We start from the raw sequence: 72,089 nt of genomic DNA on the forward strand, positions 1-72,089 counted from the left end.
CATATGCGACAATAAATAATGTAAGTTAACACAAATATTATCATATATAAACAAGTTATTAATAGTAGACGTTTAACTTTGTTTGAGTTTTTATATTTTTAGGAGGCCAACACTCCATTACAGAGACTGACACCCACGGAGGCTGAGCTTGCCACTGATTGGTGGCAAGCTAGTCAGCGTTTTTTTGATGGCACGAATGATGAGCAGCTTCCACTTCCTCCACTTCGAGAGCCATCACCTGATCGACCCGACTATACACCTCTACAACGAGAGCCATAACCTTCCCGTCACATCATCGAGCCTTTTCTCCACTATCACCTCATGATAGGCGACCGGAAAAGATGCCACGACTTCTATCTCCCTGTTCTCCACTTCCACCTCCACGGGATGAGTCAAGAGAGTTACGTGATGAGGTCAATGCCTTACGTGAGGAGATCGGTACTCTAAGCGATAACGATAGTGCATGGCGTGTGGAGGTGTCTACTTTACGTGGTAAGGTTGCCACTCTACGTGAGATGGTAGTATCGTTGCAGAATGAGGTTCATACTCTACGCAATGAGGTAAGTTTAAGATTTTCCATATTTAACTTGATGATAAATTTACTCGTAATTTGACTTAGATTAACCATTTCACTTAGATTGCTTAGTAAATTTATTCGGTTGCTGCCAATACTGCTAAACTGTTTATTCTTTAACACTGTGAAGTTAGTATTTGTCTTTTGTTTTTTCTTTTGGTTGAAGTAAATTTATTCGGTTGCTGCCAATTCTGCTAAAATGTGTATTCTTTAACACTGTGAAATTAGTATTTGTCTTTGTTTTGTCTTTTGGTTGAAAGTAAATTTGTTCGGTTGCTGCCAATTCTGTTAAACTGTGTATTCTTTAACACTGTGAAGTTAGTATTTGTCTTTGTTTTGTCTTTTGGTTGAAAATAAATTTGTTCGGTTGCTGCCAATTCTGCTAAACTGTGTATTCTTTAATACTCTGAAGTTAGTATTTGTCTTTGTTTTATCTTTTGGTTGAAGTAATGCAATCCATTCAAGTTTCAATTTTCAGAAGAAGAAATAGTTTACTTTCGCAACACGAAACTTAAAATCGCATTTTGTGAACTATGATAGAATAATGACTTGGGTGAATACAATGCAAGTTTGAAACATATTTGTCTTTGTTTTCACTGTTTAAATATCATGTCTGTTTATTTACTGATTTTTGTATTAAATTATTTAGCGGCCCGATAAGGTGGATGCTTTACGTCGGGTTTTTCTTGCACGATGGAGTTCACACATCAGACAGTGTGCACGTGCTATTAAGTCTCCGTACACCCCAATAGTGCGAAGACACCGCAAGAAGAAGCCCGACTCGCCTATCATCCCTCAAGAGTCCACTCCTATCGTTGAAGAGGCCCCTATCATTCCTCGAGAGTCCCCTCCCATCGTTCAAGAGGCCACTGTCATCGTTGAAGAGGTCCCTCCCACCATTCAAGAGCCCGATTCACATGACGTCATATGTAAGATTCTTGAGAAACCCTTTGACGTACCGGACATGATGGATGAGATTTGGCTCTCGTATGAGTTACCGGCCAGTACCATTCCGGTATCTGAAGTGGAGAGGAGACAACTACCGAACACAATTCTGGATAACACCCTTTGGGCTAAGACCGCAGTTGATTTTTTATCTACATGAGCGGAGCCAGGGGTGTTTCACTGACATATGCAAGCTCAACGATGATATCTATTTGTTGCTTGATCGGTCTTGGTGGGGCGTATTATTAGGGGTCGAAGACAATGGCTATTTCGATGGAGGGGTAAGTCTTATATTTTTCTTATATTTCAATTTGATTATTTTTTTTTAAATTTATGTAAGTCACTAATATATGTCTTTTTTTGTAAAACAGCATATCGATGTGTGGGTGTCACGTCTTCTAATAATTAGGAAACTTAAGAAAAATAAAAGAAATACACGATATACAATTATGCCGACGTCTTTTAACGCCATTCACTTGAAGAATCAACGAGATGAATCATTTGCATTGGGCAATGGACAAGCTAAACTTTATCCTGCATGGTGGGAGGTCGATAAGGTTAGTATTTATTTTAGATTGAGTTTAAAGGTATTCATAAATAAATGCGCAAATGAATGAATTATTACTTATGATTGCAGGTGTTTTTTCCCTGTTTTGGAACGTAAACATTGGCTTCTCGTCGAGCTTCAGCTCCCATCCCTTAAGGCAATAGTATATGACAGCATGATAAATTACATATCATTGGCTGATTTAAGAGATATTATTAAGGGATGGAGCTCTCATTTGGCTAAATTATTGGATGCGATAAATTATTGGACTCGTTCTGGAAACAAGAAGCCAAAGAAGCTAAATATTACAGTTAGCAGAGACGAGACCGCACCACAACAAATGGAAGGAGCCAGAGGGGATTGTGGTCCTCTCGTATGCTTGGCGTTGGAGCGTTTGATCACAGGAAGTATAAAGTATCTACCTCCCACCGATAGAGATAGAGCTGCAGTAGGCTTGTGGTTTCGGCATTATATGGCTAGATCGATATATACGAGACGCTGCCTACCTGCATCCGCGTTATAAAAATGTCCATAAACAATTGGTAAGTTTATAGGCTTTTGGTTTGAAAATGTTTGGTTAAGTACCTAGAATTCAATAATTTGTTGTTTGTAGGTTTTTGATGTGTAGAAAGTGTTGTTTGAGCAAATGTTTGGTTTCTGCAGGTTAATCTCAGAAGTGAGCTGCGTGAAAATGATGTATGGCTGCAAAAGTTGATTCAATAGTAGATGAGGAAATAAGAATTATTGTTTATTTTTTGATTGTTTAATTGATTTGTAAAAGATGATTTGTAAAAGTTGATTTGTTTAATTGAAGTGAACATAATTCTTAGTTGTGCTTGTTTAATTGATTAAAATGTAATGGTTGATTTTGTTGATTTCAATCTGCATTATGTTGAAGGCAAAAATGACTATCGCAATGCGAAATGAAAATCGCAACGAGAGAATCGCAATGCGAAATGAAAATCGCAACGACAAAATCGCAACGCGAAACTAAATCGCGTTGCGATTTTCATTTCGCATTGCGATTCTCTCGTTGCGATTTTCATTTCGCATTGTCGTTGCGATTTACGGATACACATTGCGATTTACGTATTCTCGTTGCGATTTACAGATACGCGTTGCGATTTACGTAATCGCATTGCGAATTAGGAAAATTGCAACGTGAATTTGGGAAATCGCAATACGATAGTCAGAATCGCGTTGCGAATCTGGAAACTGATTTGCGATACCGGAGATCGCGTTGCGAATTATCGATCGTATTGCGATTTAGTTGGTCATTTTGGCAAATCCAAAAAAAGTTGGTTAAAATCGTATATTATAAGGCATTTTTGGTCACTGAGGTTATTTTCTCAACTTTTTAAACCAACTCAAACATAAATTACATTATAAAAACTCTTATATATATCCAGAACAGTTGGATGACTGAAAAACTTTTTAGTTTTATATGGATTTAAGACCGTTGGATGAGTGAAAATAAACCTCTTAAATTAAGTACACAAAATAAGAAGATATTCATTAAAAAAATAATTCTAACCTTCTATTTCTACTCATTCAATGAATTATTACTCACTTTACTACCAATGACAATTTTTTATAGGCAAAACACATGTATAAAAGATGATAACTGATACAAGATTTCTTTAAAATAATATTTTATAAAAAAATAGAAAAATTATCTCTTAAAACAAAATTAGAATCAATTTGTCCTTTTTGAGAAATCAAATTAATTTTAAATTTAAGGGTAAAGTACACAAATGGTCCCCGACTATAGGGCACTACTTTATCAAGTCTATCGACTATTAAAATTATAAAATGGTCCTCAAACTATAGAGTATTGTTTTGTTGAGTTCCTCGACTATTAAAAGTTACAAAATTGTCACTCGAATATTCATTATGCTTCAAACTTGTCCTTTTCTATTAAAAAATGGACAATACTCTGAGTCGAACGCTAACATATTGATTGTGATATGATAAAATCTGATATCAGAATTTCAAACAACTATCATATCACAATCATAATGTTAACATCCAGTTTAAACAACTGCTAATTTTTAATAAAAAAAAGGACGAGTTTGGAACATAATGAATAGTCGACTGACTAGTTCGTAACTTTTAATAGTCAAGGGACTAAACAAAGCAACATTCTATAGTCGGAGAATCATTTTGTAACTTTTAATAGTCAAGAAACTTAATAAAGTATTACTATGTAGTCAAGGGACCAGTTGTGAACTTTACCCTTAATTTACTAGGAATTATTGTTGTTGTACCTTTTCTGGAACTTTTCATAAAGCTTCTCGGTAAGACGTCTCCTCTTTTTTCATAAGAACAGATGACTTAAATATCAGTCATTCACCGTCCAACTCCAATCCTTGACTACAACAAAACAATCGATCCAAATTAGAAAAATGAACCATCTATAACCGCATTCACCTAAATATTATCAACAACAATTATCATTGTAGACCCTAAAACTAAAATACTAGACAGTTGATTCAACAGTTATTAAAAAAACTTTTTTCTCCGGCATGTTCATGGAAGCATGGTAAGTGGAAAGGCTGATCAAAAGCCTTCCATTTTGTGTTTCGTCACGCATTTGCTAACGCACAGCAACAACAGTGATTCCCTTGATTAATTTTCTCTCTTGCCTGCCTTGTTGATTTTCGTTTCTTTCACGGCATTGCAATGAGGGGTTGCCTTTTGTTTTTAACTTGATTGATGTGTCATTTATGCTATTCCCTTAATGTCTTTGTTGTTTTCCAGGTTGAAGTTTCCTTGAGAAATAAATCCTCCATCATAAAGAAAATATATTGTTTTCTACATGATCGGAATTCAAATAATTTTATCTACAAATTTAGCATCCAATACAAATACTATTTTATATATATTGAAAAAAGTACTTCAGCCATACCTAATAATCCAGTACGCATGTACCCACAATTATAGATTTTAATCCAATAAGATATATATCAAGGCAATGATCATTGTCAGATGTAATATAATTATGGGTTTAAGCAGCTGTTTTTAGGTTGTCTATATTTAAATTTTTTTTAAATAAATACTATTTTCAAACTACTTAAAAGGAAACCTTAAAACACGGTTAAGACAAATGCTACAACAGTCGAAAAAGTTCTCACCAGCAACCAGCATGATCATTGAAGCATGGTGAGACTTAACTTTTTTTTGTGTTGTTCTGTCGCGCATTTGCTAACTCACAGTTACTTTATTTGCTCAGCTGGCATCAAAGCCAAAGTACATATTTTACTTTTTATGTTTTTTTAACTTCGATTCATGTTATTCCCATAATCTCATTGGCTGTTTCGTTTTACATTTATTAGTTTACAGGTTATAATATTAAATAATCATTTACTACTTTAACGGTAAATTTTTATTAACGGCATAATTTATCAGTTCTGCACTTATAAATTGCTCCTTCCCATAAACTTAGTTTCCACACAAACCTCGAGCAGCAACATCAACACATTGCTGCTTACGTGAAACCTCGAGGCCATGGGAGAAACAATGGAGCTCACTTTCCCTGTTGTCGATTTATCCAAAATCGACGGTGATGAGAGAGGAGCCACCATGGACGTGATCAAAGATGCTTGTGAGAATTGGGGTTTCTTTGAGGTACAAAACAAGCTATAACATGTGTGTTTTAGACATGTAATTTGTAATAATTCTTCTACTTTCTCTTTGAAAAAGCTGATGAACCATGGAATATCCCATGAGCTGATGGACACGGTGGAGAAGCACACAAAGGAGCACTACAAAAAGTGCATGGAGCAAAGGTTCAAAGAAATGGTGGCAAGCAAGGGTCTTGATCAAGTAGCTCAAACGGAGATCAATGACATGGACTGGGAAAGCACTTTCTTCTTGCGCCACTTGCCGAAAACGAACGTTAACGAAATCTCCGATCTCGAAGATGATTATAGGTTAAAGTTTTAAGTTTTTCAGGTTTTTCTCATGTTATTTTTAATAGTATACTATGATTATATGATAGTTAAGTTGCACGACAACTTAAGGTTAATTTACAACGGATTTTAACCTAAAAAGTTCACAATTGATAATAATTTCGATTACAACTGAAAATATTAAATTGTTGCAGGTTTTAATATAAAATACTACTTGTCTTCTCTAAACAGTTACATAATTAATCGATAATAATTTCAGTTACAATATGTAATATTTTGATGATAACTTTTTAGGTTGAATCATGAATAATTATGCAATTTACATAATTTGCTATGGAGAACGTAATATTTTCAGTTTCAACTTAAAATGTTACACAATTTACTCTTGGTAAGTTTTTCGATTACAACCGATTCTTGACCTTCTTTAGCCTAACATAATATATATATTTAGAATTTTTTCTTAATCTATTTGCCAGGTTGTCTTTTTCATGTTGCTTCAATTATAAATAAATGGATGTTGTTGCACAACAGGGTAGTGATGAAACAATTTGCAGTGGAATTGGAGAAGCTGGCTGAAAAGCTTCTAGACTTATTATGTGAGAATCTTGGATTGGAGCAAGGGTACTTGAAGAAAGTCTTCTATGGGTCCAAAGGACCAAACTTCGGTACCAAAGTTAGCAACTACCCTCCATGCCCTAAACCAGACCTGATCAAGGGACTAAGGGCACACACCGATGCCGGCGGAATCATATTACTCTTCCAAGATGACAAAGTCAGCGGCCTGCAGCTCCTCAAGGACGGTAACTGGGTCGACGTTCCCCCGATGAAACACTCCATCGTCGTCAACCTCGGGGACCAACTCGAGGTGATCACCAATGGGAAGTACAAAAGCGTGATGCACCGTGTGATTGCTCAAACGGATGGGACCCGAATGTCCATTGCTTCGTTTTACAACCCTGGAAACGATGCCGTTATACATCCGGCACCGGCTTTGGTGGACGAAGGAGCCGAGAAATCTGATGTATACCCGAAATTCGTGTTTGAGGACTACATGAAGCTCTACGCCGGCATGAAGTTCCAAGCCAAGGAGCCGAGGTTCGAGGCCATGAAGGCGAATGCTGCAACTATTTGAGTCCTTAAAAGACTAAAGAGAAATGGGTTTAACAAGTTATACAGATCATTATGTATGACTAAGCTACTGAGAGTTCAATTATAATGTATGACTCCTTGTGTTTAATACTCCCATATGAAACTAATAAAATAAACATGTCAGCGTTATGGAAACTCAACGTAGCGTAAACAAACTACTGCAGTTCTCTACGTAATTATAATGCTAGGTGTCAAAAATCCTTGAACTATAATTTGAAAGACAAAAAAGCAATAAAGTCTTGTAAAAATACTTTAAAATCCCATCAATTCATTCATTAAATCACAGTCTTTTTTGGATTGATACCACATGCCACATCATGATTGTTGTTAGATGATATTTCTATAAATTTATTAACATTTAAATATTTTTTTTGAATTTTTTTAATTTATTTTAGAATTTTCAGATTTTATTTTATTTCTTTAAAATATTTATAGTGTGTCATACGATAGTAATATTTCCAAAAAAAAATGTTAAATCTTAACAAACAAAATTGATGAAACGGTTTGATTGATTTAATTTCTTGGTTAAATGACTTAATTGATTTAGTTTATTGGTAAAAAATCTACATCCATAATTACTCTATGCAAACTTTTAGCTCAAACGAATTTCAAATACTACTTGAATTGTAAATACTCTAATTAGTTTTAGTAATTCTTTGTAAATATTAAATTTCCAATTATAAAATTAAGATTAACAGAAGAGTGCATGTGAAATTCCAAGCTCAATCGAGTTAAAATTAATATTTAATTGTATTTTTAAAATTTGGGACTAAATTGTAAAACAACTCTTAGTACCCAAAGGCTGATAACCAAGTTTGAAGATTTAAAAGCAATTTCAAGCATTTTTTTTTCATGTTTTCAAATATGAGGGATTAATCACCTAAGGGATCGATCTTTATTATTCAATAAGCTTCTAAAATTTTGTTCTCATACAATAAGTCATAAGAGACCGATTATTTTTTAAAAGAGATCGATTATTTGTCCAAAAAGATCAATCTTTTTTTTGTGTGGAAAATTGTAAAAAATAATTTGCGCATGCAATTTTGAGTTTGCAATCTTATACCTACTCAAACCTACTATCATCATCAAATTCATGTTAATTTTTTTACTTTTGACTCGTCGTTATTTAAAATTTATTATCAATATATAACAATATAAAAATATATATTTTAAAAACTTTTAATCAAGTTGTTTTTGAATATATATATTTTTATTAAATTTTTAATTGTTTAAAATATTTAAAATAATCATGATTAAAATTTAAAGTTTTTTAATTTTTTGAAAATTAATAATAGACGATAGACACATTTAATGATACGGAGGAAGTAATAATCTTGAAATGATATTGGTAGGGATGTCCATTGTTATTTTTTAGTTGTGTTATACTTATTGTAATTATAGATGTAACAAATCTTATTATAAAAATTATTAATATTGTGATCATACAATAACAATCACAGATAGTATTGATATAATTATATAATGGGTGCTATTATGATTAAGGACCCTATATAAATCGTTGGATATTTGTTCTTTTGATTTCTTTTGAAATATATTCTGACCGCTCGACAGAGTTCCTCCTCTGGATACCTTGTGAACCACCCTCAACTGCCATGGCGTGTTTGAGGAAAAGGTCTCCATCAACGAAATGTTAAGGTTTCGGATAGGTAATAATTAAGTAGTCTTTGTGATAAAAAAAATTGTTAGTATTCATTAAAAATTTAAATTCGAGCATCATTAATATTTCATACTTACTCTAAACTAATCAAAAAAATCTGAATAAGAAGTTTTTAAAAATTAATTAATGGTATTCTGAATAATTAATTCAGACGAGTTTCATAAAAATATATTATAGAGATAATTTTTCAATGTTAAAGAGATATAGTTAATTACATAAAAAATCATATTGATAATTGATTGATTACTAAATTATTCAAACGGTTTCACGAATTAAACAATTTTTAGTAAAAAAGTTATTGTTATTTTTTGAAACCTAGATTTGAGCATTATTATAAATGTTAAAGGTATGAGAAATTAGTACCAAAATATTATAGAGTTATTTTAAAATAAATAGTAATTGTATTTACTTTAGATTAATAAATACAATTATTAAAATGATTTAATACTAATAAATGTAAATAAATTTTAATTAAGCTTTTAAATTTTATTTTTATAATCTTTCACCGACAAATTACAATGATTCACTCTTAATATTATTAGTCGAAAGATTGAATTTGTTCTATTACAATCATCATAATTCCAGTTAAAAATTTAATTTTGAATGACCAAACAACCAAAATATTGATTTCCATGAATAAAACTATCCATGTAGGTCGGCCCCGACGTTATTTGTTAAGTTCATCTATCTTCTCACTTTGATGGAACTTAGATGAAAATAGGCAAAATTGCTCATGTAGGGAAGGGGGGAAAATTATTGGCTTGCATAAATTTTGGTCGAATTTATTTCATGATTTAGTGTGAATGTTATAGTATTGTCAAAATGTTAAAAAATGTGTCGTTGGAAATATGCAGTGATCACAGTGTACCTTTTACTTTGTTCCTATAATAATCTTGGCATTTTAGCTGTGTGAAAAATGGGGAAGACATGTTATGTTCTCGGTGTCTTCCATAACGCTATAACGATCACATCATCTTAAAAAATAATTCTGACGAGACTCTTTGCAAACTAATTATTTTTTACAACACCCCATGCAAGCAATTTTACCACCACGTTAGTCCTTGACAATGTCAATAAAGTTTTGGGGGAAATTACTCGTATGGAGAGTTGGAAAAAATATATTTGGGGTAAAATGATGTATGTTTTATTCTTATTTTAAATTATATTACTAGTTAATCATCATCATTTGTAATAGTTTAAGGTTCAATATTACCTATGTAGTAAAGGAATTGTTGTTGTTTTTAGAGGTCACATGTTCGAGCACTAACGACTGTAGTAGGTGATTGATTGTATATTATCAAATAGTCTAAAATATTTAAAACATATATTACTTTGTAATCAACTTAGCTTAACATAAAACAGTTCAATGTCACATTTCCTCCTTTAAAAATTTGTCTTTATATTTGGTTTGATAATTTTTATTTTTTTAATAAAAGCAGCTAGTATTATTAAAAAAGTGAAAATATTCAAAATTACAATAAGAGTTTACAACTATCATCGTAAACTAAATACATAATTTGGACTTTTCCTATAGCATTGAAACTAGCCACTTTAGATCATATAAAAACCATACATGGAAATGGTTAAAAACCAAACCAAGAGACTTGAACAAAAACATATACGAATAAATCGATTGCATAAGCAAACGAACTACAAAAATGAATTAAGTCATTGAAAGACCACCGAGAACTGCAGATTAGAGTCCAGCGTCATGAGAAACTATCTACAAACGCAAAATCACACATCTAAATTTAATTCAAAGGTTTATAGCAGGGAAGATCAACAAGATTTCAAATAAACGCCATCTTGATCAGTCTTGGCGTCGTCAAATCCAACCCTTAGAAAACATAAATAAAAGAACGAAAAAACGACCGAGAAAAAAATTGAAAAGCGTGTCACAAAGACGGAGATAAATATGCCACAAAGACAAAGATAAACGTGCAACACATACAAAATTTTCTTATTAAAAAAAAAAAGAAAAAAAAAAGAAAAGAGAACTGGCGAGAGGCAACCAGCATCAAAGCCGGTGCCACCGCCGACTAAAGAAAATCAAAGAAAAAAAAAGTTGATCTAATCTATAAAAAGCGATATAAACTCAAAGAAAAAAAAAGGAAAAATGGAAGACAAAAGAGAGAGTTGTAAAGAAAAGGGTGAGTGACTAAGGTTTAAAGATATTATAAGTTTTAATTTTTTTTTTCTGAAAAAATGTTTAATATGAATGATTATAAAGTAATGTTATTCTACATAAGAGACAACAAATAAAATTATAAATTGATTTATCTGATATTGACTTGATTCAAAAATCAATCGATTCAATATTGATTCAATCCAATATCCGACTCGACTTAACTTAACATAGATTTGGCCTAAGTTTGAGTTAGATTTAGTTTGACTTGAATTGAATTTAAACTAAATATAATCAAGGTCAAAAATAACGTTTAAAACCATCTTGATATAGCATTAACCACGTGACTTTGATGATTAAGAAATTTGTTGTTATTTCTTGAGATTTTAAGTTTGAACGCCGTATATGTAGAGGTATAAACGTTTTTGTCAAAAAAAAAATTTAATCTATATTACATTTTATTCCTCCAAACTTATATAAAAAATTATTTAAAAAGCATATATAAAAAACATATTTATATAATTTAAAACTTTAGTTACTATTTTGTCATTCTCATGAATAGGTCTGAAATACATTGAAAGCATGAATGTTTTTTGCTATAAAAATAAGGTCGAAGAACATGCCAAGGACGCAAGCCACTAGTGTGGATACGAACGTAAAAGCGCGTGGCCCTGTCCATCCAAAAGGAAAGTCCACGTAGACTGTACCAAAAGCAAAATTAATTATGTTGCCCCCACACAGCGTGTCTCCGTATGCTCCACGTGTATATCCTCCGCCCAAACCCAAAGTTTAGTTAATATTTTATTTAAAAAAAATTGTTGTGGATTAAAAAAATACACAGGTATTATACTTCAAATTATTAGAGAAAAATAGAAGGTTAATATGTTTTCATCCTTATCTACCGCTGTTTTCGTAAATGCACACCAGAAACAACCAACTCTTTCAATATCCACTAAAGCAGAGGCCCTTCTAGGTGGTGTGTCATATAGGGTTAACTCCATCAAATGTCCCAAACTATTACTCAAATTCTACATCAGTCCTTAAAATTCAAGATATTTTTAAAGTATCGATATTGCATCAATCAATTATTTTAATACGGTGTTTTAAATACGTTAATTATCATATTTAATCTGGCATTGTACACCTGAGCTAGTGGCTAGTGTAACTGAAGGACCTTTTTTTTTTTAAATTTAGGGACTGACGTGCAATTCGGGTAATATTTGGGACATTTTGTAGAATTAACCCTGCACTTTACAAGATACAATCTTTAGCTTGTACAATTTATTGGAGAGCCAGTGAGCTAAACCCTAAATTAGATTGTTATTATGATCAACTGATATCATATTTAATATTTATCCCTCAAAAAGGGGGGAAATAACACTACTGAGGCAAAGACATGTCCTTCCGAAAGGAACAAGAAGACATATCTGAAGCAAAGCTGGTGAGTTCATATGAAGATCATGGTCTGAAAATTGGCTTAATTTATCAATGCAAAAACATTTTTTTCTGGTTTCTCATTGTTGAACACTTGATCTTATGCTTGTTACAGCGTTCGCACGTTCCGAACGATGATCTACCGGATACGGCATACTTGGAAAATGCTGGAAAAGAGAAAGCTGGTAAAATGATGAACCCTAATGACTCCGAGGGCAATCCAGAGGCGTTCATGTACATGAGGGGAGGCCAGGAAGGTAACAATGATTGTCGGCGCGATCACGTTCCGTTCGCTGCCGGTTCGAGTAAGTCCGAATCGGCATACAAACACCGTCCGAGTAGTTCCAACAGGAATGATTCTATCGGCCATCAAAGAAGTGCAAGAAGGCAAAGGAACACAAGACTAGAATCCGGAAGCGAAATCAGAACCGGATCGGATCATACGGTTACGCATTTGAATCATCATCGACGTACAAGCTCGTGTCCAAAGAACGGTCGGTACGGCGGAGGTAGCTTCTCCGGATCTATCTCAGGACAATCACAATTAGATGGGAATTATGAATACAAAGTAAGTATTCTAACATATAATCGGTACCCTAAAATTTTATGTATTTGACCTTTAATATAAAATTATGTGTTTGTACGTAATAAATAGCATCAAAGAACAACATCGGTACCGCAATTCGGGGAATGGGACGAAACAGATCCCACATCGGGTGAAGGGTTTACTGTGATATTCAACAAAGTGAAAGAGGAGAAGCTTGCACCCCCGGCTTCCAATTTTTCAACCGTGGCTCCGGAAGTAAAAACCATGAACTACTCCGATCGTCATCGCAGTAAATGTCCAACTCTTTCGTGCGGATCAAAGTCTAAGGTAATTTAATCCATGGATAAAGTAGTTTTCCTCAATAAATTTTATTAATTTCTTTAAACCCTTTTGTTTAATTTACTTTTTTTTTGGTTGGGATCATCGCAGATATGTTGCTGTATCTGCTGTTTATTTTGATACACGTGAGATGTGAATATTCCACGTGCATCATATTTTCATTTCTCAAGTGAAAGTGAGTAATACCTTTGGGATTTGGATTGTTTTTGTTTTTATAGTGGATGTGGTTTTCCTCTACAGTTATCATTATAATAAGAACTCGCCATGAGTTACAATAACGAATTTAAAAATATTTTTAAAATTGAAGTTAATATATGTATACTAACAATATAAATTTTTTACATGTAAAAAATATAAATAAAATTTTAAGATAAATACAATCAATAATAGAATAAAAAAGCTAAATAAAAAAAAAGTTTAAATTCTAAAATAAACACGCATTTACCATGAATAAAGCATACATCTACCACTGATTTTAGATTGAGGTAGATCAATTAAATTCAAAAAAAACTTCAGGCAAGACGTGCAACCTTCAAATTTTAAATGTATTTCAGGTTTAAATGGATACTTTTTTAAATTGGAGTAATTAGACTTAACAAATACTTTTTCAAACATAAAAACGATGCATTCCTATCAAAATCATCTGCTAAAACATTGATTATAGCTCAAAAAAATACTTTTGGCCTCAAAATGTACTTTTGAAAAACAGTAAGAAACAAAACAAAAACATTATGGCATGACTTAACGTTTAAAGGGAGGGAAAAAAACAGTTTATATCACGATATGTCTAAACCATGGGAAGAAGAGCATCCAATGCACAATACAAAGGCACAACTTTACACTATTTCTACCATAATTATTAGCCCATCTACTTTATTAACATTACATTTCATAACATAAACCAGCACCAAATACGTAAAAGCTTAGAAATTTCCTCTTCTTTCAAAGAAAAAACACTTTACACGTGCTAAAATTTACTCTGCAACTTTATATACACTAAAGCATACTCATTCATCTTCACAACACAACATATTCCATTTATAGCTTCAACCAAAAAACAAAATCCTTACTTTCCCTCGGCACGCTGATCCAAAAGTAGATTATCCTTTGATTAGTATGCAGTTTCGGACTTCCCCTTTATGTGTTATATTTCTTGATTTCTACCGCATTTTCATGTATGCACTTGATCTTGCAGGCAATGGAAGATAAAGAGTTATATTGGTATTGTGATACTTCAACCTTTTCCCCATCCTTAAGTAGAAATTGAGATCGATCGCGATGTATCTACACAGGGACAACATCAGCATTCTGATTATCATCACATGTCATGATAAGACCTTCAACATATGTTGGAAGGAGGCACCGATTCCATTGGCATCCTGTTGAGATAGGTACTGATGGTGGCACAATCATGAGTACATTATCATGGCGCCGGACAACCCCCATCACGCTTACCGTACTCCCTTCTTTTATGTAACTGTTACAAAAAAGCATAAGCGCTCTTATCAGCAATGAACGAGATGAAGTCAATTAAATCAGACAAAGATACAATTGAGGTGGACAACAAACTAACATGAGATTACAATTAGAAGACCATAAATGGCGTACCCCTCCTTTAAGCGCATTATACGGTCATCACTAGAGATATTCCGTTCCACTAGCCAGGTTAAAAAGCTTGGAGATAAGTCCCTGTTTTCTTTTGTTATGTCAACTGCAGTAGCCGGTTTGACAAATGGAGCAACCTTAGCTCCATAGCCCGCTTTGACCAGTGCTCTTAATCCAGATTGGAAATCTGATATGTAGAAATCGGCAACAAATTTCTGTTTACAACAAAAAGATCGTCTAAGAGAAAAATACAGAAAAGCCAACATTTCTGAGATTGCCAATAATGATAGATGCATATTCTAAGATTATTCTAAGCTGAAACAAATACCCTCAGAATGTCTGCATCCCCAGGAGAAGTAGCGATGTTTAGGATTTGCAGACTTTCCACCCCATCCCCTATACTCATACAATTCAGTGGAAACATATATGCATCTAGGCACCCTCTGGTAAGATGACTCCAATGGAATGCTACCACAGGTGACAACCTACAACAAATGAAAACACTCAAGGAACTTAGTACACACACAGACAAAATTCACAGACAAAATCTATAAGAACAAACGAATGGTAGATAGATAGCAATGGAAGACATAGCCCCCCCCCCCCCCACACACACAAAAAAAAAATTGCGACAATGTACTCTTACCAGTGCATTTAGCATGTGAAGCATGCCTACTCGTGAAGGTATCACCATGTGCACAAAAAGTAACTCCTAATAAATGATTGAGAGTAACAGAAACCCAATACCATAGCTAACCTATCTTCAGAAAATTCCCAACTAGTTCACTCATGATGCAGTACTGATATGTCTTACAATCTGTCCCATAAAGATTCGATATATTATTAGGCGAAGACCACCTATTCAACACCTTGTAAAGGCTCCTTTCCAATTATAGGAACACGATCCTTCTTTGCAGAACAACAATATAGATAGTGCTAAACATCCACATTTAGTATGCTGAACTAAAATCCCATCCTTAGTTAAACATCACTGGCAATCTATAATCACCAACTGCAAACAAAAACAAGGCGAACAAATAGCCAAGTAAACCCAGACATGAAACCCGTTAATTAATCTGGGATAATAAAGACAAATAAGAGATACCATATTAGACATTAATCAAAATGGAAACTAAAACGACACATCAACACACGTCAATTAATGGAATATTGTTAAAGCTATCTCCAGTTAAACATCACTGGCAATCTATAATCACCAACTGCAAACAAAAACAAGGCGAACAAGCCAAGTAAACCCAGACATGAAACCCGTTAATTAATCTGGGATAATAAAGACAAATAAGAGATACCATATTAGACATTAATCAAAATGGAAACTAAAACGACACATCAACACACGTCAATTAATGTGAATAATTGTTAAAGCTATCTCCAGTTTCCACAAATAGAAACAAAAAATTTACCCCAGTAACTTTCACGTATTGGCCATCAACAGCACCTCTAAGCTCAGCATCTGGGTACCTCCTCATGTACCCCAACAAGCCTTTCCTTCCCCAAATACAATTCCACAATAAACCCAACCCTATGGGGACAACCACCGCGCCCACCGACCCAAGAACCACCACTTTTTTCACGGCAACCATCAGAAACGCTCCAACCAACAACCCCATCACCACCACCACCATAACCACCCAAATCACAGCCTTGGAGACCCTAAACCCAAATCTCACTCCTTTCCCTAGACTCGTCACGCCGGGACCGTACCCTGCTTTCCCGGAAACACCACCCGTTTGAACGACCTGACCGAGCTGCCCCGACCTCCGGGGACCGGAGGAGCTGAGCGGACCCGAAGTGATTAGTCCGGTTGGCTGAAGCGGCATGGGACCCGACGATTTCCTGATCGTACCCGAGATAGACACGGATCGCATGGATCCACTGTTGGGCTGCGAAGAAGACGAGGCACGTGAAGGCTGCAGAACTTGCGACTGCTGCTTCGAGTTGGGGTTGGAGTTGGGATTCGATGGAGAACCGCTAGAAGAGGAACGATCAACCAACATTTTCCCAAGCTCACCGGATTTCTTGATATCACCGCCGGTGTACGGCACCGCCCGTGACGACATTGTCGGTTGCCGCTCTTTTAGCTGCTCCGGCCTTCCAGAAACAAACAACCCATTGCTGAGCTGATGAGACTGAACCCGAGAACCCATTTTTTTCCCTCCGTTTCTTCTATAACAAACAAAGAGAAATTAAAAAGAAAGAAAATGGAGAATTTTGAGTAGAAAAAAAGTTGCAGACTGCGTTGAGTGGAGAGTGTGGAGGGGAGAGTTTAGAGTACGAGTGGACACGGGTAGAAAATGACGGAAATGGATCGGAAGGAATGCTGTAATGACGAATGTGTCCTTTTGTGGGTTTTGATCATGGCGGTGCGCTGTTGTTTTTTGTTCGAGGTTTGGAGGCCCACGCGCGCCCATGCCGTTGTGTCTCTCCTTCTAATTTTTCATGAATTTACATTTTAGTCCTTACCTCATTAGGGAAAGGTTCGACTTTGGTTCCTATCCTATCACGTATCGCCACGATACCACCGCTCTCCTCCCGCACAGTAACTCGTGTAGTAATTTCCCATCATTATCTATGGTAATTGTTAAAGTGAATTTAGTGTCGCATATATATGGGTCATGAACTAAGAAATAATAGTTTATTAGAAATGCTTTCCACAATCAAATTCCATTTCTTTTCTAAAATAATCTTATTAATGATGGTTTAAAAGTTTCGGAATGGTGTAAGTAAAGGATATATTATCCTTTTTAGAATTTCATAACCATGTTTATAGAGTGTACCTGTGTCGTTAATTATTAAAAGAATCTAAATAGATATTATTTTGTAGTCTAAATTATTTAAATTATAAATAATTAAAAATAAAACACGTGGATTAAATTTAATTCTAACCGACATTTTCACTGACTTTGTCAAAGTTATGTATCATAAACAGATCGAATCAAAAGTAATTATTCAAATCGTTTGAATTTTTTTAGTAACTCTCGTTGTATAATTTAAATTATAGTTAAACTATTAACTCAAATCACAATATAAATTTTAAGATTACACAAATACACATGAACATTAGTTAAATGTGTAATTATATACATAAAAGTTTGATTTTGATTTAATTATATAAATAAAATTTTGATTTAATTATATAAATACACGTTTTAAGAATTAAAATATATCAATTTACTTTCGTATTAGATTAGAGTTGTGATTGTGGTACATTACATATAAATATAAAATGATGTTGCAACAATAATAACTTTAGTAATTTATAAAAACTGAACCAAATCAAAACTTTATATATACAATTACACTAAATTAAAGTTCACATGTAAGGTAGTATCTGTTCAAAATTTTTTTAATTAATTAATAACGCACACCCATCATGCAGATACAACTATTAAAATTCAGAACCTATAAGGAATAATATTTGTTAAGGTAAACTAGACCAATGGTCACTAATATTTGAGTGAGTTTTTGATTTGTCCACTAAAGTCTTAAAAGTAACAAATTGGTCACTAACGTTATTGATTTATAACAAAATTGTCACTCTATCATCGTCTCCAGTAAAATGATGATACGACAATGTTAAGAAAATTGTTACTATTTAAGTTTTATCCCTAAATTATAACTAAAACATCAAATAAGTCATTAAACAACGATTTTATATTTAATTTACCCCCAAAACTTTATAATTTCAATTTTTTTTCAAATACCACAGTACCTTCACTGTATTCGAACCACCTCCCTTGCAACAACAAAAAAATAGTGGAAATTTAAAAATCATTTATTTTTTAATTTTTGTGTATACTTTCTTATTTTCATTTTTTAGGATGAGAGATTGAGGATGTTACTGCAATAACACAACAAACGACAAATTACAATATTATTAAAACAAATATAATCAAATATATCCACTTTATTTAATCAAAAAGATCAAAAGATACAAAAAAAAAGGGTAAACAAAATAATGGAGCTTCAAAACATGTTGAAGAAACTGGATATGAATAATAATACATAGCAAAAAGTGGCGCACGAGAGTGAAGCAATAGTTGTGTCTCAAAACAATAAACTGAAAACACTATAAGAACAAGTGGCTGTCAATAATTGAGTAGACATTGCAAAATCATTGTGTGAAATTAAAGATCAATAAGACGAAGAAAGAACAAGAATGACAATGATTTGGAAATGTTGTGATACTCCAAGTGTTTACGTTTTAAACTCTACAAGAACTGTTATATGGTTAAGTTAGCAAACAACCATAATGCAAATTAGTAACACATTACATCAATCATTAATCCAAATGTTTTCATTTATAGATCATTTTGGGATACATTATTTAACTAATTTTGTGTGTTTAGTGATGATATTTCTATGTTGGTGTTGTATGCCTTATTGTATAATTCATGGTTGTCTTCTTAGTTTAAAGCTTGTTATGGAAACTACTACTAGTTTTTTACTACAATTGCCAACATGATTCTTCCTCTCAAACCATCAATTGCATTGCTCTGTTGCTTGTTAATCACTCAAGTAAATAGAAAAAGAACAGAAAATGTGCGTAAATATAATCATAGATACTCTTGTTGTTGGATGTTGTTTTCTTGAATTTGGTCATAGTTTAGTGATTTGATAAGATTAAAATATTGTTAACACTAGTTCAAGTTGTATCATTTCTTGGTACTTCATGTAAAACATTAACTAAACTCAAATGATAATGATTAACACAAGAAAAACAAGCTTTTCCTCTCACAAATGCAATCAGTTGGAGTATCACAGTATTTATAAACCATTGTCGTTATTCTTATTCTCCTTTCTTCGTCTTGTTGATCTTCAACTTCACACCATGATTTTGCATTATCGACTGTATTGTGGCAGCTACTTGTTCTTGTAGTGTTTCCAGGTTATTGTTTTGAGACACAAGTATCGCTTTGCTCTCACGCGTCACTTTTTGCCATGCATGGTTGTCCATATCCAGCTTCTTCAACAAGTTTTGAAGCTCCATTGTTTTGTTTGCTGCTTTTCGTATCTCTTGGTCACTTTGATTAAGTAAAATAGATGCATTTGACTCCATTTGTTTTAACAATACTATAATTTTTCATTTGTTGTGTTCTTGCAATAACATTATCAATCTCTCATCTTATATATAATGAAAAAGGAACAATTTTTGAATCTCCACCATTTTTTATTTTGTAAAGAAGGTGTTTCGAATATAGTGGAGGTGGTGGGATATTTAGAAAAAAATAGAAAGTTTTAGGGGTATATTAATTATAAATCATTATTTAGTGACTTATTTGATGTTTTAGCTATAGTTTAGGGGTAAAACTAAATATTAACTATTTTCCTAACGTTGTCACATCATTATTTTAACAGAGATTACAGTAGAGTGACTATTTTGTTACAAATTAATAACGTTAATGATCATTTTATTATAAATTGATAACATTAATGATTAATTAATATTTTTTTTTTAAATTTCAATGATGAAAATAAAACTCGCTCAAATATTAATGACCATCGATACCACTTAAACACTTGATAGCTTCGATTATGATGTAACCATTAAACATAAAATTATTTTTTTATTATTGGAGGGTTGTTTTCGTCATTATATTCTTGAGTGGTACATCCAAACTCCAATGTCAATTAATGGAATCTTGTTTCGTCTCGTTCTACTAATATTCTTGAAGAATTTTAGCTTTGCAAGTTGGCAGTAATTAGTTGTTTTTTTTTTTTTGCATAAATTAATTTTCTTGTCTGAAATAACAGTAATTTTAATTATAATCAACCAATCAATCTAAATATCTAATCCTACGGCTACCATGAACCATCCAATCATCACCAGCTTCAAGTTTGCAGCTAAATGGATTTTTTTATCATTAAAATAATAAAGTAGTATATGTTAATGTATTACTATAAAGATAAATGTCAACAGCCTAAACATGTAGTAATTATTTTTATATTTTGAATATGAAATAAATTTTATTACTATATTAACACTGAATATAAAGTATGGGATTTCAGGGAACATGGAAAAAGATATCCTGTCCATTTTAATGAATCTTAATCAGTAACGTGGTAGAAAATATGTTGGTGACAACAATTTATTAGGCTGATTAATCCCCAAAATGGACCACAAATATTAATATGTTTTGAAGATGGCAATTATGGACCTCGAAAAGGCAAATTATGTAGGTTCTAATGCATAAGATAACACGTCACGTTTAATTAATTTTTAAGAATTATTTATTAGTAGGGACAGTACGAGGAGATGATGAGAAGCGTGATCGTGTTTTTGAAAATTTTAAAACCTGAATTAATCTATATTTATTGGATGATTATAATAAATTGATACTACATAAAATAAGACTGGAGCATGAATTATTAAATTAAGGAGACTCATTTGAGTGGCTACTAATCAGTTTTAGTGAATTGGGATAGAGAGATAGAGACCCCATTTCTCAAATTCCTTTTCGGAAGAAAATCTTAATTATACATAACTGAATAAGAAACAGTTCAGCATCGCTTTCTCATCTTCTACATACAATGTCAGGTTGAAGTCGGTGGCCTTTTGTTTTCTTACGTTTAATCATGAATCAAATCATCAACCTTTTTTTCAGTGAAAATACAAATTATTATTATTATGATTATTATTTTTAAAATTACAAAATAATATATTCAGATTTTTTTGGTAGTTTATTGACAATGGAAGTACATTTTACGTATACAGTTATTCGAATTAGATATTTAAAAAAAAAGATACATTCATCTTATTACCGAACTACTAAATTTTAATAATATTATCTAAACAACAGAGATTGTAGAAATTTAAATAATTAAAATGTGAGGGAAAAGAATAAAGTTTATCAAATATGTTTGTGAGCCCAAAGTATCAAACCCTTTGTTTCTTTGGCCCTCAATCGTATCTTTTCTAGAGTAGTTGATCCATGTGTTTATAAAACTTGATTATATTGAGTTTAGTGATTTTGTAGAAATCTAAATATATTATTAAATTTATTATTATTATATATATATATATTTATAATGAATCTATTGCTACTTTTAGCTGTGTTTAAGACAAGATTATAGTAAAAATAAAAACATTAGTAATATTAATGACAGTTAAAAATAAATCATGTTAGGATTCGTTAAATTCTTTTAGTTTTATATAGATTTAATATCATTAGATGATTGGAAATAGAAGATTGAGATTAACTCTTTGTTTTTTTCCCTAATGAATATCTTTTCATTCTATTGTTAATCTCAATCGTCTATTTTTGTTCATCCAAAGATCCTAAATATGTTTAAAATTAAAAGAATTTTATATCGTGTAATTGAGTTATATACCTAAAATAAAACATATTTATTAATAACTTTATAAACGATTTTATTCTAATTAGTGTTGTCAACTTTTATTTATGGAAATAAGTGTCGTGTCCAATGTTAACATAGCATTTTTACATTCGTATATTTAAATAAAGAAGATAAAATTCAATAAGCATTATATTTAATTACAACATCAGTTTTAAATATCAACTTTAATTATTCAATAAAAAAGGACATTTGAACACTCCTCGATTCCTTTGCTTTTGGAAACACCGTTTGTCATTTGTTCATAGGGAAACAAAAAGGAGAAGAAGAAAAAACATTCGATTTTGGTGGTGAGCCAGACGAGCAATGTTCACTGCCAATCCCTATTATTAGCTTAAAGAACATCTCCCGTGGCCGTCCTTTTAACAATACCAATATAACATCTCTTTAGCTTTGGAATAAAGTCACCGTTGGGTGCTTCCCCTTCAAACGTACGATTCTTCGTGCAATTATATTTACATTAAAATTTGTTAAAGAGAAAAATCACATGTAGATGAATAGTTTTTTTTAAGATCCACGTAAGAGATGTGAAAAAACACATATATTTAATAATTCTATAAAACCCTAAGTACATATATAAGCCTATACACTAAGCTCTAAACAATATATTTACGTGTCTTTGTATTTATTAAATCCTAATTCTTTTCCGATTTCAATTTGTACTATAATTTTTTCGAACCAAATCAAACGAAATTTAAATAAAAAGATTTTGAGTTTTCAGACGAGTATTTTGTGTTTATTTGTTGGGATTCATACTTCACAAGGCACCAAAGTATGTGGTTTATGTACCACTAGAGACAATCTTTGGAGGTAACTTTCGTTTGATATGAGGAAATAAATGTAATGTAACATCATAAATCACATGGATTTGGTATCAACCATACCATTCGATGCAACTTGTGAATTCAGCCATTGAAATATCTTGTCATAGTGCAAATAAAATTATAGTTTGTTATTGATCTCACGCTTGACCAAAGAGCAAAAGAAAAGGAAAATAAATAAGGAAATTTGTCGGAAAAAAGGTACTATACCTTGTTAAAAGAGGAAAGTATTGTGGAATTCGGGTTAATTCCCACCAATAATAACAAATTCACATTGAAAACTATTATCTAGGTGACTAGTGTGAAAACGATTGTACTAAAAATCACCCCAATGGTCCCTCTTAAAATCCACTTTCCTTAGACAGAACTACTAAGACAAGTAATTTTAATAGGACAATAATTAACAACAACTATACCCGACAATAGCTATTAAATAGACATAAAGAGAACACCAAAATTTAACGAGGTTACGCCAAAATTATGCCTACCTCCTCGAACACTACTAAAATAATATTTCACTAATAGAGGAAATATTACAAAGAGAGAAAGAGTACAAATAGCCTTTAATAATGAAGAATGCTTATATTTGTGGGATGATTAACTAAGGAGGAGGATGGCTTTATTTATAACAAAAGAATTTCCCCTCCTCCTTATACACAACCAATGTGGGATTTTGCCAAAAACCAACAAATCTCCACCTTGGCAAATTCCACACACATCTCTAAAAAAACAATCTTTTAATTTGTAACAATATTGACCAACTCTAAACAATGTTTAAACTTGACCGCAGTTACCACTTTTGTCAACATATCAGCAGGATTCCCAGTGGTCCGAATCTTCTGGATTATGACTCCACCTTCTTCTAGAATCTCTCGTACAAAGTGATATCGAACATCAATGTGCTTCGTCCTTGCATGGTAAACTTGGTTCTTTGCTAAATGAATAGCACTCTGACTGTCATAGTGCACTTTGATGTGCTTTTGTTCCATTCCCAATTCACAAAACAACCCTTGAAGCCAAATTGCCTCCTTCACAACCTCTGTAACTGCCATATATTCTGCCCCTCTAGTAGACAAAGCCACTGTTGACTGTAAGGTGGACTTCCAACTGACTGGTGCTTTTGCAAATGTAAACACATAACCAGTAGTTGATCGACGCTTGTCCAAATCACCTGCATAGTCTGAATCACAATACCCAACTACACACTGACCATCTTGTTTGTCCTGCTGAAAGACCAAACCAACATCTACGGTGTTCAGAATATACTGCAGAATCCATTTCACAGTTTCCCAATGCTCCTTTCCAGGATCATGAATATACCTGCTCACAACCCCAATTTCCTATGAAATATCAGGTATCGTACACACCATTGCATACATTAAGCTACCAACAGCACTTGCATACGGAACCTTTGACATGTATTCCCGTTCTGCATCATCCTTAGGTGACATGGATGCACCGAGCTTGAAATGAGGAGCAAGAGGTGTACTAACTGGTTTTGACTTCTCATTCATGGCAAAACATTTTAGTACCTTCCTCATATATTCTTTCTGAGACAAACAAATCCTCCCTAATTTCTTATCCCTTGATATCTCCATGCCTAGAATCTTCTTTGCTTCACCAAGATCCTTCATCTCAAACTCCCTGTTCAATTGTTTCGCAATTTCTGTCTGACTCCTGGAAGCTATCAACATATCATCAACATAAAGAAGAAGATATATATATGATCTGTCTTGTAGCTTGCATAAATACACACAATGATCATATTTGCTTCTTGTGTACTTCTGCCCTATCATAAACTTGTCAAATCGCGTGTACCACTGCCTTGGAGATTGCTTCAATCCGTATAGCGATTTTTCTAATTTGCACATCATCTCTTCTTTTTCAGCAACTTTGAATCCATCTGAATGAGTCATGTAGATTTCCTCATCCAAGTCTCCATGTAAAAATGCAGCTTTTGCATCCATCTGAACTAGTTCCAAATCCAACTGTGCTACCAAAGCCAACAAAATTATGATGGAGGAATACTTTACAACTGGAGAAAATACTTCATTATAATCAACTCCCTCCGTTTGAGCGTAGCCTTTAGCCACCAATCTTGCTTTGTAGCGGATGTTATTCTTGTCAGGAAATCCATCTTTCTTTGCATATACCCACTTGTACCCAATTGTCTTCTTTTCTTTCGGAAGACTAGCTAGTTTCCATGTCTGATTCTTTTGAAGGGATTGTGTTTCTTCATTCATGGCGATTCTCCACTTTTTATGTTCTGAACTTTGGACTGCTTCATTAAAAGTGGCAGGAACGTCATCAATTGTAATTGGTGATGCAAAAGAGACCATATCAGCATAACGAGCAGGTTGTCTAATGGCCATCTTTCCCTTTCTGAGTGCAATTGATTCATGTTGATGTGGAGGTTCTTGGGTCTGAACCTCTTCTTTATATGACTCTTCTTCTACCATAGGAGAGTCAACATCAGTTTCTTTACTGGCTGGGTCAATTCTGCTTCCTTCAAACTCCACCTGTTTGGGAGTTCCATCTGTCTGCTCCAATTTTTCTGAAGTCACATTTCTCAACATGGTAGATTCATCAAAGGTAACATCTCTGCTGAAGATTATTTTCTTTGTTTCTGGGCACCAAAGACGATAGCCTTTCACACCAGAGGTGATCCCCATAAAGATCGTCTTCTTTGTTCTTGGATCCAGCTTTGACTCCTTAACATGGTAGTATGCAGTGGAACCAAACACATGTAAGGAATCATAATATGTAGCAGGTTCTCCAAACCATTTCTCTAATGGCGTTTTACCACCAATAGCAGTCGATGGTAAGCGGTTGACAAGATGACAAGCATAGACCAAATACTCAGCCCAAAATTCTTTGTCTAACCCAGCATTAGACAACATACACCGAACCTTCTCCACTAATGTCCGGTTCATACGCTCTACCACCCCATTCTGTTGTGGTGTACTTCTGACAGTGAAGTGTCTGACAATACCTTCTTCTTCACAGATTTTCAGAAATGGATCATTTTAGTACTCTCCACCATTGTTTGTACGGAGACGTTTGATTTTTCTGCCTGTTTGAGTCTCCACCATATTTTTCCATTTAAAGAAAAATCCTAGCACCTCATCTTTTGTCTTCATTGTATACACCCAAACTCTCCGGGAAAAATCATCAACAAAGGTGACATAATAGTGCGTTCCTCCCAATGAATCTGAATGAACATAATCCAAAATACCTTTAGTATCATGGATTGCTGTTCCAAATTTCACCCTCGTCTTCTTCCCTTTGATGCAATGCTCACAAAAAGCTAATTTACAAACCCGAGCACCCTTCAATAATCCTTGATCTATCAGCAATTTCAAGGATTTTTCACCAACATGCCCCAAGCGCATATGCCATAACCTGGTTGCTTCTAACTTCTGTTCATCAGTAGAAGCTGCCACTGCTGCTGTCCCAACAATTGTACTACCCAAAAAGTAATACACATTGTTTCTTTTCCGGATTCCCTTCATTATCACCAGTGCACCAGAGATAATCCTCATAATCCCATATTTTGCCCTCACTTCTAAACCTTTTGACTCTAAGGTTCCCACAGAGATGAGATTTCTCATTAAATCTGGTACATAATGGACACCTGTTAAGGTTCTGATTGATCCATCCTGATTCCTCAAGCGAATTGAACCAATCCAAAATGTGTGAAGAGGGGAATTATTTGTTGTGTAGACAATTCCACCTTTTAGTTCTTTAAAATCAAAGAACCATTCTCTATTGGGGGTCATATGGTGGCTACAAGCTGAATCTAACAACCATGAACTGGAACAGTTGGTTGATGGCGTAGCATCGAATACGAAATCTGTATCATCATACTCGACCACATTTGATTCTGAGACAGCCTTTCCCCTTTCAGGTTTGCCTTTATTCTTTAGCTTGGGACATTCTTTCTTCCAGTGCCCTTTTTCTCGACAAAAGGTACATTCATCTTTGCTCAATCTGGACTTTGACTTCGATCTCCTTCCTTTATTCTGACTCTTCGAATGGCCTCTAACAACAAGAGCTTCTGCTTCGACACTTGTGTTTTCTTGTTTGTCTTTCTTTCTCAATTCATAACTATACAAGGCAACAGTTACTTTACTGAGAGACACATCAACTTTCTCATGAAGTAGAGTAGTTTCAAGATACTCAAACTCATCAGGAAGTGATCCCATCAACATCAGAGCCAGATCTTCGTCTTCAAAAGTCACGTCCATATTCATCAGATCAGTCACCAGCTGATTAAAGCTAGTAATGTGATCATTCATAGTGGTACCTGGTACATAGTTGAAGCAGAACAATCTCTTTTTCATGTAGAGCTTGTTCTGACCGCTTTTCTTCAAAAATTTCTTCTCCAGTGTCTTCCACAATTTACTTGCAGAAGTTTCCTTAGAAAATGCATACTTCTGCTCTCTAGAAAGACACGATCGAATAGTACCACATGCCAATCTATTGATCCTCTTCCATTTTTTCTCCTTAACATCATCTGGTTTCTCTCCTTCAATAGCAATGTCTAGACCCTGCTGAAATAGGGTATCTAGAACCTCACTTTGCCACATGCCGAAATAACCGGTGCCATAAAAAATCTCCACTGCAAATCTAACATTTGTCACAGCTGTTGACTATGATGTGGATGTTTTTGTTGTGTCTGCCATTTCTGCTACAAATTCTATTTAATAGCTGTCAATGCGGAATGCCAATTATCCCAAGGAAATTTTTTCTGATGTGGAAGATCAGCCTAAGCCGCAACCACAGAGCATACTAAAATAAACAAAGAGCGTTGATACCAATTGTTGTAGAATTCGGGTTAATTTCCACCAATAATAATAAATTCACCTTCCAAACTATTATTTAGGTAACTAGTGTGAAAACGATTGTACTAAAAATCACTCCAAGATAGATTCTCAGGAAAGAGGAGGGGTCACAATGGTCCCTCTTAAAATCCACTTTCCTTAGACAGAACTATCAAGACAAGTAATTTTAATAGGATAATAATTAACAAAAACTATACCCGACAATAGCTATTAAATAGACATAAAGAGAACACTCAAATTTAACAAGGTTAGGCCAAAATTATGTCTACCTCCTCGAACACTACGAAAATAATATTTCACTAATAGACGAAATATTACAAAGAGAGAAAGAGTACAAATAGCCTTTAATAGTGAAGAAGACTTATATTTGTGGGATGATTAATTAAGGAGGAGGATGTCTTTATTTATAACAAAAGAATTTCCCCTCCTTCTTATACACAATCAATGTGGGACTTTACCAAAAAACTAACATAATGTTCTCATGAAGCAAATTGTATGGTTATATATTAATTCACACACATATATTCTTGATTTTTTATAATTAAAGACTACCAAATCTAAAACAACTCAAACATGCCTATAGGCATTAGTTTTTAATTGTACGTATTAATGATATAACCTCCGATGTTGGGTTCGTGTGCACGATGTAATCTTGTTTATATTTATTAATTAAATTAAATTTTATAAAAATTTAAAATTATTGTTAATTAAAAATTATTTTTCCTCTCAACCCTAAATTGTTTAGTCACTTGCTCTCTTCTCTTTTTTAGTTGTAGACTAACCTTAGTGTTGGTAGCCGTCATTAATATTTTTCATTTATTTTCTTATATCATATCATTGTTTTTCTTTTCTTTTGTTTAATTTTTTTTATTAATTTTATCTTTATGACACGTTTTTATTTTGCTTTTATAGCACGTTTTTTTCTATCTCTTGATACGTTTTCGATCGTTTGTCCGTTGTTTTCGTTTATCTTTTTTCTCATGGTTGGATTTGACATCGCCATGACTGATCAAAATGACGTTTATTTGTTATCATGTTGATCTTCCCTGCTTTGGACTCTCATGTTAATTCGGATACACGATTTGCATTCATAGATAGTTTTCTCACGTCGCTTGACTCTGATTTGTGATTTATCGGCGATTGTTCAGTAGCTTCATCTTTTTGTGTGGTTCGTTTGCCAATGCAGTCAGATTTGTTTGTATCTATATTTTGTTCGAGCTTGTTGGTTAGATTTTTTAACATTTTCATTCTTTAGTCTTTATGTGATCTATGTGATTAGTTTTTTGTGTTAATGATTATAGGAAAACATCGTAATTATATTTTAGTTTACGTTTACGGTCATGCTAGTAAATCTCCATTGTAATTTTAAATATTCTATTTTTAAAAATCTTAACGGTTTTCCATAAAAAAAATCATTGTTAATTTTTTATATTTCGCTATCTTAAAGTGAATTATGAGTCACCTCAAGCATAAAAAAAAGGAAGATGAACTGTTTACGATGATAATAGAGTATATCGGAAAATTTTAATATGGGATTAAAGAAAGATTAAAATAGGGTAAAATGAAGCTTTTTGCAATTGTGGCCATTTAGCATCAATGATCCAAAAGTGAAAAAGACCCCAATGGAGTTGGATTAATCTGCTTTGTTGGAAAATCTCTCCAATCTATATCTCTTATCCTCGAACCTAAAAGTATTGTAAATGAATCCTTAAAATATCATTATCGTATCCATTAGATCATTAACTTAATTTAATCGTCAATCGAACTGTCAAAAACTAGATTGGATGTGACATGAAGCGTATTTAATACACTTAGATCATGTTTTAAGTGCGTAGGCATCTATTATACAGATAATTTTAATATAATATATAAATATATATTATTAATAAGAGATAAATATAAGATAATATCTTTTTTAAGATAATTCTCAATTATTTGAAATTGAACGTTCATACCTTTGATATTTCTGGTGCTCGAACCTAGGATCTCAAAGAATAACAATAATTATTTTTATCACTAAGATCGCTTAATTGATACTAATATGATATATTAAATAGACGAGAAATGATCCTCTCAATTTTGACTGTGCGTCACCGATTAAATTATCGAACATATTTGTTCTCTTATTCAAACGATTTGTTTAGTATAGATCGATTTTGACTATGCACATTTAATGAATGGACTGAGGTTAGGTTAATTCACTAAGTGATTTTAGTAGTAGAAATAGATATTGCTCTTCTTAAAGGTAAAGGATTCGAGTTAAAGTATATGTGTATGTAAGGTATATTTTGTTACTAATAAATAACAAAAAATTTAAATAGATATTCCTATTATCTTGTGATCGACCTAGATTAATAAGAAAATAATTTGGGGGATCTCTTGTGAAATTAACCGTTTTATAAATCTCCCAAAAGTCATTACTTTCAAACTTTATCAGTCAGTCAGTCACGAGATACCTCTGAAATCCTCTGCTTTGAATTCGTATTTCTGCTGCTAAACAACCTAATCTCCTCAGTTCAATCCTATTTCACAAACAACACCCCCCGTGAAAATTTCACCACTCTCCATTTTCTCTTCATTTTCCATGAAACCAAACAGAAAACCATGACATGATGAATGATGAAACCCCATAATAACTTCCTCTACTTGTTATTCGTTTACATGCATCTCATTCCTCTCCCATGAAATTTCCCTTTTTCCAATGGTAACTTCATGTTTCCATGCATTTCGCCTTCGTAAATCGAAGAGCAAACACTTGCAGATCCCTTCTTCATCGAGGTCGCAGTTGAATTCGGGCACGGTGAACATGGAGAAGAAGCGATTCGATAGCTTGGAATCGTGGTCGATGATTTTGGATTCAGAGAACGTCGAGACGTGGGAAGTTTCGAAAGAGGATCAAGAAGAATGGACCGCCGATCTTTCACATTTGTTCATCGGTAACAAGTTCGCCTCTGGTGCTCATAGTCGGATTTATCGAGGAATTTACAAGCAGAGGGCTGTTGCCGTGAAAATGGTGAGGATCCCAAACCAAATGGAGGAGACGAGGACGAAGCTCGAGCAACAATTCAAGTCCGAAGTTGCTTTGCTCTCACGTCTATTTCATCCCAACATAGTTCAGTTCATCGCTGCTTGTAAGAAGCCGCCTGTGTATTGTATCATCACGGAATACATGCACAAGGGACACTGAGGATGTACCTGAACAAGAAAGAACCCTACTCGCTTTCGACCTAGACGATCCTGAGGTTTGCGCTCGACATATCCCGTGGGATGGAGTACCTTCATTCACAAGGCGTCATACACAGAGACCTCAAATCGAATAATCTGCTTCTGAATGACGAAATGCGGGTTAAGGTGGCGGATTTCGGTACGTCGTTTCTAGAAACAAAGTGCCGGGAAACTAAAGGGAACATGGGGACTTACCGATGGATGGCGCCGGAGATGATTAAGGAGAAACCCTATACTAGGAAAGTCGATGTGTACAGCTTCGGGATAGCGTTATGGGAGCGCACTACGGCGTTGCTTCCGTTCCAAGGAAAGACCCCTGTGCCGGCTGCATTCGCTGTGGCTGAAAAGGTTAGATATTCTTCCTTGTTTCTCAAGGCAACGGTCTGTTTGACTGATAAACCCTATGAATTGTTGAATTACCCCGAATGCTTTCGGAATTCAAGAGCTTTCACTAAGAACCTATGTTGTTCCGACTCTTCACTTTAACACATGTATACATTATCGAACTCTTCAGTGAAACAGAATTTGAACTGTATATGATACACAAACATTTTCACTAAATGTTTTATCATTTCGTTTGGCAGAATGAACGACCTCCACTTCCGGAGAGTTGTCAGCCAATACTCGCGCACCTCATAAAGCGCTCCTGGGCAGCTAACCCCGCGATGCGGCCGGACTTCAGCGACATTGTTTCCACCTTGGAAAAATATGACGAATGCATAAGAGAGGGCCTTCCGTTAACTTCCCATTCGGGACTCGTCAACCGAAACGCCATCATTGAACGGATGAAGGGATGTGTATCTATGGGCTCATTTATACCTGTACATGCGTGACTCTTAGAAAGGTAATTTCTCTTGGCCTATCGCTCTCCAATGGTCAAGATTACATAATAATTTATACATTTTTTTTATGTTCTTTTAATTATCAAAGCCTTGGAGGATGCTGGCGGCTCATTAGAAGTGATTTAGGGTTTGAAGCCACTATTCTATTGTTTTCCCTACTTTGACTCTTCGTATTGGGAAAAACAAATGACGAGAGGCAGACTTATCCCATGGCATGACAGTCCTAAGTCTTATCATAAACTTGTACATTCGATTTGGCGATGAGAGAAAAGGAAGTAATCTTTCATGTTATGAGGAAAATCTTCACCCACTAATTGCATGTATCTCGAGTCAACTTTAGTGATTCATCATAAAATTGCAATCATTAACATGAATCACACGTTCCAATTGAGATTTGGATTTATTATCTAATAAACTGGTATTAAGAGAAATTGTGCCTGACCAGGTCTTCTCATAATTATCGTTGTTGTTATCGCACATTTTTCTTAACCCTTCTTTCACGTATAATATTAGAATTGCAAGTCAGAAAAAGACTACTACTATCTATCCTAATTATTAATGACTATTGATGAGGGGCAATATACGTGTCTACCGGTTTAAGTTTATTTATGACCAAACTCTAAATTTTCTTTATCCAACTCTGAAATTTTGATTAAATTAAATTTAAATTCGATACTAAAAATAATTTAACCTTTAATGACATGGTTTTAACAAATTCGAATGTAAGAATGTCAATATCTACATCTTTTAATTCTCTAAATCCATAAATTTATAAATATCTGAATTAAATAATCTAAAAATTGAAACTTTGGTCAATTTGATTAAAACTCAGTTCGGGAGAACGATTCAAACGCGGCTAGCTGAGTGACTTAGGAAAGCTTGAGGGTCTTTTGTATGAAAATGACTTTGGACTACTTGACTCGTGTTTATCCATTTCCCCCACTCAAATAAGTCTAAAAAATAAATTTCATAACATATCTTTTTTCAAATTTTAGAAATATTATAATCTTTTAACTTGGGAAAGAGCTTTATGTTTTTAATGTCCGAACAGATGAACCTATACATATTGAAAAGCTTTACGTATCAGAAATTCAGACCATGATCTAGGATACCAAAATTCAATCTTAAAAATTCAGAGTTATATTTGAAAACTCTTAATCATTTGATAATAAATATCCAATCATCTCTTAAGCCTTAAGATAATATGTTATAAGAATTATTTTTTAATCATTAAGAATGTTTAATTCGTGCGGAATCCATAGTTAAATGTTAAAAGTTTAAAAAAATGAAACTGGAGAGAAAACATAAAAAGGATAAGATAGGAATGCTGAATATAAGGACCGAGAATGGCATGAGCTTGGAGTGGGGAATGGGTCACCCAGACTTGACTCAATTTGTCTGATTTTGAAAAATTAATAGTATTAATTAGAAATTAATCTCACATGTCGAATAATTATTAATTGATGATTTTTTTTAATAATAGTTGATGGATTGGTCTTAAAATGACAACATAATAAAATTTTAGATACCTCAGATGATAATGAAAATATTTAAATATCTACTTTGATCTAGAAATATTTTGGATATCTAAAATTAATAAGAAATATAATTTGAAAATTTAGGGGTTAATCAAACCTTTTTGAATAAGGACGGGATTTGAATAATTTAGAAGGTACAAAGGGTTAGAAGTGCATATAACGAAGAAGAGGACAATGATGTGAGGGCAGCAGTACACTAGTAGTAAGTAAATCACATTGATTCATCACATTTATGGAAGGAATTTCTGCCTTACTCATTTGTATGGAACTTCAATTTTTCTGCATCCTATAGACATCAAATTTCATATATTTCAAATTAAATTTTTCTTTAAATAATTCAAAATGATTAGAAGATAATATTATTTTATTTTTTTAATATATTAACAGTGTATAAGGACCTTATAAATACACGTGCTTGAATTAAATTCTTATACTTCAAAGGAAAAAAAACATGATGATTTTTAGATAAAAAATTACCCATTTTCTTACATTGTAAGAAGGTTTAATTATACATAAAAAGAGAAGAAAATTGATTAGGTAAAAGAAAAGGATAAGTAATTTCATTTAGTTACATAAGAAGAGAAGGAAAAGACTTAAAACCTCTGTTTTGAAAATCGGATCGGATCGGCCGGTTCAACCGATTTAACCGAGAATCGTTGTTTAGTCCGGTTTAATCTAAACCGGTTGAACTGCTATTAGTGAACCGGTCAGAACCGCTGAATCGTTCGAACCGAACCGATAGAAAACCGGAAAAAACTAGAAAAACCGGGATTTTTGTTTTTGTTTTTTTTTTTAAAAAAATTAAACCAAACAACGTCGTTTGTTAAACGAGCCAAGTCGAACTCGAGTATTGCTGAGCTCGACTCGAACTTGAAAACTTTAAAAGTAAGCTCAACTCAAACTCACAAGCTAAAAATTATCAAGTTCAACTCAAACTCGAAATATAATATTGAAACTTGAACTCAAAAGGCTTGAACTAAAAAAAAAATTAGAAGCTCGATTGAAGCCTAAAATTCGAGCTTGATTGAAGTGAAAGAATAATTATATAATTATAGTTATATAATTTTGTTATGATTTTTTAACCTCAAATTTATTTTTTAATTATAGTTATATAATTATATTTATTATTTAATATATTTTACCTTAAATATTATGTTGTAATTAATTTGAATCATTTTGTTTCAGTTGATTTTATGGTTTTTAACTTATATATGTTATGACTTGCTTTGAATATGACTTGTGATATAAAAAATTATTTTTTATTAAATATTTTTGGTATTTTTATTTAAGTTTTTAAATAATTATGACGTCGTCCGGTTCTTCCGACCGGTCAAACCGGTTCGACCGGTTGAACCAGTGAACCGATAGCATGATCGGTTCGCTAACCAGTCCGGTTCTGAAAACCATGCTTAAAACTTCACCTCTTTTCCCTAGATCCTCGTCTAGATTCATTGCCCCCAAACATTCCAAATCCTCTCTCCGATGAAGTTCAACAGCCTCCTCACCGACCCTTCACCACCATCTCCGTTGCCTTTGCCGCCGCTCGGTTCAATCGTTTTCAACTCACTCGAATCTTCCTCTGGTTTCTTCAAACTACGAGAACTGTTATCAGCAGAACCACCTCTCTTCTTCCTTTCCTTCTTGCTTTTCGTATTATTGCTTCGGGAGACCTCATCTTCAAAAGCATCGATAATATGGTGTATCTGCTGCCGGTTAGGCGACGAGTCCCATCTGACCCAGTAACTCGTATAGCACCTGAAACAATCGTAGGTGAAAAGAGGCGGATGGTCGCTGTCGCTGCCGGATGTTCTTTTAGCTTGTGTTTTTGGGGTGTTGTTCTTACGGCGGCTTGAAAAGTTGCCGAAATCGTTGTTGGAGCAAGAGATGAGGTAGGCCAACACTTGTTTGTCCTCCGGGGAAAGTGTAGCAACTAGGGTTAAGATGGTGGCCGGAAGGAAAAATAGATGATCGACGGTGATTGATGGTGACGGTTATGGATGAACGGTGGTGCCTCGACGGTAAAGTTTCTTCATAGTTTCCGATGTTGATGATCGGCCGGAGAATCTTAGAGAGAGAGAGAGAGAAAGGTTTGTTACCCAACTGAACAGAATTTTTTAGACTTCGAAGAGTTGATGAGGTATTTAAAGTACTGTTATAGTCCTTTCTTATTAATATTAGGTAAAATTCTACTTTTAGTCCCTTTACTATATAAAAATTGAAATATAATACCTTTATTTTTTTATAAGAGTAAAATGGAAGTGTTATTATACACAACTGGAGTTCGATATTTGATATCAAAGATTTAAATAACACAAGTAATTTCTAAATTACACCAATGACTTGGTTGAGTTTGATTCTTCTATTTAAATTTGGCATGAATGTTATACTTACATTTATATTTTTATATAATATTATCAATATATTCAAATAACACAAGTAATTTCTAAAGATATTGAATCTATTCGAAAGACTTCTAATCATTTGACAATAAACATTCAAATACATATGCAAAAATCGTGCTCGAACCCAAAATCTCTATAAATAACAATAATTTATTTAGTTACTAAGATCGTTTGATTCGTAAATCAATATAATAATTTTTAAAAATATTAAACGTTGAGCTGATATTTTAATTTATTTTATGTTGAACATGATGCAATATATTTTCATATAATCAAATTATATGATTAAATGCAATTGAAAAATCTAGGCCTTTTTTATGACGTTAAACGTCAACATTATTATCAATTTGGATACACTAGTAACATTATAAAAAAGATAAATATATCAGTAATCTCTAAGTTATGATTTTCATTTCATTTTGATCATTAAACGTTTAGAAATTATAAACTAATTATTAAATTTATTGAAAAGTTATACTTTGATTACCCTGACATTATTTGTTGTTAAGTGAATGATGGGGTTGACCCATCAATTATAATTAAACTTCAATTCCAATATTTTGTTGAATACTTTTCAATAATTTCCAAAAAATCTAAAATCGCAGATTCTTCTTAATACATGAAAATAAAAAACAATTCTAATTGCGTATTTGTTTATTGAAGATAGAGGTGTTTGTAATCTGTCCCGCCTTGTTTAGTTTTGTGACAGATTTTTTGTGGGTAAAGACTGCTTCTTTTCTCTTTCTCCAACATTTGAGAAGATTAGATAGATTTGTTGTAGGGATTGTCTCAGGAAAGACATGTTAATATATAGCATTATTAGATACATTATAATATATTTAACAAAATGAGTTCAGTGCTATTGGAAATGTTGAGTAATAATAATGTAGTAGGTCTAAATCATGAAGAAATATTAAAAAATTTGGTAACCGACAAACTTAGCTTGTCGGTTTGTGTCGATACAAATAAAAAATGTATCGATCCATAACAATATAACAGGTAAAAATAGGACAAAACATGTCAAGCGCTACCAGATATGTTGAAAGTGTCGATAATTTAATATAAGTATCGACACTTTCTGAATTTAAAAGAGAAGAAGTTATAGCGCCTAAAACGTGTCGACACTTTATGCAAATGTATCGATCCATAACAATATAACAACCTAAAATATGACAAAACCGGTCTCAAAATGACAAAATAGGTAAATAACTACCAGATATGTTGAAAGTGTCGATACTTTAATATAAGTATCGACACTTTTTGAATTTAAAAGAGAAGAAGTTATAGCGCCTATAAAGTGTCGATACTTTAAAAAAATGTATCGATCCATAATAATATAACAGATCTAAAAAATGACAAAACTGGTAAAACGATATCGGGTATATTGAAAGTGTCGATAATTTAATATAAGTATCAACACTTTCTGAATTTAAAAGAGAAGAGGTTATAGCGCTTAAAACGTGTCGACAATTTAAAAAAATGTATCGATCCATAACAATATAACAACCTAAAATATGACAAAATCGGTCTCAAAATGACAAAAGAGGTAAATAACTATCGGATATGTTGAAAGTGTCGATACTTTAATATAAGTATCGACACTTTTGGAATTTAAAAGAGAAGAAGTTACAGCGCCTACAAAGTGTCGATACTTTAAAAAAAAATATCGATCCATAACAATATAACAGGTAAAAATAGGATAAAACCGGTCTAAAAATGACAAAACCGGTAAAGCGCTACATGATATGTTGAAAGTGTCGATAATTTAATATAAGTATTGACACTTTCTGAATTTAAAAGAGAAGAAGTTATAGCGCCTAAAACGTGTCGACACTTTATGAAAATGTATCGATCCATAACAATATAACAACCTAAAATATGACAAAACCGGTCTCAAAATGACAAAACAGGTAAATAACTACCGGATATGTTGAAAGTGTCGATATTTTAATATAATTATCGACACTTTTGAAATTTAAAAGAGAATAAGTTATAGCGCCAATAAAGTGTCGATACTTTAAAAAATGTATCGATCCATAATAATATAACAGGCAAAAATAGGACAAAACAGGTCTAAAATTGACAAAACTGGTAAAACGATACCAGATATATTGAAAGTGTCGATAATTTAATAAGTACGCATAATAAATTATCGATACTTTCAAAGAAATAGGTAAATATCCTATCGAAAGTATTGACACTTGACATAAAAGTATCGACACTTAGGTAGTTGTATCGATTAAATATAAATAACATATCCGGTGTAAAAATAAAGACAGCTAAATTTCCTCTTAAAATAGATAGAGATTTTGAAATCGAAGCGTAATTGTTGTTACATTTAAGAAGGCGTTTCTCCAGCGAAGTTTTATTTGTTTGTTGCTGCAGTCGAATCGAAAGGTACGTTGTTGAAACCCTAGTTTTTTATTATTACAGTAATCGGAAATATGATTTTTATGTGTTGTTATTTGAGGTTTTCGAAGTAAAGAAGTATTTGGGACCGATTTCGATACTTTTATTTAATATTATATGTAAAAAATGATATTATAAGTAAAAAAATGATATTATAGGTAGAAAATGATATTTTAGGTTGTATAAATGTGTCGACACTTGTTGTAGTGGACATTCAAATTCTTTTGAAGACTAATCGTTTTACCACAAAGAGTGGTTATTGATTTTTGTATATTGAATAAAGTGTATGTAAACAGTATTTGATTTGATTTGCGCAAACTGATATATGAAGGAAAAATGAAGTCAATGGGTGGAAAGCAACCAACGGGTGGATATATATACTTCTAGTAAGTATCAATGTATTTTTGTTATTATTATTGAAATGGTAATTGAATTAAAGTATTTAAGAACTTTAAATTGATTACAAATTTTAAATGTTGACAGTATGGCCGAATGTAAAAGGATGAAGGAAGATGACACATACACTGGTTCGGTATGTAAAATGAAATTGACATTGAGTATTATTTAGCGTTAATGTATTGATTAAGAAACGTTTATGCTTATTATTAGGTGACAGAAGATGTGAGGTCGAAATGGAATTCGATGAGTGATGCTGAAAATGAACCTTACATCACACAGTCAAGGAATGATAGTAAAGAATACAAAGAACGGATGAAAGCACATGAAAAGAATGTATTCATTAAACTTGTAAATACGTTGATACAAGATATATAAGAACAATAACATTATATATTGTTAAAAAATGTAGGAAGTGTCGACAAGGTGCAGCATAAAAAGGGTAAATTCATTAATTGAACACCTTAAAGAGAAGGATCAGTTGAATGTGCTGAGGGAAATGGGGTTTGGATCGTTAATAGGAGTAGGGGATCGACCAATTCGGAGGGAATTGTATCGATCCTTGATGGAGAAATTTAATGTCAAACAATGTATTGCTAAATATGGTGATTATTCATTCCCTCTGGGGGTATCGACTGCTGCAACCGTCTTGGGGGTACAAAACAAAGGCAAAAGTGTTGTAGAAGTCTGTAGGAGTAAGAACTGGAAAACACTTGCCTCTAAATATGGTTTGAATTAGAAGGTGACGTATGCTGAAGTTGAAGAGGATATCAAAAGTGGATCTTAAGGGGGGGTGAGCTGAAGGCCCGAGTTCTATTGTACCTTGTCGGGATATTTCTTTGTCCAACGGGTGATACGTCAACGAACAAGGACAATATGAATCTCATTTGCGATGAAGGCTTGAAGGGTGAATTCAATTGGGCTGAATATATCCATTCGAGACTGATTGAATCAATAATCACCTTTCAAAAGGGCAGCTAGAGATACCTCAAAGGGTGCATAGCAATCTTAGAGGTAACTGAGTTGAAGAATGTTTTTGTTTTTATATAAAATGATAGTATAGTTATTATATAAAATGATAACTTTTATTATAAATGCAAGTTGCACTGTTTGATTTTTGGTCGGGCTGTGATAGTTTGCTGGCTTATGAAAGAAACGGAGTGGCACGCATCCGTGCATGGGGGAAGGAAGAGGTGGTTTGAGTGATGGTAAAGTTGAAGTTGGATAGACCGAGGAAGCTAGAAATGGTAATAAATGTAATTAAATAATATTAAGAATATAATCAATGTCTTAATACAAATTTAATTTTGAAGGTTATTGTCAATGAGGTAGAGGAGGCAGAGGAGGTAGAGGAGACAGAGGAAGCAGATGAGGCATTGGAGAAGGAAGAAGAGATATTAAAAAAGAGTAAATTCGAAATTTTGATGTCTGAATTGGCTGATATTAAAAAAATCATTTTTTATATTCATCAAACACAATCAAGACTCGAAGAGACATTTGAGAGACATAAGGGGGAAGTGGAAGGAAATGTAGATGTAGTGGTGAATGAAGTTGAGGTGTTGAGGGAACTTAATCTGTTGACGGGTGGAAAAATTGATGTAGTTGTCAAGGAGGTTGTGGAATTGAGGAGTGAACTTACGGGGGTGAAGGAGGTGGTTGAGAAAAACTTGGATGAAGGGGGCAAATGAAGGGTGAAATGAAAGAGATGAAGAGCTATGTAGAGCAAAAATATGATGAACTGAAAAAATTTGAAGAAAGAGAAGATAGAGGAAGAAGAAAAGATGGAGGAAATGGGGAGAAATGATGTCACTAACATCTATACACCGGAGAGTGTTAGAGATGCAAATTTGGATTCGGAATGTCCTGCACCCCAGAAGAAGCAGAAGATAAGTTGAATAAAAGAAAACTTAATTTGATTTTTATCATGTTGTTGTGACAAAAATTTGTATGCAAAACTATAGGTTGAAAAAGCGGTTATTCCAAGCGGAATTGAACCGATCGAAGCTGCAATTTGTGATTATTTATGGAATAGTGGGTTAGAATCGGGGTAAGTTAAATATATTGCTTTGTGAGAGATATTTAAATATTTCATGACAATATATTACTCCTAATGATTCATACAGATATTCTGTAATCTCAATGGGAAATCAATACGCTAGTGTATCCGACGTTCCAACGTTGAAGCCTAGTGAATGGGTTGGCGGTGTGGTAAGTAGAAATCGATTAAAAGTTAAAACCTATTGAATATATTCTGATTGTGTAATTAATTTTGTTAGGTTATTGATTTGCTCGCCTGGACAGTATGCTACGATTCTAAAAAATCAGGCCGGATGATTGGTTGCATTCCATACAACTTAGCGGTGAGTTAAATTAATAAATGTTGAAAAGTAATGTTATAGACAGTAAATTAATAATTATTGTCACGTAATTGCAGAAACATGCGTTGGACAACATCTGTAATGTTGAGGGTATTTCGAGTTTTTGGGGTGCCATGTTGCATAATTATGTGAAATTCACCAACTGTGAGAAGGTAAGACACCATGCGAATAGGCATAAATGATGTTTTTGGATATATAATGTTGAATTTTGTCAAATTGGGTGTGAAATTTGTTGCAGATCATGATTACAATAAACCACAATAATTCACATTAGTATCTGTTGGTGTTGGATATGGTAGACTGTGTTGCAACTGTATATGATAGTCTGTTTACATCTGAAGCAGCTAAACAGAGAGTGAATGATGCTAAGAGATTGGTATGTATGAAAGGAAATTATGTAAATTATAATGCATAATTTGTTTGGATCATAACTTCATATTTTTAATGCAGATGAAAATATTAGATAATTATAATAAGAAAAAATTTTGGTAAAAGCATGTGGATATCTAGGAAATTTCCCCTTGCAAAGATTCAAATTCGTGGAGCATAAGATGAACGAGCAAGCGAATGAACATGATTGTGGCATTTATGTGATGATGTGGATGGAATCGATCGGTTCTAGAGGGGCTACTGGTGATTTTGTAAGTAGAATTAAAAATTAGATTGCGGTTAAATTGTTAAAAGTCGTAGATTGAATGTTGTGGTCTACAATACTTAACGTACTGACAATTTGAATATAGGTTGTTGGAGAATGGGATCGTATGTGAATATTAAATGATCTTGTAAGCCACAATCAAAATCAACTAAGAGCGAAGATGACAAAAGCTTACATGCTACACAAGAATAACAAAAGGAATGGATGATGTAAATGTAGGGTTAATTTTGCTTAAGATTTTTAATTTTGTATACGATTTTTAATTTTGTATGTGAATGTAATTATGTATGAGATGCGAAAAGTTATCCAAATGTTTTTTGTACATGTTTCTTATACACAGTAGGAGTCATGTTGATAGTTATGATATATGGAGATCGTTGTATGCATTATTCCAAATGTCACTAACATAATTGTCATCATGCGCAGGCCTGAATGGCTATTCCATATTACGTATGTTCAATAACTACAAAATGCAATAACTTTAAAGTAATAGGTAAATTTACAATGTAGGTGGCAAAAATAGAATATAATAATGACAAAATTAATAAACACAAAGATTTGATTCCAACATTTTGTCCAAGTATGGTTCCCAAACTTAATAGGTAAAATATACCATTTTAATGAGAGAATAAATAAACTTATGTGTCGATACATTTATAATAAGTGTCGATCCCAAAAATATTGAAACCCATAATTATGATGTAATAGGTAAATTAACAATTTAACCGGTCTAAGTATACCGGTTTTTGAGAAAACACGTGCACAAAAAGTATCGACACAAATAAAACAAGTGTCGATACTTTTGGTCCAGAATGTATTTCAAAACCAAGTACACTAAAAAGTGTCGATACATTTATAATAAGTGTCGATCCCAAAAACATCGAAACTCATAATTATAATGTACTAGGTAAATTAACAATGTAACCGGTCTAAGTATACCGGTTTTTGAGAAAATAGGTGTACAAAAAGTATTGACACAAATAAAACAAGTGTCGATACTTTTAGTTCAGAATGTATTTCAAAACCAAGTGCACTAAAAAGTGTCGGTACATTTATAAGAAGTGTCGATCCCAAAAACATCGAAACCCATAATTATGATATAATAGGTAAATTAACAATTTAACCGGTCTAAGTATACCGGTTTTTGAGAAAACATGTGTACAAAAAGTATCAACACAAATAAAACAAGTGTCGATACTTTTGGTCCAGAATGTATTTCAAAACCAAGTGCACTAAAAAGTGTCGATACATTTATAAGAAGTGTCGATCCCAAAAATATCGAAATCCATAATTATAATGTACTAAGTAAATTAACAATGTAACCGGTCTAAGTATACCGGTTTTTGAGAAAACAGGTATACAAAAAGTATCGACACAAATAAAACAAGTGTCGATACTTTTGGTTCAGAATGTATTTCAAAACCAAGTGCACTAAAAAGTGTCGATACATTTATAAGAAGTGTCGATCCCAAAAACATCGAAACCCATAATTATGATATAATATGTAAATTAACAATTTAACCGGTCTAAGTATACCGGTTTTTGAGAAAACATGTGTACAAAAAGTATCAACACAAATAAAACAAGTGTCGATACTTTTGGTCCAGAATGTATTTCAAAACCAAGTGCACTAAAAAGTGTCGATACATTTATAAGAAGTGTCGATCCCAAAAACATCGAAATCCATAATTATAATGTACTAAGTAAATTAACAATGTAACCAGTCTAAGTATACCGGTTTTTGAGAAAACAGGTATACAAAAAGTATCGACACAAATAAAACAAGTGTCGATACTTTTGGTCCAGAATGTATTTCAAAACCAAGTGCACTAAAAAGTGTCGATACATTTATAATAAGTGTCGATCCCAAAAACATCGAAACCCATAATTAAAATGTACTAGGTAAATTAATAATGTAACCAGTCTAAGTATACCGGTTTTTGAGAAAACAGGTGTACAAAAAGTATCGACACAAATAAAACAAGTGTCGATACTTTTGGTCCAGAATGTATTTCAAAACCAAGTGCACTAAAAAGTGTCGATACATTTATAAGAAGTGTCGATCTCAAAAATATTGAAACCCATAATTATGATATAATAGGTAAATTAACAATTTAACCGGTTTAAGTATACCGACTTTTGAGAAAACAGGTGTACAAAAAGTATCAACACAAATAAAACAAGTGTCGATACTTTTGGTCCAGAATGTATTTCAAAACCAAGTGCACTAAAAAGTGTCGATACATTTATAAGAAGTGTCGATCCCAAAAACATCGAAACCCATAATTATAATGTACTAGGTAAATTAACAATGTAACCGGTCTAAGTATACCGGTTTTTGAGAAAAACATGTGTACAAAAAGTATCGACACAAATAAAACAAGTGTCAATACTTTTGGTCCAGAATGTATTTCAAATACCAAGTGCACTAAAAAATGTCGATACATTTATAATAAGTGTCAATCCCAAAAACATGGAAACCCATAATTATAATGTACTAGATAAATTAACAATGTAACCGGTCTAAGTATACCGGTTTTTGAGAAAACATGTATACAAAAAGTATCGACACAAATAAAACAAGTGTCGATATTTTTGGTCCATAATGTATTTCAAAACCAAGTGCACTAAAAAGTGTCGATACATTTATAATAAGTGTCGATCCCAAAAACATCGAAACCCATAATTATAATGTACTAGGTAAATTAACAATGTAACCGGTCTAAGTATACTGGTTTTTGAGAAAACATGTGTACAAAAAGTATCGACACAAATAAAACAAGTGTCGATACTTTTGGTCCAAAATGAATTTCAAAACCAATGTGCACTAAAAAGTGTCGATTCATTTATAATAAGTCTCGATACCAAAAACATCGAAACCCATAATTATGATGTAATAGGTAAATTAACAATTTAACCGGTCTAAGTATACCGATTTTTGAGAAAACAGGTATACAAAAAGTATCGACACAAATAAAACAAGTGTCGATACTTTTGGTCCAGAATGTATTTCAAAACCAAGTTCACTAAAAAGTGTCGATACATTTATAATAAGTGTCGATCCCAAAAATATCGAAACTCATAATTATAATGTACTAGGTAAATTAACAAGGTAACCAGTCTAAGTATACCGGTTTTTGAGAAAATAGGTGTACAAAAAGTATCGATAAAAATAAAACAAATGTCGATACTTTTGGTTCAGAATGTATTTCAAAACCAAGTGCACTAAAAAGTGTCGATCCCAAAAACATCGAAACCCATAATTATAATGTAATAGGTAAATTAACAATGTAACCGGTATAAAAATACCGATTTAATTTGAAAACAGATCACCATAATGTATCGACACTTTATTAACTTGTGTCGATACCTTTTTAAATTACTCGTTTTTTTCATTCATTATAAATATGATACAAACTCCAAATCAAAAAACCCTAAACCTAAATATAGAAGAGAACTCATCGACTCCGACGAATACCGGCATTCATAACTATTACGATAAAATATTCAGGTAGATTTGTCGATATTTTGCCATAAATTAGGGTTTGTTTGATTTGCAGATTGGTCTTTTTTTCCCCTTAATGTGTTTTTGTTCCAATGTAACAGCATCCACACCCAAAATAGTTCCAAAACGTCAGCGTCAGAAGAGGGGTCTTTCTCAAAGCTCTTCTCAACCCACCTATTCTCAAACACAACCTCCTTCTCAAACAATCACCCCTTATGAGGAAATCAGGTCGTTCGGAAATGACAACTTTAGATCCGACGCGGAGAAAGAAAGATGGCAAAGGAGTTTTAAAGTAAGGAAGATTCGTCCCGAACGTCTCATTGACTTGGGTTTCTTGTTCGATGATAAATATGCTTTTAGTTTTAAATCCACGTTTATATCTTGGGGTTGGCTTGAATTCCTTGGTATAGAACCAAAATATTGCCCAACCTAGTTAGAGTCTTCTACAACAATACTTCCTTCGAGTATGAGCCTAATAAGAGTAATATAATAGGAATTAATACCCATGTCATGGGGAAGGATATATATATATATATCTCTGGAAACTATTGCGAAGGGTTTAGGTGTAGCGAATAAAGGGGATTCAGATGAAAATGATGTAGATTGGTCTACAATTAAACGGGTTGCTAGAAATAGCCCAATTCACCTAGATCTAGAGTCGAGAGTGTTTCACAAAATGCCGACTTGGTTTATTCGGCCTAGTGGGGGAAAACATTCAATGATTCGAGACATCGATTATTGGTGGATAGTAAAGTATAAATCCAATCCCCAAAACGGCTCCAAACATTGCTAAACTGATTTTTAATACAATTGTATATATAGTCACAAAGGGAACATCAATTTCAACTTCACTACCATATGGATGTGTCATCACCCATCTGCTGAATAAGAAAGAAGTTGATTTTTCATTTGACTCCCCTGTTCGATTAACCCACAAGATTGACATGTTATTTGTTAAAAAAACGGGATATGATTTTGTTAAAAAAGTCGGTTGGAAGCGTGTCAAGGATGTCGGATTAGATCTAGAGAGGGAGGACAATGAAGACGACCAACCAATGGGAGACGCAATGATGGAAGAAGCTGCAGCAGCTCCAGAAGCTCAAGTTGGACAGAATGTCATAATTACGACAGTGATGGAATACATAGTCAATTTTTGGGAGCATATTGATTCCCTTGCGAGCGGAATGCGAGTCGATATTTCATCATTGCGCAATGAAGTCTTCATGTTGCGTGACAAATTACGGCAACAACATCAAACGAGTTAGGTAATTAATTATTTAAGTTTATAAACATTTACACGTTCTGAAATGTATTTTTTCTTTCTTTTAATAGATGTGGAAAACCAAGCGGTCAATGAAGATGACGATGAAGATGAAGATGATGATGATGATGACGATGATGATCCAAACAAGAATATCGTGTCTGCGACGCCGCCTGCAAGAAAACTAGTAATTTTTTATATCAATGGTGTCCTTGCCTACATCCCAAGACATCCAGAAGGTTTCAATTCTGTTAATTTATATCCATTATTTTAATATATAAGCGTACAACTTTAATCTCATTTTCTTCATGTTGTAGATGTTATCCTAAAAAATAGATTATATGAATTTATGCAATTTTGTTTACAGGATTTTGTTGTTGCCATTTGGTCATCCAAGATGAGGTTAGAACTATTGAGCAATTTAAATTACTATAGCCAAAATCGTTAATATACAATTAAATGTTAAGATTCAAACTTGATTACAATCTCAGGCATAACATGGACCGTGTACTTGATAAACTACATTTGTTCTCTGACCACTTTCTATTCGTTTGGGTAAGATGATTGTCATTACAATTTGCTAACTTTAGTTTGTCTAAGATTCCTACATATTTATGTTCGACTGTTTGTAAATAGGATCAAAGTAAGTGCAAAACATAAGATAAGTTTACCTACTGTAAAGATCTCAATGATGTTTGGAACGAGTTTACTGATTTTAACGCCCTAAATACACTATTGGTCGATGATTCACCGCGAAAAATGATTCATAATTCGGTAAGTTACATTCATGCCATATTTTCATAGTTAAATAGTTGTTCATAGATTGATTGATTAACAATTTATGTTTTTTATTAGATAAACAATTACATATGTCCACATCCTTTCGACGCTGCTTCCCATTCGGACGACAATGCTCTAAGTATGACACAAATTTATTCCTGAATATGCTCATTTAGTTTCTTGTTCCTTATCAAAAAAATAGTTTATTGTTAGTAAAATTGCATCTGATTAGTTTGATAATTGAATTTATTTATTTATGTCCTCAGCAAAAGGTAGTAAAATACACGAGTATTTGGAAAATTTGTTGAAGGCGCCTAATGTTCCAGACTTCGTTAGCGATAACCATTTTCCATCGGATTAATTTCGTTGTTGGTACATTATTTGAACATTGTTATCTATAAATTTATTGTGTATGTGTGTTTTGGTTTGATTATATTGTGTGTATATTTTCATTCCATTCAAAAAAACTAAATCATATAACACAGTAATTGTGTCTTTTAATATGAATATTATATTATAACATGTGACTTATATAGTAAATATTACATTATAACATGTTCAATTTAACATGGCATTTTATTTTCATTTCATTTATAATTAGAGTTTGAATTTAAATTTAAATTTGAGTTTGAGTTTGAATTTAAATGTAAATTTCAGATCCACTATAAATATTAGCCCTAAACCAAAATTCTATCCATCCAAAAAACAACTTACTCAATGGATGCATATGGAGAAAACATCAAATTCCATTTCTAAGGTAACAACTTACCATTTTCAAATAACAACACTAGTGATAATGTGCATAATGAATTTGTTTTATTTATTCGTGCCGATACATGTTGTCCAGAATAAATTTCAAAACCAAGTGCACTAAAACGTGTCGATACATTTATAATAAGTGTCGATCCCAAAAACATCGAAACCCATAATTATGATGTAATAGGTAAATTAACAATTTAACCGGTCTAAGTATACCAGTTTTTGAGAAAACAGGTGTACAAAAAGTATCGACACAAATAAACAAGTGTCGATACTTTTGGTCCATAATGTATTTCAAAACCAAGTGCACTAAAAAGTGTCGATACATTTATAATAAGTGTCGATCCCAAAAACATCGAAACCCATAATTATAATGTACTATGTAAATTAACAATGTAACCGATCTACGTATACCGGTTTTGAGAAAACAAGTGTACAAAAAGTATCGACACAAATAAAACAAGTGTCGATACTTTTGGTCCAGAATGTATTTCAAAACCAAGTGCACTAAAAGTGTCGATCCCAAAAAATCGAAACCCATAATTATAATGTACTAGGTAAATTAACAATGTAACCGGTCTAAGTATACCCATTTTTGAGAAAAACAGGTGTACAAAAAGTATCGACACAAATAAAACAAGTGTCGATACTTTTGGTCCAGAATGTATTTCAAAACCAAATGCACTAAACGTGTCGATACATTTATAATAAGTGTCGATCCCAAAAACATCGAAACCCATAATTATGAAGTAATAGGTAAATTAACAATGTAACCGGTCTAAATATACCGGTTTATTAGAAAACATGTGTACAAAAAGTATCGACACAAATAAAACAAGTGTTGATACTTTTGGTCCAGAATGTATTTCAAAACCAATTGCACTAAAACGTGTCGATACATTTATAATAAGTGTCGATACTAAAAACATTGAAATACATAGATATAATGTAATAGGGAAATTAACAATGTAACCAGTCTAAATATACCGGTTTTATGAGCAAATAAGTCTACATAATGTATCGATACTTTTTACATTTGTGTCGATACGTATGTCCATAATTAATGCCAACCGATGTCCACGCATAAAGTTTCGATACATTTATAAAAAGTATCAACCCCAAATATATCGAGACCAGAAATTATAATGTAATAGGTCAATTTACAATGTAACCAGTATAAATTTACCGGTGTAAATAGAAAATAGGTCAACATAATGTGTCGACACCTTTTAAAATTACGTGTGTTTTTTCCCCTTCATTATTTTTATACAAAACTCAAATCGAAAAACCCTAAAGGTAGAGAACTCTTCCACTCCGACGGTGATGACCTTCAAATGGAGGGAGCCCCAGTGTATCAACATTGAAGAAAATCGAAAGCGAACAGTAACTATCAATGTATTCATATAATTGTTCTTGAAATGGTAATTGGATTCAAGTTTTTAAGAACTTTTAATTGATTACAAATTTCAAATCTCTACATTCTGACTGAATGCAAAATGATGAAGGAAACCCATAATCATGTTGACTGTATAACTAATAAAACACTATTTTAGGGTCCAAATAGTAAGATAGGAATTGGTAAGATAAGCTTTTTTTTAGGGTTTAGGGACTGAATTTCTACAAAGTAAGGAGTACATGATTGAACATTACATTAAATAGTTGTATTTAGTTGTTGAAGAATTGTTTTTAATTTTATACGAATATAGTTGTAATCTTCAAACATGAACTCCTTACGTTGGAGGGATTCAGTCCCTAAACCCCTAAAGAAAGCTTGCCTTACCAATTCCTAGCTGACCATTTAGACCCCCGGGTTTTATTGGCTATGCAGTCAACATGATTAACCTGGATAATCTGAAGTTGATGGCGGATGGAAACGATCGGTTCTAGAGGGGCAACTGGTGATTTTGTAAGTGGAATTAAAAATAAGTTTGCGGTTAAATTGTTAAAAGTCGTAGATTGAATGTTGTGGTTTATAATACTTAACGTACTGACAATTTGAATGTGAATGTAATTATGTATGAGATGAGAAAAGTTAGCAATAACAATAGGTTGTTGTACATGTTTCTTATACACAGTAGGAGTCATGTTGATACTTATGATATATGGAGATCGTTCTCTGCATTATTCCAAATGTCTCTAACATCATGTGCTGGACTGAATAACCATTCCATTCCGTCTTCAAAAAAATCAGTTGAAGTAGACTACGTGCTTGTATTCAAACCCATCTTGACTTGAGAATATGTTAGTTTGTTATGTCTCTCACCGTTGCAGAACCCACATCACCTAATTTTCTTCTCGACCTTGTTATTTGTTACTTCTTTTCACTTGCGTTGTTTCCGTTGAAGGTCGCGAACGTTGTTTAATACACTACTCTGATTGACTGAATCATTCAAACCAAACGACTTCTCAAATTCTTCTGTTAGTCTTTTCATCTCATCTCTTACAGTTTTGAAAGACACATTTGTCTTTGATGCAGCGTAGCATAACATACTTGTTGTTACACGTAGAGAAGCAAACCTTGCCATTTGCATTATTTCTGGAGGCACATTCAAATCAACAAAACTGGGTACAGAAGCCTTCGCATCCTTAGTCCACCTACTTTGAATCAAAGAGCCGGGCAAATATGTGTAATCCAAGTGCTTCAAAACGTGAAGTTGATGGCGACATGGAAGTCCAACGGTCTCGAATTTTTTGTATGAGCAATTTAGGGTTTCCGTACGAGAATCAAAACTAATTTCAAATGTCCTATTTTTTATTTGTACTTTTTCAAATAAAAATATTGGCATTCATCTGATAAGGACTGAATCTCTTCTTGAATCCGGTATAATGTCTCCCGTTGAAGTTCTTCTTGGAACACATGAAAAGATTCGCGCGTAAAAATCTCAGAAACATTACTTTTAAATTCAACCAGTTTTGTGATATGGAAGGGCTTCGTCTGGGAACTTAAGTAATCCACTTTCAACTCGTTCAGACGCATTCTACTAATTCCATCTTCAATTGCACGAACAACATCTAAATAAGTCTTATTGTGTTTCAATGCAATTGCGAGTGAAGCATTTATAGACTCGCACCTTTGTGTTGAGCGAATATTAGCAAAGAAATAACCGGTTAGATATGCTTGTGCCCATAAGTGTCGAGTATTTCCCTTCTCAATCACCCATGGATGATTTTTGACGTTGAATTCTGAAACAACTGAACGCCATTGAATATCAAATTCATCGGTTGTCCACCAGGAAGCCATGCATTTTGAGAATGCTGCTGTAAATTTTGGGTCACCAATGTTAGCTTGTGCATTGTGAGAAAGATGCCAAGAACATAATCTGTGGCATTAGGGATAATAGATTTGATAGCCCTCTACATTGCCCTATTCCTATCGGTGACAACTGAAATAGGCGATTTGTTCATCATGGCTTCTAAAAAATTATGTAGCACCCACTCGAAAGATTGGGACGTCTCGTCAGTGATTATGGCAGTAACAAACACAATTGTGTTATGGTGATGATTGACACCAACAATAGGCATAATTGGTCGACCATTCAAATTATCTTTGTACGTTGTATCGAACGTAATTACATCACCGAAGCATATGTAATCTGATCTCGATATAGAATCCGACCATATAAGATTATGCAACGCCCCTAATTCGTCTATCGAGTATGTCACAAAAAACCCGATATCATCATGTTTCTTATAATCAAAGTAAGCAATAAGCGCATTCACATCCCCATCGACGATTTCCATTGCTTTACCTCTTTGAAGTGCATTGTAGATGTCTTTATGTGTAAATCCAACATTATGATAGCCCCCTGCTTGCTGCGTTAAATAGTTCATTACTTGTCACGTGCCAACACCGACATCTTTCAATGTTGTTGCCTCATCGATATCAGCCTTACTTATAGCTCTATTAGAACACATAAATGGTATCATAGCAGGTGTGCACAATGCATGATTATGTTTCTTATAAGACTTACTTATAACCCACTGATCGTTTGTATTTGTTGTTGTAACTATGACTCTAGCCTTGCATCATGTTCTTGTGACTGGCGTATGATCACGTTGACGATCAATAATATTGACTTTTGATACTCAAAACCCTTCTTTGGAACAACAAAATTCTTGTGTCTTTACATTCCCTTTCACGTCAAGCCGTGTTGTTCCCTTACGTGCACTAAACCCATGTTCCCGTATGAATCTCTTGTAAAAGTACCAAGCTTGATCACGTGAAGAGAAGAGCTTACCAACCAATATGTTAGATTCATCAACATTATGTACTTTATGGCATTCATCGGTTGGCTTAACATTGTCTGCATCAGTATGATCTATGGCAAAAATTTTGTTGTACAATTTCAGTGGTCCCAACAGGAGTTGATGGAGATGTAAGTAAAGGTTCATTGAACAACATGTTTTCAGAGTGCTTTAAATAGGATGTGGTATTGGTAGTGATAGTTGAAGGGTAGGTACAACATTAAATTTGCAGGACATATTCAGGTATGTACAATAACTACAACATTCAATAACTTTAAAGTAATAGGTAAAATTACAATGTAGGTGGTTAAAATATACTTTTTTAATGACAAAATTAGTAAACACAAAGATTTGTTTCGATACATATGTAAACATATATGTCGATATATTTTCCAAAAGTATCAACCCCAAAAACATCGAAACAAATAATTATAATGTAATAGGTAAATTAACAGTGTCGATAATTTAATATAAATATCGACACTTTCTGAATTTAAAAGAGAAGAAGTTATAGCGCCTAAAAAGTGTCGATACTTTAAAAAATGTATCGATCCATAACAATATTACAGGTAAAAATATGACAAAACCAGTCTCAAAATGACAAAACTGGTAAAACGATATCAGATTTGTTGCAAGTGTTGATAATTTAATATAAGTATCGACACTTTCTGAATTTAAAAGAGAAGAAGTTATAGCGCCTAAAAAGTGTCGACACTTTATGAAAATGTATCAATCTATAACAATATAACAGGTAAAAATATGACAAAATCGGTCTCAAAATGACAAAACCGGTAAAACGCTATCGGATATGTTGCAAGTGTCGATAATTTAGTATAAGTATCGACACTTTCTGAATTTTAAAGAGAATAAGTTATAGCGCCTAAAAAGTGTCGATACTTTTAAAAAATGTATCGATCCATAACAATATAACATGTAAAAATATGACAAAACCGGTAAAAAGATACCAGATATGTTGAAAGTGTCGATAATTTAATATAAGTATCGACACTTTCTGAATTTAAAAGAGAAGAAGTTATAGCGTTAAAAAGTGTCGACACTTTATGAAAATGTATCTATCGATAACAATATAGCAGCTAAAAATATGAGAAAATATGTCAACATAAAGTATCGACACTTGTTAAATTTGAGTCGATACACTTGTCCAGACGAGGTGTACGCATAAATTGTCGATACATTTATAAAAAGTATCTATCCAAATACAATGAAACCGATAATTATTAACATGTTACAATGTAACCCGGTTAATTAGCAAATATGTCTACATTATGTATCGACACTCTTTAAATATGTGTCCATACTTTTTTCCAAAACGAAAGCACAAACAGGTGCACACATAAAGTGTCGATACATTTAAAATTGTATCGATCCCAAAAACATTGAAACCGACAATTATAATGTAATAAGTCAATTTACAATGTAACCGATTGAAATTTACCGGTTTTATGAGAAAATAGGTCAATATAAGTGCTACCTATTACATTATATAAGCGCTACCTAGTATGTTATTATACTTGATAATATTTCCGGTTAAATGCTTATTTTATTATATAAGCGTTACCTATTACATTATATAAGCGCTACCTAATATGTTATTGTGCTTGATAATATTTCCGGTTAAATGATATAACATAACCGATCACTTCTTTAATCGATCACGTCGTTTTTTAGCCTTTTTTAGGTGCCACAGCAGAAGTACCCCATGTTGTATGAGCTGGGTAACAGCCATATATTGTTTAAAGTTTCAAATTGAGAATTTTTAAAATTTATATAAAATTATATTTCTAAAAACAAGTTTATACTTACAAATATAAACTATATTAAAATTTATTGTTATTTTAAAAATATTGCTTAAAAATATATTAAAATAGCATATTAATTATAATCAGGGGGTCAAATAAGATATTAACCATTGGGTTATGATCCACTTTAATGTAGGTAATGGCGGAGCAATCAAAATGTAATTTTTCAACAAATATAATAACCATTTTAAGACTTTCAAAAGTTTAATGGCCAAAATGACACAAAATCATAGTTTAGAAACTTTTAATGCACTTTACCCTATAAAAAGGAACCAAATCACGTTAGAGTAAAATGATTAAAATTTCAAGTTTTAGTTATAGTAGAATGACTAAAATTGCAATTAGACCTTGTTAATTGTTTTATGGATAGATTATCCATTTAGTACTTAAACTAACATTTTTTATCCATTTTAATACTTAAAGTTTAATTTTTGTTTCATTTTAATATCCGTTCAAAATTTAACGTTAAATTTTAAAAAATTTAAAAAAATAAAAGTTTTATATACTAAAACTAAAATAAAAAATTAAAAAATTATGTATAATTTAAAAAAATAAAAGTTTTATATACTAAAACTAATTAAAACGAATAAGGTAGGTTTTAGTCTCGGAGAGAACATCAGAGGTTGGTGTCGTAGTTCAGGAGGGGTGTATTCGAGTGCGACGCGGGTATTAATTTGAGTGTATGGTGAACAGTGTATCAGTGGTCAAGAGTTCCGACAATTTGTGCACTGTTTGAAATTCGTCGTCGTTTACGTTTGCAGTGTTGCTTTACTGAGGTGATGGGACCTGCTCTTTCTACCTGTCCCTGTTTGTCCCACTGTACTGTCCCTCCTTACACGTCAAATATTACATATAATCACGGCTTAATACTAAAATAAGTGTACAAATTATATAGTTTTTCTTAAATAGGTGCTTATATTAATTTTCATCTTATTCAAGTGCCTAATGTTACAACCTTTACTCTTTTTGGTAATTGGGCTATCAACGACGTTAATTCTTTCCGTTAAGTGACACATGTCACAATCTGATGATTTTAAAAATTATTTTTTAAAATAATGTATTAAAAATATTATGATATTTCTAAAAAAAACATTATTTTTTCTTATATTATAAAACAACCCAAAAATCCAAATCCTAACCTTAATCCTTCATCGTCGCCCTTTTCGGCCACGACCACCGTCACCGACGTATCACATGTCATCCTCCTACTCATACACCGTCGTATTTTTCGTCGATTGGCCGTTAGAATCGCGATTTTAATTCTAGGGTTAGGACAATTTAAAACATTGATTCGTCGTCGATAGACCGTCGATCGAGCACAATTTCATGGGGGGTTTTGGTCGGCGGAGGGAGGGGAGGTCAGGTGGAGTTTTGTCGAGGGCAAAATGTGGCGACCAACGTAGGTTTAGGAATTGAAATGAAGGTTTTCAAAGTTTTTGGTTTATTTCAAAATTTGTGTTTTCTATTTTTTGAAAAAGATTATAATTATAATTTTTTAATTTTAAGTAAAATTTTAAAATTACCACGTAGTGACACGTGTCATTTAATGGAAAAATTAACACCGTTACCGGCCTAGGCACCTAAATGGGTAACTTTTGTAACGTTAGACACCTGGATGAAACCAAAATTAGTTTAGGAACCTATTTTGATATTAATCCTATAATCAAGCAAGGCTGAGGGAATGGCAGTGGCATGTTTAGGGAACAAATAATTAATTCCATTGATTTAATTTGACTTAATCAATCATATTATGTAGTCTATAGTAATCAAATCAACAAACTTTTATAATTATTAATTAGCTTAATCATAAAATTTAAATTAATCAAAACCAACTTATCCTCTTCCCTAAGGACACACACATACATTTAAAGAGAAAATTAGGTTTAGATAATCATTCTCATATGAACATCTACAGTCATCAGTCTAGATTAGTTGGCCAATATTTCAAGTACCAGTGATTATAAAAGAATCAAATCATGTGGAAGGAAAATGAAGGGACAAAATATAAGTATTATAGAAGGACCAAAATCATAATTTGACCTTAAATGCTGGCCTTCCTGGGACCATGATCGTAATTTCCATCTACTGAAACTGTACCTGTTTTCAGAGTGAATTAAGCAGAAAATCTGAGAATCTTTTAATACAGATCCTTCTACAAAGCTTGAGAGACACCCTCTGAAAGTTAAAAGTTTCTGGTTTAGACAGGGTACATGTTAACTAATCACAATTAAATTAATTCGCCATATGATTCAAGAATATCCTTGGGGGCCACAGTACAAGATTCATAAATAAATGAATAATCTCAGCAGATGCCATATGAAAGCAACATGATATCTGCAAAAAATGTTTGAGATATATGTATATACAAACGTTCTATCTGAATAAAGTATCGATTAATTATCCAGCGTTAATTACACTCCAAGGCTGTAAAATCTGTTGATATGTACACATTAATACTGAAAGATCATGACGCAGTTATACACTGAAAGTTTATGCACAACCAGGGCAGGAACTAAGATCAAATCATGAGAGGGACTAAATTGCCGAGCTTCAAAAAAAGGAATCTAGTTAAGTAATAAATCCAAAAAATAAGTGGCAAAGATTAATTTAAGTAATATTTAAACCTTTCGGGACCTAAATTGTCATTGGACCAAAAAACAAAGTCCATCTACTTCTGTCCCTGTGCACAACTTAAAACCATGCTCATGCAGTCATGCTGTGAATTTGTTCTTGTTAGCTCTACCCCATTCTCTTCATAGCATCATTGGAATAAAATCAACAAACTACAACACAATAATTTTCAAATACAACACGGGTTTTCTCGTTCGATCCTTGGCAATCTTTCCTAATTATCTCTTCATAATTTTAGCTTTCGAAGACTGAAACCTTGGCTTTCTTACGCAACGATGATATTTAGCCCTCTGCAGCACCGCCTTACGAAACTGAAACCTTGATAACTGAAATGAAATATTGAACTGAACTTGCATTATGCTCAATAATGACTATTTATTGTACAACAGTGCCGTAAAAGCTATAACCCTGAACGAGGATCTATGAAACCAACTGAAGATAATCATCTCTGCATGCTTTGGGAGGGGAAGCTTGAAAGATACGAGAAGACGGCAGAAGGTGCAAGAGCAACTAGAACTTGAAATCAAGAAACTACAGAGCTATACAAAATCAGAAGGGCACCTTAATTTTTTAGCATTTACACTCTGTGAACTCAGTAAACTATGAAAGAATTGTACCCACGACCCACCTAAGCATAGTGGCTTTATAGTTCCACTTCAATCAATGGTTAAGCTGAAACATAGTTCATCAACAAAATGGTTTTTAAGAATAAGAAACTCTAGCTCAAACTCTCGACGACCTCCAAACCACATAATAAAAGCTTCGATTGTGGTAAGTTAACAGAACAGTGAAAATTTCATTCTGCAATAAAGAATACCAAACATACAAAAATGTCTTAGCAAACTTCAATGATATAAGAGACAAAATTAGTGAACTTTGTTGATTCCTAATGACATGCATTCATTAAGACAATTAGCAAGTAAGCAGCCTATCTAACTCCTAGCATTGCATCTTTTAAATGGTAGCTTGGTATTCATCGATGGTTTGTTCCATCGCATCCAACTGGGAGATCACGTATTCGAGTTTTTTTAAACAGATTTCATTCGATATTCTCGAACTATAATCACACTTCTCAAATGAACGATACTCACAGGCACTCTTGATTTCATCCCTCAACGTCACTTGGATGTCCTGGGCGTTTTTAAAACCGAAATGCGTTAATTATCGGAAAATTCCCAACTAATACGTAATGCTACAATCCAATCTTAATTCAACCCAACGCTTAAAACTAACAATTTAAACCCTAATTCAAATCTTATCAGGAAATTCAGGTTAAGAACAATGATACAGCAGAATAAAGCAGGAATCTTGATCATCTTCGTGAATTCACGAATTGTTGATATATTCTTTCCTGGGACCCGTAGGATTCGCGAGTTCATCCATGACACCTCCAGGCAGCTCCAAAACCCTAACTATTCGCTGTATCCAATCGAAACCACGAAAAAGCTAGCTTATCTCAGAATTTCTTGTTAGAGGAAAAAAATACTGGAACTTTCCTTAAAGGAATTGAAAGTTCTTTCGTTACCTTCTCCACATTTTGAAGCCGCTGCAAGGAGGTGTTTTGAGTGGGAGAATCCATGGAAATTTCTCCCTTCTTCATACCAGCAAAACCTGAAGTTACCTCTCGGAATAATGAGTAAATTACACACTTACTTACCGAACTTTACTCTCTTCTATTTCACTCACCGTACTTTCAAATTTTCAATTTGTTCATTGAGCTTTAGGCATTTAACTTTTTTGGTCACTCAACCATTAAATAATTAACGGTGTTCTGACTAGACAACTTGTACTAAAACAATGTAGTTTTTAATCTTTGAAAAACTAAAATTTAGATCAAAACAACGTCGTTTTGGTCTAAATAAAAAATTAAATTTCTTTTCGTTTTTCATTTTATGTCTTTCTCTTCCACCTCATTCCCTCATCTCTCTCCAAATCATGCCATTTACCCCAATTTTCTCCTCCCATTTCTGTCTTCAACATGAACTACCCCAAATCCCGATCATCACGCCATCGTCCCTTCATCGTTACCTTTCTCCTTACCGTGTAAAATGGTTGTCCGACCATCGCATTAAAAAAATTGAAGGTAAAACTTTCAACCTTTTTATTTTCTTTTGTTTTTCTCTCTTCTATGCTTATTTCTGATTTCACTCTTTTTTTACTTCTCACCATGACCATTTCACATCGTTGTCGACCATCACGAAGGCTAAACGATGGAGGGACAAATGTTTATTCCCTTTTCTATTTCTCTTTGTTTTTTTGGATGCTTTGTTGTGTTTTAGTTTATGATTTTTGAATTTAGTGATTGAGTTTGTTGTGTTTTTATGCTAATAATGTAACACCCCCAACCCGTATCCGACCCGGATCCGAGTCCGAGATGTCACATTGACTTTTCAAACTTTGACTCTTAAAGAAAATCATGAAAATTTTAAACTTTCATTAAAATTTTAGATGTCAATTCACACAAGTTGGACCAAAATAAACAAAATCAATCACAGCATTAGTAATTCACAATTTTGTTACATGCCAACACACTATATACAACCAAATATCTACACTTAACTACAATTCTGATATGATCTGTGGAAAGGAGAGTCTGACCTGTCTTGCTCCTCTTCACTTCTCTAGCTTTTCAGAACCTACGTGTGAAACACTCACACGCTAAGTCGATGACTTAGTGAGACAAATAAACATATAATGTAAACTATAACTTGTAATCATGCATGAATAATTACTACTATTATATCATACCACTCATATCCTTATTCATGTAACAAATACACTACATACATACATGTCATTATCATTCATATCTCTTATTCTCTTGTTCATATCATATATCTTAACATGTACTCACTTATATCATATAACATATACAATCAAGCAACTATATCATCTTCATTTTTATCACTATCATAGATTCCTTTTATTATATGATCTTATAATTACCATTTGTACAATCATATATCACACATAACATTTCACAAGGAAACAAACATATTATCATATCAAGTTTATTTATATTGTCTCTTTATTAGCCCATGTACACATATGAGAACTAAAGATATGCGAGTACATAGAGGTTGTGCACTATGATGTCACCACAGCTCGTATAATTCCCTCAAGGGGCATCGAAAATTTGTCCCGAATGACCACTATGTCCCGAAGGACCACTGATTATTCCGAAGAACCACTATATCCCGAAGGACCACTGTTTGTCTTGAAGGACCACTAATAATCCCTCGACTCTTGGCATGCCAACTATACCCCTAGCTCTCATATCACATAACATGGGCATTATCTTTTATACCATTACACATCTTCATATAGCCACATAGCTTTTCACATAACATTTCTATTTGCACATGTAATTACTTAACTTATTTTCACATAGCTCGTGTTCCATATTCATATCTCATAAGCACGTAGCTCCTATTACTTATATTCACATATTTCACTTACGCGTAGAACATTTTCATATAATTCACATTTACATGTCACATAGCTTATATTATTTCTCACGTAGTCACATAGATCCATATCATATAACATATATCCAAAGTGCATAGAATCGCATAGATCATATCATATAGCTTAGATCATTTCTTAGATGTTCATGTAAACCTACATATCATATCTTGTTCACATATAATCATATATACTTCATATAGCACATAGAAACACCTAGAATACTTCCACATAGCTTATATCAATTTTCTGAGTCCTTTCATATTACTTGATAACATATATCATATATGTATATAATAACTTATGTCATATCATCTACCTTATACTTCATTTATTTGTATTCCCTTAGATTACATTAACTATGTCGTATTTCTAAACATATATCGTTTAATGGTATTTTATTTATATATTAATTTAATCTATTTACTTAATTCAATTTCATATATTCCTTATAACCTTTTCATATAGCTCCATAAATCTTTAGCATATAACTTATCTTATATATTCGTATCATCCTTTTTATATTCAAGTTTCCTAATTGATATATTATTCCCATTTCATTCTATACGTCAATCTTATTTAGTTCCCTTAACTCTCATTAAATCAAAAAGCTCTATTATACTAATTCTCATAATGGATCATACCACTATATACTTGTCCAACTCATGTTTCTATTAAGCATATACTGTTACACATGTTTACCTAGTTCCTATCACTTCTCATGAACTCACTTTCATCATATTTTCCTATTATTACATATTTTATCTCATAACCATGTATTCAAATAGTCTTATATTTCATTATCATATGACTTATATTTGTTCTCCTATAGCTCTTCATAAACATCTATTTCCATTTCCATATATCACTTGACTGATCTTCTATATTCCTATAATTTCATAACTTATTTTATATTCTCTCATTAACACTTAATAGTGTTTTTACGTAAACCACATAGCACATACAAAACATATCAATTCATACAATCAAACATACATACACTTCATGTTGTTAACATACTTATGATCAAGACTTAATGAATTATTACTATAGGAAATAGACTTATCACAAGTCCAATTTTCATATAATCTTATAAAAATAAATTGCACTCACCTTGGCCTCACTACGTTCCAATCCACTTATGATTTCCTCTCTTTCGATCGAATCCTAACTTGATAATCATTCCGAAACTTGTTCATGTTCGATATCTACATAATCACACATTGATACATATCAATATCCAATTGATATACTTTAATCTATCATTTCTTAGACCAAAAGAAAGGTCTATTTCTATTTCCCCTTTGAAGTGCATCGATACATTCTACAGTGCATCGATGCATTCTTTAACATGTGCATCGATGCACTACCCATGCATTGATACACCCACCACCTTCGATGTTTTCATTTTAAGGGGGTTCATCAATGCACTCCTTATGCATCGATGCACTAATTGCATTCGATGTTTCTTCTTTAAAGAGTGCATCGGTACACATTGAATGTGCATCGATACACCTTACCCAGAATTTGCATTTTAAGCCAAAAAACCATCAACTTTTCACTCAATACTTCTATTTTAAGCCCCTATCATGTCATTAAACTCAACTACCATTACTTAAATCAACTTATATCCATATAAATCATCTTTATCTTCCATATCTCATCATGATTCTTAAAATTTAAGAATCTTACAAAACTTTCAACTTTGTTATTAATTCTTTCTAACTTCATAAATCTCTTATTCTTATTGATGGCAAGTCAAATTCAACTTTCAATTCTTATTATAAACTCTACTTCAATATTTCACTCAAGAACTCCAAATCTTTAATCTTCATTAACTCATTTATCTTTTGATTTTAAGATAACTTAAGCTTTCCTTAAGCTTAGTTATCATCTAATGATCAAAACCCCATCTTAAATTCGGCTAAATATCAACCAACAAGAGATCTTACCTTTGCTTATGACTTCACGTGAAGAAAAAGAAGAAAGGAGAAGAAGAGAACTCTGGAGAAATCTCTCATCTTCCACGTGGTTCCCTTATCTTATAAAGGGAAATAAAAATCTTACTTGTCAATTGACCACGTTACCCTTTAATTCATTCAATAATTACCAAACAACCTTCAACTATATTTCTAATAAGTCATTAAACTATATAACTATTCTACTTTTATCACCAAATTCTGAAACTTTACAATTTGATTACTAACTCGGTATTGAGGATGTTACAGATAAAGATGTTAATGTTAAAAAAAATTTTGTTGAGAGATAATGATTGTGTTGTGTTTTTTTATGCTTGTTGTGTTTTGGGGATTTGTTGAAAAATAGAAACAATGCGTTCGATTGGGAAATAGTGATGGCGATGATACAATTTAGAAGCTTGACTGGGATGATGGTGGTTCTAAAAAGGGCGGTTAAGATGGTGGTCGGAGAAGGATGTGGGGGTGGGGTGGGGTGGGGTGGGGTGGGGTGGGGTGGAAGTGGGAGAGGGAGAGGGAGAGGGAGGGAGAGGGAGGGTGGGGTGATTAAGTTTTTTATTTTATTTTATTTAAATATTACACATCATACACACACACATATATATATATATATTAATATATAATGATTATATATATATATATAATCATTATATATTAATAAAATAGCCATGTCATCTTCTTGTTATTGAGTAAACAATCAAGTGACAAAAAAGTTTAATGTCTAAAGTTTAGTGAGTAATTAAAAAATTGAAAGTATGGTGAGTGAAATAAGAGAAAGTAAAGTTCAATGAGTAAGCGTATAATTTACCCCGAAATAATTGGCTTATAATATAAAACAAAAAAGGTCAAATTGTACAATAGTAATGCAGTATGCATTTTTGCAGATTTAGTCCTCTTTTATAATTTGACAAAATAATTAATATCAAATTTTTAATTAGAATAAAAAATATACTATGATTGATTCAATTTGATAAAAACAAATAAAAATTTAAGAATTAAAAAAACAAAATAACAGTTTAAAATATCAAAAATTTAAGAATTAAAAAAACAAAATAACAGGTTAAAATATCATAAATTAAGGACTAAATACGAAGAATGTATAGTACAAGATCCTTATATATAATTTGTCCCTCCCTAAAAACATATCGTCCAGTCCAGTAGATTACACATCGTTTTAGTATTGTTATTAGAGGGAAGCCGTTTGAAAGTCAAAACTCACTTCGATTACGTGGTGACACGTGGTTGGATAGTTTCTTCGGCTAATATAATAGGGAAGTTTTACAGTGTGGTATTCGGTAAAGAAATACATTATCGGTTTTGTTATTATTTTTTTAACAAAATTTGTAAAAAATTACTTAAAATATTAATATTTTTTAACAATTTCAGTAAAATATCTAATAATAACAAAACTGATAGAAAAAATAACAAAACCAGTAATTACCGGATTTATTAATAAAATCAGTAAAACTTCTAATAATAACAAAACTGATAGAAATAATAATTTTTGTGATAAATTTTTTACAAATTTTATTAAATAATAATAATATCGGTAACATTTTTTTTTAGTAATATATTAAGGTTACCGCACGGCGGTCATTTCCCAATATAATACACAGAACCGAAACCAAAATTCCTTTCCTTATTTTGTTAGACCAAATCAAAAAACATCAAGTGGGAGAAACGAGCTGAATCCATGGCGGCCTCTAAGCTACAAGCTCTTTGGAATCACCCTGCCGGACCCAAAACCAGTGAGTTGACTCGCCCCTTCTTCTATTCCGATTATTAGATTCCAATTATTCGTATTGATAGATCCTTTATTGTATTTATTGGATTAATTTGTATTAGCGAAATTTCAATTTTTTCCATGAATCTTTTTTCTCCGACAAGATCCATTTTTTTACATAATATTTGTTCGGTATTTGGGTTTCTCTTCAAACTTTGATAGTGAAGAAACTAGAATCACTTATTTATATATGAGTTTTTCTGCTCGGTTGGAAATGAGGCAGTTCCCAGAATCTAGATTTGGTGCAAATAGTTTAGTCTTGTTTAACTAGAATGTCCAGTTAGATTGATTTCCTCTGAACAATGAAACACAAGTTTTTGGCTGATTGATTTCCTCTGAAGAATGAAAACCAATTTTTTGGCTTTTGAAAATATATGATAACTAGTGAAGGCATATAACTGCACAACACGGAAAGAATACTAGTATCCCATCAATTGATGGCATTTGAATATGAGAATCAAATTGAATTTATTACATGCTTTTGAGGTCGCAACCCATGTCACTCGTTTCCAAATGTGAGTGTTGGATATGGGTATGAATCTGGCACGAATATGGTTACATTTTTGTAAATTTTCTATGTATTTGGAGGATTCTTGGAGGGCATATTCTCATCCGTGGTTCTGACAGGAGTGTCAAACGCAGGGACTTCACGAAAAATGAAGAGTTTGAGCAACATAAGGCTCAAGTATGATTTGTTAGATTAGTTTATACTTTATAGATTGATGGAGTGAGGTGTTATGAGCTTCTGATAATCCAATAAATATAAATAGATATCTTGCTGGATGATATATTGACATGTACAATCTGCAGGAGATATTTTGTAGAAGATATGTTGACATGTAAATCTACCAAAGTGGTTTATTGCTTTAAACTAACAAGGTATTTTAATGATTCAGGTTATTGATTCTTAAAAGCATACATTAAAAAAAAAAACTATTGGCTTGTTTCATTTCAGTTCACTTTTGGGCACCAACTTTTATATGGGGCATTAGCATAGCAACATAGCTGACTTCACGAAACCACCAGAAAAACTCTCCTACCCTCAGCAAATAGGTATGTGGCGTTTTATGATTTCTAATAGATCTATATCTGTGTGTTGAACATGCTATTTTATTCTGAAATAATTGCTTCCTTGTATTTATTGAATGCTGCTTTCTGGTACACCATTGGTTACTGCAACCGGAGTCATCTGGTCACGCTATAGCACTGTAATTACTCCGGTAAGTTTGATGATTGATTAGATTACCTATAAGTGTGCACATATAGGAACTTCAATGTTCTTTTAACACTTAAAATAAGTATAAGTTCGGGCTGGTTTTGATTCTCAGTCATTCCTCGATTTTAAAACGCAGAAGAACTGGAATCTCTTTAGTGTGAACATTGCTATGGCCAGAACAGGCATATACCAACTGTCCCGAAAAATAAAGTAAGTCAACTTAACCATTGATATCTGTTTCCCTTCTCATATTTGAACCTTTCCGGCATATGTTGATTCTGTTGTCTCTGTTGCCATTGATTTCTATGGCTGCTCTCTGATGCGCTGTTTTTATATGTTTTTATCGATATTTCAGACATGATTACTTTCCAGAGGGCGAGGTAAAGCCTGCTGTTGCAACAGAATGATTGCGAAATCTTCCGAAAATGCCGTTTTTCCTGGGTCAATTATCAGTTTTCTTGTTTTGCTGTTAATTAAAAGATGTTACACTTGGCTCTATAGCTTTGAATTATTTCAAGCATGTTGTGTTGTGGAAATTAGTAACATGATGTTGAGTTTAATTCTGATTTGTAGAGCTATCAAGAGATACTGAACTGATCAACTGATGACCTATCATTTTCAATAATGCTTTTGTTCCCTCACTTCATCTCTCTTCCCATAATATATATATTTTTATAACTTAACTTTATGCATTATAAATTTTAGAAAAAGAAATAGAACTATATTTTAGTTTTTTATTTTTATTTTTGTTTACCCATCATTCATTAATTGTAAACTAGGTTGTGAATTTGGTGATGGTTATTTTCTGGTAAACTTCTTAAATGGACAGTCCATTTTTAGCGTGCTTGCAATTTTTCCATTGAAATAAAATTCCTTGTGATTGAGTCATCCAACTTTTAGGGTGTTATCAAATTGGTTACTATCCTTAGAATTGAGATGTCTGATGGCTATTTGACACCGGGCTCCCTTAGTAACTAGTGTCTGATGGCTATGTGAGACCAAATACTAGTCAGTGTTGCATTCAGATAATGCACAATATGTTCAGGTGTGTATTTAGATAATGCACAAGAATATCAGTGTTGTATTTAGATAATACGTAACAGTTACAAGCATTAGGGTTAGAAATTCTTTAGAGGCGTACTCATGGCGAGGCCCTTAGCGAAGGACTAAGGGAAGCGTGAGACTCATATGGCCAAGGTAGAACAGTAAAGCCTATGTAGGTAGCACTTGACCTATATCATGAATGTACCTACTACTCAATGTCATGTCTTCAGCATATTTTTTTTTATGGAATTCTTATGCTTCTCTAGATTAGGGATTATATTATTGGGCTTTGTAAGCTCAGTCATTGGATGTTTTCCGTTAGCAGGTCAGTAGCTTGGGCAGTTAATGGAGCACTGTCGCAGTAGGACTTCTAGTATCTCCGACAGAGTATTGTACTTTAGTTTTAGTGGGTATGTGTATTCATAGAACCTTATGTATTTCAGTTGTAAACTTCAAGATGTATTATTTGTTTTAAATTATGTGTCATGGAGCTTTGGTTTTGTAAAATATTTTTATAACAGTTATTTATGTTTTATTATGATACCATTCAGTATGTTTGAAAATGAAATAAAAATGTTTTGAAAATCAAGGGTTGTCTCGGCAGCCTAGTGAGGCACTTTAGGCCCAATCGAGTTTAGGATGTTACATTTTTAACCTATAAATAGACATCATCAACCTAGGTCTGACATTGACATTAAGGATCGTTATACAAATTCCTCATATAAATGAAAGAGTGATTTTTTTGGGGATCTCCATCAATTATTTTTCTTCTTTAAACTACATGAATCGGGTGACATGAATTGTCTATAACTCCACAATGAACAATCAGCTACTATTTTTTAACTAAATTAAAAGAAACAAACAACATATAGTCATCATAACTCAAATGTCATCATCGAAATTTATAATACTTATTTCTAGAAACAAACATATTAAAATACCATAGAATAAGGACTAAATACAAAGAATAGATAGTACAAGAACCTATAAATAAAATTTGAAACCCCCCAAACACCCCCCCTCCCAAAAAAAACTAATATCGTCAAGCGGATTTCAATACGCACGGTCTGACTAGAGCAGCCATTTGAAAGTCAAAAAGTCAATATAGCTACGTGGTGACACACAGTTGGATAGTTGCTCAGCACTAGCTAATATAAAACTATACAGAACCAAAACCAAAATTCTTCCTTTATTTTGTTAGACCAAACCAAAAAAAATCAGTAAAGTGGGAAAAACGAGCTGAATCCATGGCGGCCTCTAAGCTACAAGCTCTGTGGAATCACCCAGCCGGACCCAAAACCAGTGAGTTGACTCGCTCCTTCTTTTAATCCGATGATTAGATTCCAATTACTCGTATTCGATAGATCCTTTTTGTATGTATTTGATTAATTAGTATTAGCAAAATCTCAATTTTTATCCATGAATCTTTGTTCGCCGACACGATCTATGCTTTTGTACATAAGATTCGTTCGGAATTTGGGTTTCTCTTAAAATTTTCATGTCGAAGAAACTAGAATCGCTGATTTATAGATTCGTTCGGTATTTGAGTTTTGTTTAATTTGAATGCCCAGTTAGGGTGATTTCCTCTGAGCAATGAAACCCAATATTTTGGCTTTTGAAAATATACGATAACAAGTGAAGGCATATAAACTGCACGACTCGGAAAGTATACTAGTATCCCACCAACTGATGACGTTTGAATATGTGAATCAGATTGAATTAGTTGCATGATTGTGAGGTTGCAACCCACGTACTCGGTTTCGAATATCAGTGTTGGATACGGGTATTAATCTGGCGTGGATATGGTTACATTTTGTAAATTTTCTATATATTTGGAGGATTCTTGGAGGTCATATTCTCATCCGTGGGTCTGACATTAGTGATGAACACTGGGACTTCACGAAAAATGAAGAGTTCGAGAAACATAGGCTGCAAGGCCGGCAACTGTGATTTACTACAATAGCTTATACTTTATAGATTGATGAAGGGAAGTGAGGTGTTATGATAATCCCATAAATATAAATGGATATCTTGTTAGATGATATATTGATATGTACGGTCTACCAAAGTGGTTTATTTCTTTAAACTAACTAGGTATTTTAATGATTCAGGTTATTGATTCTTAAAAACATACATAAAAAAAAACTATTGGCTTGTTTCATTTCAGTTCACTTTTGGGCACCAACTTTTAAATGGGGCATTAGCATAGCCAACATAGCTGACTTCGCGAAACCACCAGAAAAAATCTCCTACCCTCAGCAAATAGGTATGTGATGTTTCATGATTTCTAATTGATCTATATCTGTGTGTTGCACATGTTATTTTATTCTAAAGTATTTGTTTCCTAGTATTTATTGAATGCTGTTTTCTGGTACCCCAGCGGTTACTGCAACTGGAGTCATCTGGTCACGTTATAGCATGGTAATCACGCCGGTAAGTTTGATGGTTGATTAGATTACCTATAAGTTTGTACACATAGGAACTTCAATGTTCTTTTAACACTTATAATCAGTATAAGTTCGGGCTGGTTTGATTCTCATTCATTCCTCAATTTGAAAATGCAGAAGAACTGGAATCTCTTTAGTGTGAACATTGCTATGGCTGGAACAGGCATATACCAACTGTCCCGAAAAATAAAGTAAGTCAACTTAACCAATGATATCTGTTTCCCTTCCCTTATTTGAACCTTTGCAGCATATGTTGCCAATTTTTTTATATGTTTTTCGTCGATATTTCAGACATGATTACTTTTCAGAGGGCGAGGCAAAGCCTGCTGTTGCAACAGAATGATGGCGAAATCTTCCAAAAATGCCGTTTTTCCTGGGTCAATTATCAGTTGTTTTCTTGTTTTTGCTGTTAATTAAAAGTTGCTACACTTGGCTCTATTAGCTTTGAATTATTTCAAGCATGCTGTGTTTTGGAAATTTTGTAACATGATGTCGAGTATAACTCCTGATTTGTAGAGCCATCAAGGGATACTGAACTGATCAAGTGAAGCCCTATCAATTTCAATAATGCTTTTGTTCTCTCTCATTTCAACTCTCTCCCCATTAAGTTAATATTTAATATTACCCCTAAAAGACTGTTAAAACACTAAATATGTCCTTCAACAATGATTTTATATCTAATTTATCCTATAAATCTTTATAATTTTCAAGAATTCCAAATTATAATTATACTTGAATATTATTTTTAAAAACAAAAATCTAATAAAACATTAGAAATTAAAAGATCTAGAAGAAATTGAATGTTTGAATTTTTAATGTTTTATTAGATTTTTTAATTTTAATTTTTAATGTTTTATTAAATTATTTAAAATAATCCCAATTTGTGGGAGAGGTTCAATTATCCTCAACGAGAAGAAACTAGCTGTAGTAGTGACAACTCTCAGAAGAAGAAGAAGAAGAAAACACTATCTTGCTCTCAAACAATGAAACAAACTCCTATTTTACACTTGTGTTTAAAGGGTTGCAGTAATTCACTCAACATACTGTCTATAACCATGATAAACAGTTCGTCACTAGTCCTCACCGGTTACTTTATAACAAAGACATTTCCAGCTTATTGTCACTCATTCAGCAAATGTGACATAGTTGACAGTGAAGATACCAATGTATTATTCCAAATAACCCATCATAACTGCCCAAATTAAGATTAGTTAAAATAATAAAAATTTATTTAATATTTATTTTCTTATATACTTGTCAAATTTTAGTATTTTCTAGATATTTTAATCTTAATTTTTTTTACATTTTAATGTTTTTATAGATTTTTATTTTTAGAAATTTTATTCAAGAATAATTAGCATAATTTTTGGATTTTTTTTTAAAATTAGAAAGTTTTTGGGATAATTAGATATAAAATTACTATTCAAGGACCTATGTAATGTTTTTAGTAGAATTTTAGAAGTAAAACTAAATATTAATTTTTTTATTATTGTTGCCACATCATCAACTTAACGAAGATGACAGTGGAGTGACTATTTTGTTATAAATCGATAACGTTAGTGACCGTTTTATTATAAATTGATAATATTAATAATCAATTTCTTACTTTTGAAACTTTAATGGAAAAAATGACTCAAACACTAATAATCATTTGTGTAATTTATCCGTAAATATTTATGAGGATAACTCATTATTTATACAATTGGATTTTAAACCACATTCTTATACTTTATATATTCAGTATTTTAATTCTATCGATTTAATTAAAATGGGTAAAGTACACAAATGATCCCTCAACTATAAAACATTATTTTATTAAATCTTTTGACTATTAAAAGTTTCAAAATGGTCTTCCCACTATAGAATGTTACTTTGATAAGTCATTTGACTATTAAAAGTTACAAAATGATAACCTAACTATTCATTATGTTCAAAACTCATCATTTTCTGTTAAAAAATAGTAGTTGTTTAAGTTGGACGTCAAAATGACTGGGATATGATAGTCGTATGAGATTCTGATATCAAATTTTATCATATCACAATCAACAAGTTGACATTCAAAGCAAAATATTGTCTATTTTTAATGAAAAATGACGTTTTGGAACATAATAAATAGTCAGATGATCATTTTATAACTTTTAATATTCAAGGGATTTAATAAAGCAGAACCCCATAGTCAAGGAACCATTTGTATACTTTACCCATTTAAAATTTACTTTTGGGAAAATCTCATAATCTTTAGTAGAATATTATCGGATCATCCAATATTATATCATTGATTATTTTCTTATCGCATATCTTAATTTAATTGTAGTGAATTTCACATAAAATATATAAACATGAATATTCTTGATAACTCGATTAATTAATGAATCTTTATGAAGATAATATTTTTAAATTTTATTTTCTTAATTTCAGGCATCAAGATTCAAATATTTAGTTTTACTTAAAAGATTAATTTCTTATTTTAGGTGTGTTGGTTAAATTAATTATAATATTTTTTTCGATAAACCTGCTACTAATGTAAGATAATGTATATGTTCAAAGGCTCTTAACTAATTGATAATATTTTCGGGTTTCGGCTTAAATTTAGATCATTTTGTTTGAGTCTGTTTCGGATATTGGTTCATGTAAATCAGTTCGGATCAAATTTATCAAATCTAAATAACAACTGCCTTAACTACTATCATCTCATGGTTCGGGCAATTAAAGGGGTTAGCTCGCACCAGGCCAGTGTTAAAAAAGCCCAATTGAAGGCATCCTTTTCTTCATTGCATTTATAAGAATAAAAGCGGCGCCTTCGTTGCCCAAATCATAGTTCTCTGTCTCAATTCTATATCCTTGCCAGAGCTTCCAGCAGTGGCAGCAGCTCGATTTTCTCATAAAGTGATTCTCTTTATAAAAATTACCCAGATTATACTTTATTTTGTTTCTGTTTTTTTTAAATAGATTAAATATCGTTGGTGGCAACGTTGTGCTTCGATCTTCCTTTACATGTAAGTGATTTAATTTAATTTAATTTAGCTTTTTTGTTTTGTTGCAGGGAGTATTTTAAAGATTTTATGCACTCCGCAACCTTCTTTTTCTAGATATCGAGTGTTTTCGAGTTTTATTCATTTATTGCATTGAATGGTAATATCAGGGTTTTAGTGTCCTGTTTCTTCCATTATTGAGTGTTGAGAGAATACATATCAAAAGCAAAAAAAAAAGAGTGTTGAGAGAATACAAAAACATTTCCCCCCAATTCAGCGCATTTATCTTTGATTTCAATGGCAGCACAAAGCTTGTTTTCTGGGTTTTGCTCAAATTCAATAACCCCATTATATAGAAAGGTTCAAAGTCCGTTATCGCCCTCGTCGTATTCTCTTTCATATTCTTCTTGTTTCATTCGATCAAAACATCGGGTCTCCTTTAAA

At 32.8% G+C, this 72,089-nt stretch overlaps 7 protein-coding genes and 2 pseudogenes across 9 annotated transcripts in view; 6 read left to right on the top strand and 3 right to left on the bottom strand.

The window, feature by feature from the left end:
• Nucleotides 1-5,521: 5,521 nt before the first annotated feature.
• Nucleotides 5,522-7,219, top strand: LOC120189628 (1-aminocyclopropane-1-carboxylate oxidase 1-like). Its single transcript, XM_039192854.1, has 3 exons — nucleotides 5,522-5,693; nucleotides 5,769-5,998; nucleotides 6,509-7,219. Exons 1-3 carry the CDS (start codon nucleotides 5,574-5,576, stop codon nucleotides 7,107-7,109), a joined length of 951 nt encoding a protein of 316 aa, XP_039048785.1. The 5' UTR covers nucleotides 5,522-5,573; the 3' UTR covers nucleotides 7,110-7,219.
• Nucleotides 7,220-12,300: 5,081 nt separating this feature from the next.
• LOC120188834 (RPM1-interacting protein 4-like) lies at nucleotides 12,301-13,255 on the top strand. Its single transcript, XM_039192224.1, has 3 exons — nucleotides 12,301-12,370; nucleotides 12,479-12,931; nucleotides 13,019-13,255. Exons 1-3 carry the CDS (start codon nucleotides 12,326-12,328, stop codon nucleotides 13,244-13,246), a joined length of 726 nt encoding a protein of 241 aa, XP_039048155.1. The 5' UTR covers nucleotides 12,301-12,325; the 3' UTR covers nucleotides 13,247-13,255.
• Nucleotides 13,256-14,186: 931 nt separating this feature from the next.
• LOC120189638 (uncharacterized membrane protein At1g16860-like) lies at nucleotides 14,187-28,906 on the bottom strand. Of its 2 annotated transcripts, XM_039192862.1 has the most exons (5): nucleotides 28,903-28,906; nucleotides 16,279-17,041; nucleotides 15,184-15,339; nucleotides 14,858-15,069; nucleotides 14,187-14,726 (listed from the first exon to the last, which is right to left on the bottom strand). In XM_039192862.1, exons 2-5 carry the CDS (start codon nucleotides 17,020-17,022, stop codon nucleotides 14,534-14,536), a joined length of 1,305 nt encoding a protein of 434 aa, XP_039048793.1. In that variant the 5' UTR covers nucleotides 17,023-17,041; nucleotides 28,903-28,906; the 3' UTR covers nucleotides 14,187-14,533. The 2 variants fall into 2 exon arrangements, with proteins under 2 accessions (XP_039048793.1, XP_039048798.1); XM_039192867.1 differs by lacking the exon at nucleotides 28,903-28,906 and having other exon boundaries at nucleotides 14,704-14,726; nucleotides 14,823-15,069; nucleotides 16,279-17,112.
• Nucleotides 28,907-30,475: 1,569 nt separating this feature from the next.
• LOC120189655 lies at nucleotides 30,476-31,979 on the top strand (annotated as a pseudogene).
• Nucleotides 31,980-34,949: 2,970 nt separating this feature from the next.
• Nucleotides 34,950-35,534, bottom strand: LOC120190224. Its single transcript, XM_039193334.1, has 2 exons — nucleotides 35,513-35,534; nucleotides 34,950-35,431 (listed from the first exon to the last, which is right to left on the bottom strand). The coding sequence occupies exons 1-2, from the start codon at nucleotides 35,532-35,534 to the stop codon at nucleotides 34,950-34,952; spliced, it is 504 nt and encodes a 167-aa protein (XP_039049265.1).
• Nucleotides 35,535-57,681: 22,147 nt separating this feature from the next.
• Nucleotides 57,682-58,339, bottom strand: LOC120188912 (mediator of RNA polymerase II transcription subunit 11-like). 2 transcript variants are annotated; one of them, XM_039192299.1, is made up of 3 exons: nucleotides 58,268-58,339; nucleotides 58,070-58,161; nucleotides 57,682-57,895 (listed from the first exon to the last, which is right to left on the bottom strand). In XM_039192299.1, the coding sequence occupies exons 1-3, from the start codon at nucleotides 58,319-58,321 to the stop codon at nucleotides 57,697-57,699; spliced, it is 345 nt and encodes a 114-aa protein (XP_039048230.1). In that variant the 5' UTR covers nucleotides 58,322-58,339; the 3' UTR covers nucleotides 57,682-57,696. The 2 variants fall into 2 exon arrangements, with proteins under 2 accessions (XP_039048230.1, XP_039048222.1); XM_039192291.1 differs by having other exon boundaries at nucleotides 58,070-58,188; nucleotides 58,235-58,321.
• Nucleotides 58,340-63,819: 5,480 nt separating this feature from the next.
• LOC120189672 lies at nucleotides 63,820-65,703 on the top strand (annotated as a pseudogene).
• A 1,669-nt stretch (nucleotides 65,704-67,372) lies between these two features.
• Nucleotides 67,373-69,147, top strand: LOC120189664 (mitochondrial pyruvate carrier 4). Its single transcript, XM_039192888.1, has 5 exons — nucleotides 67,373-67,528; nucleotides 68,394-68,492; nucleotides 68,607-68,659; nucleotides 68,791-68,864; nucleotides 68,965-69,147. Exons 1-5 carry the CDS (start codon nucleotides 67,474-67,476, stop codon nucleotides 69,014-69,016), a joined length of 333 nt encoding a protein of 110 aa, XP_039048819.1. The 5' UTR covers nucleotides 67,373-67,473; the 3' UTR covers nucleotides 69,017-69,147.
• A 2,346-nt stretch (nucleotides 69,148-71,493) lies between these two features.
• The window catches only part of LOC120188845 (phosphoribosylglycinamide formyltransferase, chloroplastic-like), a 2,094-nt gene continuing 1,498 nt past the window's right edge, over nucleotides 71,494-72,089 (top strand). Inside the window, exons 1-2 of the mRNA XM_039192234.1 lie at nucleotides 71,494-71,559; nucleotides 71,717-72,089. The exon at nucleotides 71,717-72,089 is cut by the window's right edge and continues 238 nt beyond it. Coding sequence (XP_039048165.1) covers nucleotides 71,943-72,089 — 147 coding nt within the window. The 5' untranslated portion in view covers nucleotides 71,494-71,559; nucleotides 71,717-71,942. The remainder of the gene's footprint in view (nucleotides 71,560-71,716) is intronic.

Source organism: Hibiscus syriacus, unplaced genomic scaffold (assembly GCF_006381635.1).
Source record: "Hibiscus syriacus cultivar Baekdansim isolate YM2019G1 unplaced genomic scaffold, ASM638163v2 tig00004072_pilon, whole genome shotgun sequence".
Lineage (NCBI taxonomy): Eukaryota > Viridiplantae > Streptophyta > Magnoliopsida > Malvales > Malvaceae > Hibiscus > Hibiscus syriacus.

What these genes read in the sequence shown, in the direction of transcription:
- LOC120188912 (XM_039192291.1), bottom strand. Translation starts at nt 58,321, where the DNA reads ATGGATTCTCCCACTCAAAACACCTCCTTGCAGCGGCTTCAAAATGTG. An exon ending in TTTCAATTCCTTTAAGGAAA is followed by an intron (nt 58,189 to 58,234) that starts GTTCCAGTATTT and finishes GAGATAAGCTAG; the next exon opens with CTTTTTCGTGGTTTCGATTG. An exon ending in GAATATATCAACAATTCGTG is followed by an intron (nt 57,896 to 58,069) that starts AATTCACGAAGA and finishes ATAATTAACGCA; the next exon opens with TTTCGGTTTTAAAAACGCCC.
- LOC120188834 (XM_039192224.1), top strand. Translation starts at nt 12,326, where the DNA reads ATGTCCTTCCGAAAGGAACAAGAAGACATATCTGAAGCAAAGCTG. An exon ending in ACATATCTGAAGCAAAGCTG is followed by an intron (nt 12,371 to 12,478) that starts GTGAGTTCATAT and finishes TGCTTGTTACAG; the next exon opens with CGTTCGCACGTTCCGAACGA. An exon ending in ATGGGAATTATGAATACAAA is followed by an intron (nt 12,932 to 13,018) that starts GTAAGTATTCTA and finishes CGTAATAAATAG; the next exon opens with CATCAAAGAACAACATCGGT.
- LOC120189664 (XM_039192888.1), top strand. Translation starts at nt 67,474, where the DNA reads ATGGCGGCCTCTAAGCTACAAGCTCTGTGGAATCACCCAGCCGGACCC. An exon ending in CTCCTACCCTCAGCAAATAG is followed by an intron (nt 68,493 to 68,606) that starts GTATGTGATGTT and finishes CTGGTACCCCAG; the next exon opens with CGGTTACTGCAACTGGAGTC. An exon ending in CAACTGTCCCGAAAAATAAA is followed by an intron (nt 68,865 to 68,964) that starts GTAAGTCAACTT and finishes TCGATATTTCAG; the next exon opens with ACATGATTACTTTTCAGAGG.
- LOC120189628 (XM_039192854.1), top strand. Translation starts at nt 5,574, where the DNA reads ATGGGAGAAACAATGGAGCTCACTTTCCCTGTTGTCGATTTATCCAAA. An exon ending in AGAATTGGGGTTTCTTTGAG is followed by an intron (nt 5,694 to 5,768) that starts GTACAAAACAAG and finishes TCTTTGAAAAAG; the next exon opens with CTGATGAACCATGGAATATC. An exon ending in GATCTCGAAGATGATTATAG is followed by an intron (nt 5,999 to 6,508) that starts GTTAAAGTTTTA and finishes GTTGCACAACAG; the next exon opens with GGTAGTGATGAAACAATTTG.
- LOC120189638 (XM_039192862.1), bottom strand. Translation starts at nt 17,022, where the DNA reads ATGGGTTCTCGGGTTCAGTCTCATCAGCTCAGCAATGGGTTGTTTGTT. An exon ending in GGGGATGCAGACATTCTGAG is followed by an intron (nt 15,070 to 15,183) that starts GGTATTTGTTTC and finishes TGTTGTAAACAG; the next exon opens with AAATTTGTTGCCGATTTCTA. An exon ending in ATAATGCGCTTAAAGGAGGG is followed by an intron (nt 14,727 to 14,857) that starts GTACGCCATTTA and finishes TTTTTGTAACAG; the next exon opens with TTACATAAAAGAAGGGAGTA.
- LOC120190224 (XM_039193334.1), bottom strand. Translation starts at nt 35,534, where the DNA reads ATGAAGAAACTTTACCGTCGAG. An exon ending in GAAGAAACTTTACCGTCGAG is followed by an intron (nt 35,432 to 35,512) that starts GCACCACCGTTC and finishes TCTTAACCCTAG; the next exon opens with TTGCTACACTTTCCCCGGAG.